Genomic DNA, 72,089 nt, shown 5'->3' with positions numbered 1-72,089 from the left:
CCCTTCTTAGATGTTTAGAGAGTGACGAAGCTCAGATCGCGTTACGAGAAGTGCACGAAGGGATATGTGGTCCGCATACTAGTGGTCCTACCTTGGCCAAGAAACTCATCAGGACTGGATACTACTGGCCTACTATGGAAAAAGATGCATATCAGTTTGTCAAGAAGTGTAAGCAGTGTCAAATTCATGGAGACCTTATACGTGCACCAACACAGGAACTACAACCACTTGCGTCTCCTTGGCCCTTTTGTCAGTGGGGACTCGATCTCATAGGCAAGATTCACCCTCCTTCCAATGGACATAAATTCATTATCACAGCCACAGAGTATTTCACAAAGTGGATTGAAGTCGTGCCTCTCACACAAGTTACTGGGAAACAAATCGCTACTTTCATCCTGAACTACATCATTTGCCGATACGGGATTCCTACTTCCATTATTACTGATAACAGGCGTCCCTTCAAAAATTAGGATGTTCGTGAACTCTGTGAGCGCTTCCATATATCTCATCGTTTCTCCACACCATATTATCCCCAAGGTAATGGCCAAGCTGAGGCGTCTAATAAAACAATTCTCAAAATCCTTTAAAGACAGTCGACAACGCTGGCCGTAACTGGTATATTCAACTCAATCCTGCACTTTGGGCCTACCGAACAAGTGTCCGCACGCCTACAGGAGCTACACCCTACTCACTTGTCTACGGCGCTGAAGCCATCTTGCCTATTGAGGTCGAGCTACCTTCTTTACGGGTCTCCTTGAGAAACATAATCAACGATGAAGACTACAGGGTCTCTCGCTTACAAGAACTAGAACTGCTGGAGGAACGACGACACATTGCTTTTAATCATCTCAAGGCTTACCAACAACGAATGAGTCGCAGTTACAATCACAAAGTTAAGCCTCGCACATTTGAGGTAGGTGACTTAGTACTCAGAGAGAACCCCAAGAATCAGCAAGACAGAGATAAGAAGGGCAAGTTCGAACCAAACTGGCTTGGTCCTTACATCATCACAACAGTATATGGATCTGGGGCATATCAGCTCTCAACTACAGAAGGTGAGCCCTTGGAGGATCCTATCAACAACAGGCACCTTCGCAGGTTCTACACATAGCTTTTCAGAGCATCTTAATGCAAAAATACAAAAAAATCAAAAAATTTCAAAAATACAAAAAAAAAATTATAAAACAAAAAAAATCGTTACATGGTGAAAACCTGGCCAACAGGCGCCTTGTGACAACAAAAAAATTGAAAAATCCAAAAAAGTAAAGAGAAATAATTTCGTCCAACGGTGAAAACCACTTCGGTGGCGCCCTGGGCAAGTACCATGGTGAAAACTGGGTCACCAGCGCCATGCGTAGGGACTTTGCTCCTCCCTCCTTCAGGATTCACTTTCATCCTTTCACTTTGCACACACTCACAACTTATTCGCTCACAATAAACTTACCCATTCCCATCATGGCTTGTTATTGATCTACCTAAGATTGGTTAGCCATCCATAACCCTCCCTTTTCACTCCCTTTCCATCCATAATAAATCAAATCCTATCTGTGGTTAAGGCAAATCCTACGTCTAGTGATGGGTGTGGAACTGAGAACATCACATGGTTCGAGGAGTAAAGTTTCTTCCAACTTTCTTCAGTCTATTCACGCACAATCCGCAATAAAGCAACATCTGCATCACAGATCCGCAATAAAGTTTCATCTTCTCCGCAATAAAGTATCAGTTTCATGGATTCAGTCAGTTTCAGATGAGACAGCAGCAACAATGGGCTTCAACAAATCAAATCTTTCAACAGACTCGGACAACATATGGTTCAGTGCTATCTATCCTTTTTGTGAAAGTAAACATTGTGACCACAATCAAATAAGACTTATACAAGTGACAAGAGACACTAAACTTGAGGACTACAGTGGATGTTGGTGTCGAGTCTTGGTTTTCTTTTGATTTTATCTTTTGGTGACATGTCTTTTAGCTTTTCCAGGATGTCTTTGACTAGAGATTCTATCTCCAGGATGTCTTTGACTAGAAAGGCGAGGATGGGGTATCGTCACCTATTTGCATTTGCTGTCTGTGGATTGTCTCTTAGTAATGCCATGACTTGTCCAAGGATATGAGGACACTGTGAGTCTAGTATGAACTGGGGCATTCCTTGTTTGTGACTGTCTTATCTCCATGCAAACAGGTACAACGACTTTCTGGGTTGAACATATGCCTCGATTGTCATAACCTATTCTACCATAATAAAGCTCAATGATGATAACGCACAAGAAGCTCTTTCACTTTCATATCTTTTGTCTTCCATCCCCCTTTCTTGATTGACTTCCATCATCCTTCTCGAGTCCGCGTAGCCTGCTATCACATGACTGAGTATAATGACACACCAAAAACATTTGCATTTCATGTAGTTACACCTGCATCACCACATATAAGCATTTCATACATACATATAGATATCACAATTGCATCACATCCTGCATACAACACATGTTAGCACATCTCACATTTTCATTATGTAAATAATCAGTTGCATTATCATATTCATTTGCATTACATACATTCACATTTGCATCATGCATCATATATACAACATAAAAGAACAAAAATATATTGCATTGCATCATATAAGCATCCATATCATAAAACATGTATTACACAAGAACATCTCATCACATAAGGTACACATGCATATAGCTGCCGCAAAAATGAATCATCTCATATATAATCAAAATGTGTCATGATACAATGATGTCAAAAGAATCATATGGCTACAAAAGAATCACCTGCAGGTGTCTACAATACAAAAAATGATACATATACTGATACAATGGGGAGCCCTCTATGGCTATGATGAACTCCCTCCCTCGGAGCCACCTGGCCTCGACGGAGTCTGAGCTGTAGATGGACCCACTCCAGGATCCTCCTGTCTCTCTGGTGGTGGTGGAGTGCCCATGACCCCACCGCTGGACGCCTGCCTCCTGCGACTCCCTCCCGTAGCCGTCGCTGTGCGCGACGATCTATGGAAGCTCCTCGCCCGCTGATCTGCTAGCACGGCAGCATAGTACAGATCCCTCCAATAGGCGATCTCCTCTCCGGCTCGCAGCACATATGCGTAGCCTGCCCTGCATCCTCTGCTGCCCGCCTCCCTGCCCTTAGAGCTGTCTCGGCCTCAGTATATCTCTGGATGGCCTGGTCCCTCTCCCGCTCTGTGTCCCTGAGCCTGATCCTGAGGTGATCCCTCTCCCGCACCAAATCCTCAATCTCATCTGTCTGACCCTGGCAGATCTCTCGCAGCCTCAACAGCTCATCCTCCTCAGGATCTCCGCCCTCAGCCTCTGCCTGTGGCTCCTCCTCTACAGGTGCCTATCCCTGTGCCTCTGCCTGCACCTGTCTAGGTGCCTGAATAGGTACCTGTGCCTGTGTCTGTCCCTGTCCCTGCACCTGTCTAGGTCCCTGTGCTCTAAGACCCTGTGCTGCTGGTACCTGTAGGGGCACTCCACCGCGACCCCTCACCACCTGAGCTGCTCTCTCCTGTCCTCCCTCCCTCCGAGGTGCTACTCGCCTCTCCCCCACCACTCCTCTCCGCCTCCGTCTGCCCCTGCCTCCATCCCCTCCACCATCATCATCATCATCCCCCCTGGCCTCTCCCTCCAACAGCTCTCCCGGATCTGTCAATCTCGGAAATGGATGCTCTGCCCAATACGCAGAGTACTCTGCGTCCATCCCTGCATCCTCTACCTCTGGCCACATGTCCCATGGTAACGGCATCATCTCCGCCAACTGTGTCACGGCCTGATCATATGATAGCAGTGGCCCGAACTGTACCTGATCTCTAACTGTACGGGCATACATGCCCGAGCCTCGTGGCATCCGCTGAATCCGCCCAAACTGCCTGCATACCCTGTCGACAAGCTGCCTCTCCAGAATATAGGGCATCCGCCCAATCATATACCTGCTCCTGAAGGCATAGGGTAGCTCTAATGCGTCGTCATCCCACTCCTCGCACCCCAGGTACGGCCTCCAGATAACCATGTCTATGTCATCTATGACGCGCCTCCAATGCTCCAATCTACCAATCTGAGGCTGGGATGTGATCATGTCGTACAAATGCACGAAGCTCTGTCCCTGCCCTCTACCTCTGAAGTGGATCGGCCGTGTGATGGGCAGGTGCTCATATGCCCACACTTGAAGGAGAGTAACGCCGCAGCCCAAGCCCACTGATCCGTGGTACACAAACTGATGCAGCTCATAGTACAAATGGGCCAGGACACATGGCCCCCATGCATACCTGGTGTGCTCTATCATCAGTGTCTCCAATGCCCCTCCCCAGCCAACTGCCAATCCTCGTGTGGCTCTGTCTGGACATAAATACCCACTGATAGCTCCCCCAATAACCGCTGGCAAAGCTAAACCTGTGGCGGTCATGGTATCCCAGGCCACGTGACCTGCTCGCATCTCCAAACCGGGATCCTGAAACACCCGTCTCAATGCCTCCCTGTCACCGTCACGATCGTATGGAATCAACTCTCCATCGATCGGGATATGCAGTATCCTGTAAACATCCTCCAATGTCACTGTCATCTCACCCATCGGCAGGTGAAACGTGCATGTCTCAGAGTGCCATCTCTCAGCCAACGCAGTCAGCAACCCCATGTTTGCCCAAAACTCAGGCACAAATAGCACATGTGTAAGACCCATCTCCTCAATGGAAATCCTATCCTGGATCGACAACTCTGGTCGCAACCTCTGAGTCGATGGGAATCTCTCCCGTGACTCCAACATCGGCAAATACTCCTGCAGTCACACAATCAATCTTGTCAGTTATCGTGGCATTCACTGTTTATCACAAAATGCTACTTGCTACCTAAATGCATACGCTTACCTATCCTAGTGACACTCACTGTTCATCACAAAGTGTTGCTATCTACCCTAGTAGTGCTCCCTGTTCATCACAAAGTACTACGTGTGTGACATTCCCTGTTTATCACAAAGTGTCACTCACATTCGCACTCCCTGTTCATCACAAAGTGCTGCCTATCTTGGTGCTCTCTGTTCATCACAAAGTGCCTTGATCTATCCTAGTCTTCCTAGAGGACCTGCTTGAGTGTCTCCTCTCAGCAGCTTATCCAATCGACAGCGTATGTTCATCGCAGAACTGTCGATTTGACCTAAAAGACTAAAACCATGCATTTTGACACATAAACGCACTTTTAACACACAAACGCGCTTTTTACTCCTAAACGTGCTTATAGACTGCACAAACGCGCTTCTGCAACACAGACGCGTTTCCTGAACACAAACGTGCCTATACCATGCACAAACGCGACCAGGGAACACAGACGTCCCTACATGACATAAACGCTCCTACAAATCACAGACGCTTCTACATTTCACAAACGCGTCCGTATTCAGCACAAACGCGGTTCCAGGCACAGACGCGCCTGGACCCGACACAGACGCGCCTGTCCGACACAGACGCGCCTGGCACTGACACAGACGCGGCTGCGCGTTTTTGCATATTTTATCTACCCTATTCCTAGCGCATTTATTGCTACTAAACATGCATTTATGACAAAACTCGAAATGCGTGAAAGTACGAGGAGGTTTTCGGGTACTTACCGGCTCTCCTGCATCGGCTGGTCGCTGGAATCGGCGAACACGGTCGAATCTATGAATGGAAGCCATTGCTGCTGACTGCTGCTGCTCTTTTCTCGCTCTGCACTGTGATCTTCTAAGGGTGTAGATGACAATGAGGATGTCTTTTGCCCGTGGTCTATCTTATAGCCTACCCTAACCCTCGCCCTCATTTCCCGAGTCAGTATTCTTCATCCTGTGACTTTGTTACTCTATCCAGTCAGTCCATTCTAGCCTTTCTTTCTTATCGAGAGATTGTCTGCAATCTTTTCAGACATTTTCATCCAATCTCTCGAGGGGGCATATAATTCCCATCTTGGGGCAACTTTATATCAGTTCATCTTATCTTCTTTGAAACAACGCGATAAGCCGCATTGTCTCAAAGAGGGGCAAAATGTAGACACCCAAAATTGTCATGTCTAATTAAATAAATATTTTATTTATTTAATTATCTAAGCCTAATTCTTCTATTAATTAAATAAATCTTTATTTATTTAATTAATTCATTTATCCTCTTCTAGCCTTATTTCTCATTTAAATAAATACATTTATTTATTTAAATTACCCCTTTTTCCCAAATTAAATAAATATTTTTATTTATTTAATTGTCTTATTCTTCTATTAATTAAATAAATCTTTATTTATTTAATTAATTCATTATCTTTTTCTACACATGACACATGTCATTCATCTCTTAATTCATACACTACCTACCTCTTTCATTATTTTGGTATTTCTTTTACCTACCCTCTAATCTTAGCCGACCTCTCTTTTTACACCTCTCAATCTTAACCCTCCATTTCCTATTGTGTCTTCTATTTAAGGAGATGCTTTCTTCATTGTCAAACCCTAATAACACATCCTAATGACTGATTTTGGAGTACTTGGCTACACTACGATCCTACTTGCAACCACATTCCGTTCTTTGTTGAGCTCTTGTGCATACAAAAATCTGAGAGCAAGCATATCAAACAAGATCAATGGAGATAGGAAGAATGGAGATCAAAACCCTATTGGACATGTGATGGTATAATCTTTGTGATTTTGAGTTATTTTGCATTGTCTTAGGTTATCTTCATATGTTATGGTGGATCTTTGTTCATTGTTAGGCTAGGGTTTGGTGGTTGAATTCATTTAGCCTTTCAATATTGTTGTTATTTGTTATCCATTTTCACCATACACAGTACCATTTAAACATTTGAAAAGTTTCTTATTTTTCTTTTAAAAACATTACTGACATCATCCTTGAGTAATCATCCACAAATAATATGAAATATTTATCACCATAATAACTTTGAACTTTCATAGGACCACAAAGATCAGTGTGCACGAGATCTAAAATTCTCTTAGAAGTGTAGGACTTACTTGTAAAGCTTGATCTTGTCATTTTACCCATCTGGCATCCTCGACACATAGCATTCTCAGATTTTTCAAGACTCGGTAGACCTCTTACTCGATGCTTCTTGCTTATTTTGATCAGATTATCAAAATTTACATGACAAAACCTTTTATGCCTTAACCAGGTATCATCTATCTTTGCATACAAACACTTGTTCTGAGTTCAGTCAAGGTGAAATGTGTTACCTTTTGTTTGTGTCCCGGTAGCAGCTAACTTTCCATGCTTGTCATGAACTTTGACAATTCCTTTCTAAAATTCTATTCGGTGACCTGTATTGTTTAGCTATGCTACACTCAACAAATTGTATTTCAAACCTTCAACCCAATAAACATCATTGCATCTTGCATTGTCAAGAAGTGTTATAGATCCTTTACCTTTTACCAGACATGGTGCATCATTACCAAATCTTACATAGCCTCCATCATAATCTTCTAACATAACAAACTTGTGTTTATCACCTGTCATGTGATGTGAGCATCCACTATCTATGATCCAAGAATCATTAGTATTTATGTGAGATATTAGGGCTTTTTCTTCATACCTTTCTTCATCTAATCCATCTTTGATAGCCACATAAACTACTTCCTCTGTATCAGTTTCATCTGATTTATCATCATTGTATTCCTCATCAGCTATTAAGCATGACTTTCTATCTCTTCTTCTGAAATCTCGGTGTCCTCTATAATGATTATCTTTGTCTGTCATCTTGGTAATCTCTTTTTTTAGTAGAATCTTTGTCAGGACAGTTGGAAGCCATATGTCCTATCTTATCACAATTGAAATATTTCAAAGGTAGTTTTCCTTTATACTTACCTTTGCCTTTTGGTAACCTTCTGGCTAATAGCGCTTCAAACTCTTCTTGCTTTCTGATTTCCTCATACAATTTGTGCACTTTTTCCATGTTCTTGCGAAATCTTTCACTTGCTCCACTGTGATCCCCTTTAGTGTACTTACTCATTCTATCATTATAATCATCAGATTCACCAATATGAAAAGAACTAAATGCAGACTCAACTTTATTTACCGATGACCCACTGTTATCAAAATTACTTAACTCAAATGCATGTAGCTTACCAATAGTAGCATCTAAAGAAACTGGCATATTGGGTACAGACCTCAATTCATTGATTGCAAAGACTCGGATTGCATAAGCTGGTAGAAGGGTTCTTAACAACTTACTTGTTATATCCTTTTCTTCAATAGTTCCACCTGCTCCTTTGATTTGATTGACAATCTCCTTTAGTCTTGTACTGTACTGGGTTATGTTCTCACCTTCATTCATCCTCATAGATTCAAGTTGTCCTCTTAGATTGTCCACTTTTGCTCTTTGAACATGTTCATCACCGCCATACACAGATACGAGCTTGTCCCACATTGCCTTTGCATCATTGCAGCCTTCTAGATCATTAAACTCTGAGTCGGTCAATGCAGATGTTATTTCAATCATTGCTTGGATATGTTCTTGCTTTGCCTTTATCTCTTCCATTATCAATGGATAGGTGCTCGGTGTAATGAAATCATTCTCCAGATAATATACAACATATTCTCCAACTCTTGATAGGTGCAGCTTCATCCTTTTCTGCCATGTAGAGAAACTTGACTTGTTCAGCTTCGGTGCATCCCTCTTATACATCTTTGGATCTTTTCCTTAAGTACCTTTAAAATTTTCTTCTGGAGTCCAAAGCTCTGATACCAATTGATAGTTCTGATACTTAATGTTATGTACAGATGCCAAGCTAAAAAGATGAGAGGGGGGGGGGGGGGGGGGGTGAATCATACAATCTTAATCTTCCATAAAAACAACAGATTCAACCTCAGTAACATATACTTCAGCAATATAACCAAAACTGCTAAACATGCAAACTCAAAAGCATATAAACATCATAATACTCATAACACCAGATTTAACGTGGAAACCCAAATAGGGAAAAACCATTGTGGGATTTCAAACCCACTAAGAAATATACTCTTCTAGAGTATGCTCGGTTAAAAGCAAATCATGTTAAAGATTACAAACACATTGCTAGATGTGACCCGGTTAAGGGATTTCCCTCAGATCTGTTAGGATCTTCACCTTGTTAGAAGTGACCTTGTTAAAAGATTTCAAACACTTAATCAAAATGTCACCTTGCTAGAGGGTTTTACAAATAAGACTGTTAAGTCCACTCGGTTAAGAGATTTTCTGTCACTTTACAAAATAACAGTAATAAAAATCTATCTGCAACTTCACATCTAAAATGCTAAAGCAGATTCTTATTTGCTCATTACAATCTAATCATAGGACTTATCTTGTCCATTTGCTGGGCTCTATACTCTGTTATTCAAATAGGTCTTCAAGCTTCAGTGCTCGGTAATCACTATGTAGCATCCCTATGCATACACTTGCCCGCATCCATTGTTTATCAACAGTTCCTTATTTATAAACAATTTGTTATCCGCTTAATCTCCTTGATCACATTTCCCATGATCAATCATAGCCATCAGATCTTCAAACTTGACCAGGTTCAATGTATCTTTCGATCTGAAAACGTTTTACCTTGTCTCGAGACTTGCAGTCCTTTCTTGGAACTTGCACAAGGTTATTGCGGTTCAATCTGAGCTGTAGATCTTTCTGCCGATTTTCCTTTGCCATAGATTCTTTAACAAACTTCATGCACGACATACCAATCATTTAATTATAACCAGCTCATTAGCTTCCTTCATTAAATAATGCTTTTATTCATTCAATGCATTATGTTATTACTCGGTTGCAACTCGATAAATACTAAACTTCACTCGGTAGAAATATCACCTTCATTAACTGATAGCGATAACCTTAGGGTTTACCGACTAGGTTCCTTAGGGTTTACCGACTAGGTTCTTTTCTCGGTAACATAGTATAGTATTAACCTTACAATCAATAACATATGTAGGATATCAAAACAATCTAAACATCATGATCTCATCATTGTCTAACTCGGTAATAGTTGCCCATTGAATAACTTATTCCTCCCCTTATTCATCACATTCTTTCTGTGTCTTTTACCGACATCTTTATACTCATCAAATCATACTTCTTAAGATATGGCAACATCATACTGAATTAGAAAATCAATTTCTTGACATCAATGACAAAATAATAATATTAAGACAGTAAACATCCCTAATCAGTTATATCCATAATCATCAACAACCTTCTCAATATCCTTATTGAAATGCCAACAATCTCTCATTGTCTGTTATAATGCCAACAACTAGATCCGAGTCTACCAAAATCAAGAGAGGTTTTTTTAGAGTCCCATAACATGACCCCACAAGATCAGATGGCTCGTTCTTATGATTAATGGGCACTGAGAAATGAGATGCCGAATATTGACAACTTTGAGCAACTTAAGCACTTAGGCGATTTCGTTGGTAGGGTATGGCTCACAACGATCGGGTGAGTTGGAGAGCAAAAAGAAGGCATTCCTAGTGTAAACCCAACCACCCCGATGTGTACGAGCTAATGGTTCGATGTCGCGACAAGTGGATTGAAAGATGGGGCATTGTGCAGCTTTTCATTGAACTCATCTAACGCATTTTGTTGCAACCGAGAAAGTGTCGCCACGAGCAACTGGATCCAAGTCTACCAAAACCAAGAGATACTTTTTTAGAGTGCCATAACATGACCTCGCAGGATTAGACGACTCGTTCTTATGATTAACAGGCGCCGAGAAACATGATGACGAATATTGACAACTTTGACCAACTTGAGCACTTAGGCGATTTCGCTAGTAGGGTGTGGCCCGCAACGATTGGGCGAGTTGGAGAGCAAAAAGAAGGCATTCCTAGCGTAAACCTGACCACCCCGACATGTACGAGCTGATGTTTCGATGTCGCGACAAGGGGATTGAAAGATGGGGCATTGTGCAACTTTTCATTGAACTCATCTGACGCTTTTTGTTGCAACTAAGAAAGTGTCACCATGAGCAACTGGATCTGAGTCTACTGAAATCGAGAGAGGATTTTTTAAAGTGTCATAACACGACCCCGCAGGATCAGACGACTTGTTCTTATGATTGACGAGTGTCGAGAAACACGATGTCGAATATTAACAACTTTGAGCAACTTGAGCACTTAGGCGATTTCGCTAGTAGGGTGTGGCCCGCAACGATCGGGCAAATTGGAGAGAAAAAAGAAGGCATTCCTAGCATAAAACCGGCCACCCTGATGCGTACGAGCTGACGATTCAGTGTCGCGACGAGCGGATTGAAAGATGGGGCATTGTGCAACTTTTCATTGAACTCATCTAATGCTTTTTGTTGCAACCGAGAAAGTGTCGCCACGAGCAACTGGATCCGAGTCTACCGAAACTGAGAGAGGTTTTTTTAGAGTGCCATAACATGACCCCACAAGATCAGATGGCTCATTCTTACAATTAACGGGCGCTGAGAAATGCGATGCCGAATATTGACAACTTTGAGCAACTTGAGCACTTAGGCGATTTTATTGGTAGGGTGTGGCCTGCAACGACTGGGCGAGTTGGAGAGCAAAAAGAAGGCATTCCTAGCATAAAATCAGCCACCCCGACACGTACGAGCTGACGGTTCGGTGTCGCGATGAGCGGATTGAAAGATGGGGCATTGTGCAACTTTTCATTGAACTCATCTGACACTTTTTGTCGCAACCGAGAAAGTGTCGCCACGAGCAAATGGATCCGAGTCTACCGAAACCGAGAGAGGCTTTTTTAGAGTGCCATAACACGACCCCGTAGAATCAGACAACTCATTCTTATGATTAACGGGTGCTGAGAAATGAGATGCCGAATATTGACAACTTTGAGCAACTTGAGCACTTAGGCGATTTCGTTGGTAAGGTGTGGCTCACAACAATCGAGTGAGTTGGAGAGAAAAAAGAAGGCATTCCTAGCGTAAACCCAGCCACCCTGACAAGTATGAGCTAACAGTTTAGTGTCGCGACGAGTGGATTGAAAGATGGGGCATTGTGCAAATTTTCATTGAACTCATTTGACACTTTTTGTCGCAACCGAAAAAGTGTCGCCACAAGCAACTGGATCCGAGTCTACTGAAACTAAGAGAGGATTTTTTAGAGTGCCATAACACAACCCCGCAAGATTAGATGGCTTGTTCTTATGATTAACAGGCGTCGAGAAACGCAATGCCGAATATTGACAACTTTGAGCAACTTGAGCACTTAGGCGATTTCGTTGGTAGGGTGTGGCCCGCAACGATCGGGCGAGTTGGAGAGCAAAAAGAAGGCATTCCTAGCATACACCCGACCACCCTGACGCGTACGAGCTGACGGTTTGGTGTCACGATGAGCGGATTGAAAGATGGAGCATTGTGCAACTTTTCATTGAACTCATCTGATGCTTTTTGTCGCAACCGAGAAAGTGTCGCCACGAGCAACTGTATCCGAGTCTACCAAAACTGAGAGAGGATTTTTTAGAGTGTCATAACACGACCCCGTAGGATTAGACGAATCATTCTTATGATTAACGAGCATTGAGAAATGCGATGCTGAATATTGACAACTTTGAGCAACTTGAGCACTTAGGCAATTTCACTGGTAGGGTGTGGCCCGCAACGATCGGGTGAGTTGGAGAGAAAAAAGAAGGAATTCCTAGCGTAAACCCGACCACCCCGACGTGTAGGAGCTGATGATTCGGTGTCGCAATGAGAGGATTGAAAGATGGGGCATTGTGCAACTTTTCATTGAACTCATCTTACACTTTTTGTTGCAACCGAAAAAATGTCGCCACGAGCAACTCGATCCGAGTCTACCGAAACCAAGAGAGGATTTTTTAGAGTGCCATAACATGACCCCGCAGAATTAGATGACTCATTCTTGCATGTCACTAACATCGAGAAAAACTATGCCGAATTTTGACAATTTTTTTCAGTTTGAGTGATTGACAACAAATGAGCAATTTTTACATCTTTTACCATATTAGCAGGGTATACTTCACGAAATGATCCCATGTGATCTCTAATGGTCCAAAATGACATTATTTACATAAATCACACAAAACATGACAAAAAGACAATTTTTTATATTACAATGCCTCACGTAGTAAAAAATACAAGTTATGTACATATATCCAAATAAGATTGATATTACAATTTTTTACATTTACATTTAATCCAATGAACCATCTGGATCTGCTCTACTCTTTATCGTGTCTAGTATGGCCTCATGCTCAAACTCACGAACCTTCCATAGGTTCTTGTTTAGTGGTCTACCCCCATATCTGATCAAATGAACATTTGAAGCTACAACAAGGTTAGAATAATGAAGAATCTTCCTATGTGTCTCGAAGTCCTTGAACAACCACAAGTTAGACTTCTTCACTGGGTACCTTCTAAGCCATGTACCAGTAACAACTACTGATCCTGTGGGGTACTCAATATTTTCTCCATCTACCACAGGGCCATCCAATTTCTTTTTTGCGTCCACACAATGACACAAGTAATAATTTGTTCCTTCTTCATTGTCTTCAGCTGCAATTACTGCATAAACATGCCCTGCAATGATAAAGTGAGAAGAATTTAGCAAACAACTAAGGTAAAATATTAAAGTACAAAAAATTGCATGTGGATAATTTACCTAGTTGGACTAAATCTGACACATGGTCAAAGTCAATTGATGCTTCCATCTGTGTGAGTTGTAGTGTACTTAGAGGTCGGTATGTCTCAAGTGGGATTAGAGGCCTCATACACCATTCGTCCACCCACTCCTTGGACTCACACTCATTATAGAAACCATCTCTACATGAAGAACAATAACATGCCATCTGTCACATATGGATAGTCCATGAACCTGCATTAGAGCTTTTGAAAGTGTGTAGCTCACTCGATCTTGTCAATGTACAACAATCTTCTAATTTTGCAATGTTAGTATCATCTACCAACCAAAAAAAAATGTGAACTGAAGACTTACCTTGATGACCTGGACCAATTGTACCATTGCACCATTGAACAATTGATTTTGCATCTTTCAAGTTTGCATTCCCTTTGTACTTTAACTCTTCTTGTGCTAAAGCTCTTTTAATACATGCTCATGCACCATCATGCTCCCCTTTTCCATGCCCAGCCTCAGAGAAATTCCACATATGTTGAATATCAGTCAACTTATGCATCCTACTCAACCAATAAAATATCTAAGAGTTCTTAAATTGTGATGCACAATTATCTGACCATATGATATGTTGACAAAATGATATGCCTCGGCTAGCCAAATCATCGTAGAATATCTGAAAACAACCTTGCACAAACTCTGTAGAGTGTGAGCGATCATCACTGATGAAAAAATGATACTCCCTCAATATCTTCCTATCCTCTTCCATACTATCGTGTGCATGAATGAATGCTATATGCACAAATATAGCAACTTGTGTGGAGTTTTAATATTGTGATTGCACCTCGTTCTATGGTTGTAGTGTGTAGTTCTCTGCAAAGTCAACAATTGAAACGATTGTATGAAGTGGAATTGTGTCCTTGCATAACTTAAATTGTGAGTCCAAGCAACGAGCTTGATGTTATGCCTTGCATACTCATACACTATATTCTCATGAAAGATGCCCATAAACTGATACACTGGAATCTTCTCGCTAACCAATTCACACCCTTTTGCTTCTTTTCCATCTTTTAGCATGTAGGCCACTGTCTTATATTTTCCAAATTCTACTAATTCATTACCAATTTCTTGTCTAATATCCATATTTTGACAAATTTTTTAATGTTGCAATCCACCACAATCAACACATGTGCCATCCAAGCAACACTTATTGTAATATACTTGACCATCTACTCTTTCACATAAGATGCTAGATATGAATTCCCTTGAAGATGTCAATGGACCATTTATGTTGCATTCCTGCAAAACATTGCTAGCATCCAAATTTATACATATGTGTTGATAAACATCATAATGGTTAGAAAATTCAATATGTACTCTACAACAACAAGTTGTGCGTGTGTGATTTATTTTGACATAAAAAGGCTTTACCATTTCAAAGAATCTTTGATTAATTTTTATTTGAGGATACATATGTTGAAACTTGGCAAAAAAGTGTGTTTGAGTCATATCCAAAAAATGTTTCCGATGTGGATCACAGATTTTACTACCAATCCTCCTTCTTACAACATCTCTTTGATTTGGACATACCCTTGTGTTATTCTTCCAAAAATCTTCAATTAGGGATCTCAAGGCTTCAACAATTGCTTTATCTTTCCGTGGTAATCTACTGGAAAATGCCCATAACTCATTGTTATATGGATCCTCCGCTCTTTGTCGCCTTCCCATAGCTCTCATTAGAGTTTGTCTACTTATCTTCAATTGTTTACTTGTCTTTCTAAGGAGGTGAGCTTTCTTAGTTTGAGTGCTTACAATTGTTGATGTAATGACATGTCGTGTGGCATTACTATCTTTTGTGCATGAGTTAGAACCAACAGTATCATATGCATTCATCAAATTCTTCACAATAGATTTGTCGCTTGATTCAATCGATGTTCTTAGCCCAAGAATCTTCATTATGGGTCTAAATTTCAGATTTCTCATCATTTCAACAAATAGTTGACATCTTCCTGTCTCATTTAAAGGCTCAAAAAATATTTTCCATATCCGATTAGCATGTCTTTGACAAGTACGCTTCGGAATCTTGTCAACCATTGGTTTCAAAACATCAGCATCAATGTCAATCAAATACTTAGGCTTTCTATGCAAAACTCTAGGAGGTGTTCTCAAACTTTGAGTTACCTCAAGATTAGGAATGTCAACAATATTAGGGATAGGTGGCATACCTTCAATCAGAGATGAAAATGATGACATACCTTGAAATTGAGGTGTACAAGATGGTGTAGCTCCAATACTTGATGTCAGTCGTGAAGCACTTGCAACGTCAAATGTCATAGAGGGAATGCATTCAATATGAGATGTTGTAGACACCAACGGTGTGCCAATAAGAGATGGTGTGCCTTCGACTTGAGATGTAAGTGAAGGGGTGCCTTCAACTTGAATTGTGGTAGACATGCTCTCAACCTTGGGATTCAATTGTCTCATTGCACGAAGGTTTTGCATTCGTTTCCTTTGTGTGACCAATTTTGTATCTCTCTTAGATTGGATGGATATTTCATGTTCCTCTTCAATTGGCACCTCTTCTTCTATGGTATTCAATTTCCTTTGTTCACGAAGTTGCTTCATTCCTTCTCTTTTTTTTGCATTCTTAGCTTCACGCTCTTTCGGTGTTACATTTTTTGGTCATTTCCTCGGCATGATGATGATTTCTACATGTACATGCACATAAAAGAGAATAAAGTGAAATTATGCATCTATGACTGTCCTAATTATGTATCTATGACTGTCCTAATTATGCATATGTTAAAATGGATATATGAAATTGAAATTATTTCATGTATTCCTTTTTTATATTATTTCAAAAGATCTTAAAAAGGATGTATGAAATTGCAAATTTTGTTTTAAACTACTAAACAAATAATTTTCGAATGCAACTTCCTTCAAATGCATTGTTAAATCTAATGTAAATCTAATAGGATTATAATCAATTTTGACTCACACTTTTATTCTAACATTTAAACAAAATAACACTTAATAAGTATTTGAATTCTAAAAACAAGAAAATATTACCTCAATTATTCAAAATTGATAAAAAAAACTATGTTCTTCCTCTTTGACGTTGCCAAATGAAAAAAAAGGTGGTGGAAAGCTAATGGAATGTATAAAATAACCTTGCATAAAATGTCAACACCATGCAAAAAGCGTTTTTTTTGTTTGATCATGTGCAGAAAGAAGACAAAATAAGAGAATGTGGGCTTGGATCATGGGTCAAGGGTCCCATATAACCGTTTTTTAGTGCAGCTCATTTGGCTAGCGCCAAATATGGCGATAGCCAAATGACTTCCATTGAAATTTTTAACCTTTGATAAATTTCTACTCTATACCCTATAACCGTTTTTTAGTGCAGCTCATTTGGCTAGCGCCAAATAGCCATATTTGGCACTAGCCAAATGACTTCCATTAAAATTTCTTAACCTTTGATAAATTTCTACTCCATACCCTAAAATCTATACTCTGTACCCTATAGTTTGATAGCCACAACCATAAAAATTAAACCATATGACCCTTTAGGACACAATATGGTGTCGTATGGTGTCCTAAGGGGTCATATGGTGTCCTGTGACCCCTTAGGACACCATATGACCCCTTAGGACACAACATGGTGTCGTTATCAGTTGTATGGTGTCCTAAGGGGTCATATGGTGTCTTGTGACCCCTTAGGACACCATATGACCCCTTAGGACACAATATGGTGTCATTATGGTGGTGTCCTAAGGGGTCATATGGTGTATTATGACCCCTTAAGACACCATATGACCCCTTAGGACACAATATGATGTCAATATGTGTCGTATGGTGTCGTAAGGGGTCGTATGGTGTCGTAAGGGGTCATATGGTATCCTATGACCCCTTAGGACACCATATGACCCCTTAGGACACAATATGGTGTCGTTATGGGTTGTATGGTGTCGTAAAGACCATATGACCCCTTAGGACACAATACAGTGTCGTTATGGGTCGTATGGTGTCCTAAGGGGTCATACGGTGTCCTATGACCCCTTAGGACACCATATGACCCCGTAGGACATAATATGGTGTCGTTAGGGATCATATTGTGTCTTAACGGGTCATATGGTGTGTTATGACCCCTTAAGACACCATATGACCCCTTAGGACACAATATGGGGTCGTTATGGGTCGTATGGTGTCGTAAGGGGTCATATGGTATCCTATGACCCCTTAGGACAACATATGACCCCTTAGGACATAATATGGTGTAGTTATGGGTCGTATGGTGTCCTAAGGGGTCATTTGGTATCTTATGACCCCTTAGGACAACATATGACCCCTTAAGACACAATATGGTGTCGTTATGGGTCGTATGGTGTCCCAAGCAGTCATATGGTGTTGTTATGGGTCGTATGGTGTCCCAAGGGGTCATATGGTGTCCTATGGGGCCATAGGATGCCATATGACCCCTTGGGTGTCGTTAGGGATCATATTGTGTCTTAATGGGTTATATGGAGTGTTATGACCCCTTAAGACACCATATGACCCCTTATGACACAATATGGTGTCGTTATGGGTCATATGGTGTCATAAGGGGCATATGGTATCCTATGACCCCTTAAGACACCATACGACCCCTTAAGACACCATATGACCCCTTAGGACACAATATGGTGTCGTCATGGGTCGTATGGTGTCCTAAGGGGTCATATGGTGTCCTATGACCCCTTAGGACACCATATGACCCCTTAGGACACATTATGGTGTCGTTATGGGTCGTATGGACACCTAAGGGGTCATATGGTGTCCTATGGGGCCATAGGACACCATATGATCCCTTAGGTGTCGTTAGGGATCATATTGTGTCTTAACGAGTCATATGGTGTGCTATGACCCCTTACGACACCATATGACCCCTTAGGACACGATATGGTGTCGTTATGGGTTGTATGGTGTTGTAAGGGGTCATATGGTATCCTATGACCCCTTAGGACACAATATGGTGTCGTTATGGGTCGTATGGTGTCGTAAGGGGTCATATGACCCCTTAGGACACCATATGACCCCTTATGACATAATATGGTGTCGTTATGGGTCGTATGGTGTCCTAAGGGGTCATATGGTGTCCTATGACCCCTTAGGACACCATATGACCCCTTAGGACACAATATGGTGTCGTCATGGGTTGTATGTACACCCAAGGGGTCATATGGTGTCCTATGGCCCCATAGGACACCATATGACCCCTTAGGTGTTGTTAGGGATCATATTGTGTTTTAATGGGTCATATGGTGTGTTATGACTCCTTAAGACACCATATGACCCCTTAGGACACAATATGGTGTCGTTATGGGTCGTATGGTGTTGTAAGGGGTCATATGGTGTCTTGTGACCCCTTAGGACACCATCTGACCCCTTAGGACACAATATGATGTTGTTATGGGTCGTATGGTGTCGTAAGGGGTCATATGGTGTCTTATGACCCCTTAGGACACCATATGACCCCTTAGGACACAATATGGTGTCATTATGGGTCGTATGGTGTCCCAAGGGGTCATATGGTGTTCTATGACCCCTTATGACACCATTTGACCCCTTAGGACACAATATGGTGTCGTTATGGGTCGTATGGTGTCCTAAGGGGTCATATGGTGTCCTATGGGGCCATAGGACACCATATGACCCCTTAGGCATTGTTAGGGGTCATATTGTGTCTTAACGGGTCATATGGTGTGTTATGACCCCTTAAGACACCATATGACCCCTTAAGACAAAATATGGTGTCGTTATGGGTCGTATGGTGTCGTAAGGGGTCATATGGTATCTTATGACCCCTTAGGACACAATACGGTGTCGTTATGGGTCGTATGGTGTCGTAAGGGGTCATATGGTGTCCTATGACTCCTTGGGACACCATATGACCCCTTAGGACACAATATGGTATCGTTATGGGTCATATGGTGTCCTAAGGGGTCATATGGTGTCCTGGGACTCCTTAGGACACCATATGACCCCTTAGGACACAATATGGTGTCGTTATGGGTCGTATAGTGTCCTAAGGGGTCACATGGTGTCCTATGACCCCTTAGGACACCATATGACCCCTTAGGACACAATATGGTGTCATTATGGGTCGTATGGACACCTAAGGGGTCATATGGTGTTCTATGGGGCCATAGGACACCATATGACCCTTTAGGTGTCATTAGGGATCATATTGTGTCTTAACGGGTCATATGGTGTGTTACCCCTTAAGACATCATATGACCCCTTAGGACACAATATAGGTCGTATGGTGTCCTAAGGGGTCATATGGTGTCCTAAGGGATCATCGCACACCATAAGACCATACTGACCCCATATGGTGTACTAGGGGCTCATATGGTGTCCTAAGGGGTCATAGGACACCATATGAACCATACTGACATCATATGGTGTACTAAGGGGTCATATGGTGTCCTACGGAGTCATGGGACACCTTATAACCCCTTAGGACACAATATGACCCCTAACGACACTTAAGGGGTCATATGGTGTCCTATGACCACTTAGGATAAAATATGGTGTCGTTATGGGTCCTATGGTAACCTAAGAGGTCATATGGTGTCCTATGACCCCTTAGGACACCATATGACCCCTTAGGTGTCGTTAGGGGTCATATTGTGTCCTAAGGGGTCATATGGTGTCCTATGACCCCTTAGGACCTAGAGAGAGGAGGGAGTGAGGAAGAAACCGAGGGAAAGAGGTGAGAGAGGGAGTTAGATGGGTGTAAGGATGAAGAGGGACATAGCTCGAGGGATAGGAGAATAAGGGAATTGTGAGAGCTAGAGAGGGGAGGGAAAAAGAAGATTATGTATCTATTCCACATTTGGCGCACACCAAATAGGGAGAGTGCCAAATATGTACATAGAAACCCCCATCTCACCTCTCCCTTCTTTATCTCCCTTCCCTCGTAGTTCCATCTCTCTCTATGAACTAGATCTCATATTATCTCTCTCCCCTTACCTCTTCTTGGGCTCTTCATTCTTATAGATACATACTCTTCTTTGTCCCTCCCCTCTCTAGCTCTCACAATTCCCTTATTCTCCTATCCCTCGAGCTATCTCCCTCTTCATCCTTATTTGGTGTGCACCAAATGTGGAATATGGACCACATTTGGTGCGCACCAAATGGAATATCCATTCATCACATTTGGTGCACGCCAAATGGCCCGCTTTGGGAAACACCAAACCTATGGTTTGGATTTGCCTTGGGAATCCAACCCAAAGGTTTGGACGACCATTGCAGGCTAGAGACATGTTTTTATCGGGAACATTGAAAATTTTGACATAGTTTTGGTCGTGCTCTTCGTCAGCTTTGCATGTGTTTCAATGAAGTTAAAAAAAAATACCGTGGTAAACTTGAGCTCCCTCTTAGCTATCCACCAATGTAATTTATTTCAAATTTTGATTTCGTTAAGTCTTTCATCTATAATTTCTTTTGTTAGTGTGTCCGTTTTTAGACAAAAACCAACATGCACTATTTTGGGTATAGATTTTTACACGTTCATTAGATTTTGAAAAAAAATACATTTTTAGAAACTAGACTCCATTCTACACAATTTTAAAAAAATGTTTTGATTTTTGATTTGTTTTCAATGATTTTAGGGGGGAGCACGCTCAAATTTCTATTTTTCAAGATGTGTCCACTTCGAAAATTAGTAAAAAATCCTATACTCATTAAAAAATTAGCTGAAAATTCTGGCATAAACTAGAAGGTGTTAGCTAATTTCCCACCGAAGCGATTTTAAAAATTAAAAAAAAATTAACATTTTAGGGGGGCCACAACAAACGCTATGTTATGTTTTTTGCATAAAAACAATGCACTTTTTGTGGCCCCTCTTTTTGAAGCCCTTCATCTCCACCATTTTCAAAAAAAATTAGTAGTTTAGAAAGTAGACTCGAAGCACTCTAACTCTTGTTCTTGTTGCATCTTCAAATTTGGAGTGTAACTATCTTCAATTTGTTGTTGGAGTTCAGAATTTGCTGATTTCAGAAAAAAAAAAAGTGGCATCTTAAGGCCCCCTTTTGGTACCACAACTTGGTGCATATACCCGTAATCATCTTGAATCGAAGGAATCTAGTATGAGTTAAGATATAAATAATCCTCTTTAGGTCTAGGATTTGACTCATCTCTTCCAAAACCATGTTGTCTATGCTACTACTGTCAATGATGACATCACAACATTTGCCTCTTAACTTGTACCTTGTTCGAAATAGGTTCTTCCTCTACACTAGTTTCTCATTGTCCTATATCTGCAACATGGCTCTTCTCATGACTCCTCTTTTCAAATGTCCTATAGATCCACATGATCTGTTTCATTCTTCCTTGGCATATGATCTGGGCTCTCCACACTTCCTCACACTTCGTTGGTGGCACTTAAAGGCATGGTGTCTTACTTCCCTGCATTTGAAACAAGTTCCCTACAATGGTGCTTGGTCAAATATTCCTTTGTTCCTATGGTATCCATCATAATGATAATAGTCTTCACCTTCCCTCCTGTTGCAATAGGAATCTCCCTAGGTCTTCGCTCCTCCTTCCGGTAAGGGCTCCTCCTTTTGTTTCATTTAATACATGACCTCTTCTAATTGTGTTATGACCAGTCTTCAGGAATCCTCTAGTTTCTACTTCCTAGCATTCACTTTGACTTTCTAACTAGCTTTTACTCCACCTTCAATGCAAACTGGTAGGCTTCAGGGCCATGGTTGTCATTCAGACCAAGCTTAATTCTTGTTGGTGTTGGTTACAGACCATTGATGTACCACACCACCTTATCCCTTTTGACTTCACTATGTCCAGTCCTTATGATCATTTTGTGGAATTCATCTATGTACCCCTTTATTGTCTTCTCCCTTTGTTGTAGGTTTTGAAGTTTCTTCAGCATCTCCAACTCATAGTCAATAGGTATGAATTGAACCTTCAGTTTCACCACCATTCTCTTTGGTTTTTGTTCAATTGTACTTTCTTCCACCATATAGCAACATGCCCCTTCAATTTAGTTTTTGCAAACCTGAATCGCTTGGGATCTTCAACTTCTTCATATTTAAAGTACACTCCCATCTCATTTATCTAGTCAATTAGTTCCTCTGAAATCAAACTCGTGGCATGACTAGGGACCTCTATCCTAGGCCTTTTCCCCAATCCCAATGATAGCCTTCACCATCTTGACCTAGTCTGATTCTTCTTCCTTTTGATTCTCCTCATTTTGTTCCTATATCCTTGACTCTTCATCATTGCTCTCCTCCTCTGGTCTTATCTAGTTAATCAACTCCTCTGGATTCAAACTTGTGGCATAGCTAAGGATCTCTATCCTTGGCATTTTTCCAATCTTGGTGATAACCCTCACCATCTTGACCTAGTCTAATTCTTTTTCCTCTTGATTCTCCTCATTTTGTTCTTGGATCCTTGGCTCTTCATCATTGCTCTCCTCCTTTGGTCTGGGGTTTATGCCCTTTCTCCTATCCTTCTCCTTGATGTCTAACCAATTCTTTATTGCCCTTCATCATATTCATCATCTCTTCTACTCTCCCAATGACATTGGCCATCATAGGCGTTCTCCTTGGTGGCATCTTTCCTTCAATTAGGTGCGAATGACCTTAGGTCAGTGGTCTAACTCAGGCTTGCAACTGCCTTAATTCAATGCTTGGTTGACAACACCCACAGTCTGCCTCAGGTTGACAATTTATCCATACCAGGGTCTTCCAAAATACACACTCTCAAAGAATTTGAACTTTTCTCTAATACCACTTGATGCAGTCAAGGATGGAGAGTTCGAAATGGACTATCCAAACTTGTAGCAAAGCCTAACATAGTAATTAATACGATAAAAGAACATGCAAATTTATTTATCAAACAAAAAATTATACATGCTTATAGGCCTTCCCATATGTAGATTACATTAGGCCCCATTGGCCCCACATGCAGGCACATAGGTTGTCATAGGCTTATTACATACAAAATGTAGAAAATATAGTTTCAAATTCTAATTCCCTAACTCTCAACTCCCTAGCTACGAAAGATGCTTTCCAATGATCTCAAAAGATGATTACATACTATCTTCAAGCATTAGGGGTGATCCATGTCGGTCTCATGCCCTAGGTTCAATATCTAATGAAATATGTGTCGACTCAAGGAGGGTGAAGGAACCTCAAAACTCGATGTGGAGGGGTGTATATCCATCTGAGGGTCGCCTTACCCCTACTTACCATGTGATGTGTCGTGCAAGCTTCACAAGGTACAAAATAACTTTGCACACTATCTCCTATAGGTTCAGGTTGTGGTTGTTTGACAATGCGAAATTCGAGTGGAGAGAATTTTCGTAAGTCCTTGGTTACTACCACTGTGGTATGTTGTAATAGACTTCCCATGTTGTTCCCATTCCAATATGTAGAGAGAAATTGGTTGATGTGCTGCAATACAGTCAGGTTCTTTGGGATGCTCCTGCATTACTACAATATGTCATAGAAAATAAATATTACATATTTTGACTCTCATGTCTCTTAAAATGCTTTCCAAGGAACACATAGACACATGAGATGACATAAGAATACAAAGTTAATGTCACCTACCCCTAACACCTTTATAGAGAAGGCTATATATAGGCTTTGAGTCATGCATCCCAAAAGAGTACATATGCCTCGACCATTGATCCAAATCATGCTATACTATATCACTGAGTGATTAAATTTTTGAAGCTAAAATATCTATCTGACTAAATAAAGATATAAACAATGTCAACTCTAAAATATATTGAGATGATTCTTCACAAAGACAAGATATCAAAACATATCGATAAAAGGTTGGTTTTTTTAAGATATAAAATGGGGACAACATTTTGTTATTTCTCATATATATGTGTGTGTAATAATAGAACTATGTATAATTAAATTATTGTAATAATTTTATTTCCAATTGATTAAAAAATTACGATGAAGGTTCATTTTGATGGTTGCGTAGACGCGCTAAGGCACTCCTCCTAGCCCGATTATAAACCCTAGAGTGCACATTTCCAAAACCCTGATCAAGCTTCTCTGAAACCCTAATATCAAAATCCTGACGACAAACCCTGATAATGAGCAGTACACGCTTCAAATTTGATAAATTCCTTACGGTGTCATAACGCAGAATTGCTGCAGATCTATGTCTGGACAGTAACCGAACTTGTCAAAGCTCATCTGATTTTACTCGAGTCGACCAAGCCTAACCAAAGGCTTCAATTTTAAGCCAGAGGAGTTCTCTTAAAATGGCGCATAGAAAGAGGGAGACACCAGGCAAGACACCCAAGAACAAATCCGGCAAGCTTAAAATAGTTGAAGAGGAAGAAATAGCGCAGGAATCAACACAATATGCAGGAGAAGATGCGATGCAAATTTCGCCAGAGATAGAACGCAATAGGTGCGCCGATCAAAATGGTGCAGAGAAAGCAGAGGTCGATCAGAAAGTTGCAGGGGCGGCAGAGGCTAATGATGTAAATAGAGAGGAAACATCCATGGAGCCAAAAAGCCCAGAGAAAATGGTGTCCGCCAAGAAAAATCGCAAGAAAAATGCTGCTAAATTAGTGGACGGTGCGAAAATTGCCGGGAGTTTAGCGGCCGAGACAGTAGATATCGATAAATTAGCCGCTGAGCCGAAAAGTGATCTCATTGTAGCTACCGAGTCGAAAAATGAAGAGATCGTAGCTGACAAGCCAAAAAGTGAAGAGAATGTACAAGGGGAGCAAAAAAATGAGGAGATTGTAGATTCCAAGCAGACAATTGTAAAATCCGAGCAGAAAGGTGTACAGAACTCGAAGTTCGAGATGAAAAGTCCACAGAAGGAGAAGGATGAGCAGAAAGTTTTAGGTGATACGAAGGCCGATGAAGCAAATACGGAGAAATTGGAGCGGCAGCCGAATAAATCAGAGAAAGTTGAATCAGAGCAGAAAGATTTGCACACGAGGCAGAAAACTACGGGTGAGGTAGAAGGGGATGCTGCGATGAACAATGTTGACAAATTAGAGGTAGGGTATGCAAGTACAACAAAGAATGATCGTCAGCAGGAAAATGGCATGAGAAAGACACAATTGAAGAAGTTGCGGAAGCTCCAAGGCTTAGAATATTGGGGGAAAACAGAGGCAGAGGAGAAAAGTGCTGCTATGGTGGAAGAGAACCATTCGAAGAAAGTAGACGAAGATACCATGTCGGAGAAAGTAGAAGTCGAGGCGAAAAATTCAGACAAGGTTGGGCCTGAGAAGAAAAGCGTCGAGGGAGTTAAGAGTGAGGTCGTTAGGCAAGTAGAGGCTGAGCATAAATATGCAGGGACAGTAGAAGGAGAGGTCGTTACTCCAGCAGAGTCTCAGAAGAAAAGTACGGAAAATGTAGAAGCTCAGGAGAATAATAGCATATGTAAAAAGCAGATGAAGAAGCTGGTAAGGCTCGAAGCAAAGCAGAGTAGGGAGAAAGCAGAAGCTGAGAAGGAAAGTACTGTTAGAGCCGTAACAGAAGACAAGAATATGGAGAAAAATGCTGATGCGAAAAATTCAGAGAAGGCTCGACCTGAGAAGAAAACAATAGAGATGGCTGGCTCTGGCTCTGAGAAGAAAAAATTTGAGGGAGTGAAGGGAGAGGTCATTAGGCCAGTAGAGGCTGAACGGAAAAGTTCAGAAAATGGAGATGCTCAGCAGAACAATGGCCTGACAAAGAGACAGCGGAAGAGGTTGAGGCAACTGGAGGAGTTTAAAACCTTAGAGAAAGCAGAGATGAAGGAGGATGATAGTCTGAGTGGGCAACTGAATTGGATGTTCAAGAAAATGGAACACGATAAGAAAATAGGAGTCAAGTCTAAAAATGCAGACAAGGCTGAGTCTGAGAAGAATAGCGTAGAGGGAGTTAAGAGCGAGGTCGTTAAGCAAGTAAAGGCTGAGGATGAACATGCAGAGGCAGTACCAGCAGAGACTGAGCAGAAAAGTACAGAAATGGTAGATGCTCAGCAGAATAATAGCATAAGTAAAAAACAAACGAAGAAGCTGGTAACGCTCGAAGTAGAAAAGAGTAGGGAGAAAGCAGAAGCTGAGAAGAAAAGTACTGTTATAGCCGTAGCAGAAGATACGAATTTGGAGAAAAATGCTGATCCGAAAATTTCAGAGAAGGCTCAACCCGAGAAGAAAAACGTAGAGACGGCTGGCTCTGGCTCTGAAAAGAAAAAATTAGAGGGAGTGAAGGGAGAAGTCGTTAAGCAAGTAGAGGCTGAGCGGAAAAGTACAGCTAACGGAGATGCTCAGCAGAACAATGGCCTGACGAAGCGACAGCGGAAGAGGTTGAGGCAACTGGAGCAGTTAAATAATTTAGAGAAAGCAGAGATGGAGGATAATGGCCTGAGCGGGCAACAGAATTGGATGTTGAAGAAATTGGAACACAATAAGCAAGCAGTGGAGGAGATTGAAGTTATAGTGAAAACAGAGACAAAAGTTACTGAGAAAGCAGAGACAAAGCAAAAGCTCTCAGAGAAAATGGAGATCGATGGAACAGTGGAGAAAAAACTGGAGAATGAACAAAGCAAGGGCAAGCGTAAGAAGAGCAAGAAAAGGAAGCGAGCAAACACAGAAAAAGGAGGAGAATTGAATAAAATCACAGAAGAAGAGGGAGAAGGAAAGAAAATCACACAGGATGAGGTTGTGAAGAAAACCGCAGAGGAAGAGGGACAGACGAAGAAAATCAAAGATGAAGAGGGGGAAGGGAAGAAAATCACACAGAAAGGAGTGAAGAAAACCACAGAGGAAGAGGGACAGACGAAGAAAATCACAAAGAAAGTGGGAGAAGTAAAGAAAACCACACAGGGATTAGGACAAGTGAAGACAATGGAGATTGATGGAACAGTCGAGAAAAAACCAGAGAATGATCAAAGAGAGAGCAAGAAAAGGAATGGAGCGAACATAGAAAAAGAGGGACAAGTGAAGAAAACCAGACAGGAAGAGATTGCAACGAAGAAGGAACAGAAACAAAGTGACGCCACACAAGTCATAGAAATGCTTGTGGACAGTCTCAGCAAAGATGAGCTCTCAGAGGCTCTGAAATTAGCAGCGCAGCAAAATCCGGGTGTATTACGTCACATAAACCGCGTGGCAAGCCGAGATCGGTCAAAGAGAACAATATATGTTGGGAATCTGAGTCATGACACTAATTCAAATATGCTAAGGAAGGTATTCTCACGGTATGGAAAAATACGAGACGCTAGGGCCATTTCAGATAAACAGAGTGGCGAGTGTAAGGGTTATGGCTTTGTCATATTTGCCACTAAATCAAGTGCTTTAAATGCACTGACGAATCCCACAAAGGAAATCAATGGCCAACAGTCTCACTGCTCAGAATTCCGAGACAAAAGTAGCATCGACTCAGACTTTGTTAATCCTGCCCTACATGGTCCAGGAGGGGTTGTTAATCCCACTATGCTTGGCCCAGGAGGGTATGGTAGTCCCACTGTGTTTGGTCCAAGAGTAAATTCCACCTTTTCTGGCCATCTCAATCCTCACGCTGTGCTGGGCGGTTTTCAGTCTCAAAATCAATGGGGACATCCAAATCTACAATATGAGTAAGTCTTATTCTGCCTCACATAATTATTTCTCGCACTTTGTTATTTGCAAATATGGGTGTAAAATTTATTCAAATAGTTTGTTTTCTATTGATCACAAGGTAAACAAAATTCAGGCTTTGGTATGTTGATATTAAAATTGGAAGAAAATTTAGGTTCCTTTAAATATGCTGCTAATGCAACTAAATTATTCTTCAAATCTACATTTTACATGTAAAACCTGTTATCCGTATTTTCAAGGCACATGTTTGGATTATAATATTATGGTACGTTATGTCAAAATACAGTTTGTTTGAAATTTGAACCTTAAACTAAATTGTTGATCACACATTACACATCCATTTGTTTTTCTGGTAGCAACTTTTTTTGAATAAAAAATAATTTAGATTTATTAATTTTCTCAGTGAATTCTTTGTTAGACGTTGTCAAGGTGTTGTAGAGAACTTAATTAGGTGCAGTTTCAACTTTATTTGTTTTGTTCAAAATTATGTTCCACCAAGTTTCTTGATGTGGGGATGGGTTTCCGGGATGGGGATATGTGGGGCCTAAGGGGGATGGGGGTGGGGGAGCGGTGCTGAATTACATATAGTACTTGAAACTAGCACCCAATAGAAAACAATAAAGGAAAATACCTTGGAAAGAGAGCCGAAATGATCACACCAGATGGGTTTCCAAGTCTCGGGGACGTCCCCGTCTCGGAAATGCGTGGTTTTTCCGGGGGGACACATCCCCATGGAACACTGGTTCAAAATTCCAATGCTAATTTTAAGTGCAACGTTTGCAAATGCTTATACATGTTTGAACCTCTTGGTTAGCTAAAATTACTTTTGTTTTGGCAGGCCTTTCTAGCATGAATATGTTAGAACTTACTTTTCTTACCACGTTTTAGATTCTTTGATTGAGTTTTCAGATAGAGTACTTCTATCTGCTTGTCTTAGTTAATATTTTTATGTAGAAGATTACCACAAATTGAACTATGTAATTCGTTCATCTTGATTTTCATATTCTTTAGCTTTTGATCCTTTAGTATGGAGATCTATACTAGACCAATCATCATTCAATTTTCTCTAGATTGCTATTGTATTCCTCAGTTTGGCCATCATAACTAGGGTATGTATTTTCTCAATCGTAATTGGGGCACAAACAACTTTCTCATTAATAATTGGGGCACAACTTCTCATCAGTAGTTTGGACACAACAACTTCCTGATTTTAAGGAGGGAATAAAATGTTGAGGGGAAGATAACCTTCTTTAGTTTCAAAACCCTTGATTATTGGCATCACCATGACTATGCAAAGGTGTAGGGTTTATAAATTCTGTCTTTATTAGGTGTGATTGCACTTCTAGTTGTGTATTGGGATTTTGGGTGATCTATTTACCGCAGATATATGCCAATTCATGTCTTTTTTATTTGGTGTCTGTGAGTGTTTATTGATGTTTAAAAAAGAAATATTATTTTTGTTTTTATTGCTGACTTTGTGAATCATGAATAGAGACCCTAGGGTTCTTACACCTTAATAGGAAGCTCCCTCAGCAACCCCTAGGCTTCTGGCTTGCTTCTATGCCCCCTTCTCGAGCATAATCAATTGGTGGACAATTAGCCCATTTTTTTAATTTCTTGTAGGCTAGTTGGTAAGTAAAGGGGAACTCCAAAGTTCTTGGAGAGCGCAGGTTCAATTTAGCAGGATTGTTTTTTATGACAATGAGTTCAGTTGGTGATGTGGAGGATCCTCACGACACTTTCAAAATTGATTTCCAGCCTTTGTGGAGCTCTCCAAACTTCTTGGAGTAGATTATTTTTAGCAAGTCACCAATTGCCTCTGATCATCATTGCCAATCCTTCAATATTATGATGGTATGAATGGAGTTCGATTTCTAGGTTATTTCAGTGCTTTTCACAACCTGTAAATTAATTTGATTATTCACTTAAGTTTTCTAATGTTGAATTATTAAAATGACAAGTTAATTGTAATGATCAAAAAGGTGTTTTTAAGTGTGCCTCAAATTAGATGCTTTGGGAAAGGGTCTTTCTTGAACATTGAAATATTATCAATCTTTCTAAAAGGTCCTTTTGGAGAATAATGGAATAATAATTTCAAAATTACGAATATTTCCCTCCAGAAAGTTATAAAAGGAGAATGTAGGCTCATTTGTGAGGTTAGACTGAAAAATGTTATTTGCTTTTACTGTTAGAGAGAATCTGGGTTCTTCCAAAGCCTCTTGAGGACGAAAACCCTTTTGGAGTTGCTAGTTTCGGGGACAAAAATGCCCCTAGCTGGCTAGTATGGTTTCACATAGAGATCACCATTGTGCTACAGATTGAAGCTTCAGTTTTTAGGTTGCAAATATGAAGATCTTTGCAGTATTTTGTGTTGCAGACTTTTGGTGATTGCTTTTTGTTTTTCAGAGTTTGCTGGAGTTTTGTCGTGATAGAAGGGCAATTGGAGGAGTTTTTTGCTGCTGTTAGGGTTGTACCATCTTATTGCAGGTCGTAGATCCTTTGTTGGTTGCTTAGTATGGAATATTTTCTTGAGTTTTTTGGTTCTTTATATGCTGTTTTGGGATTGCCTTACTCCTATCTTACAAGCTGTACAAATTTGGAGGGAGATATTACTAAATAATCAGGCTGTACATGTACTTGCTGGTTGTACGACAATGAGAAAGGTGTTGGAAGTTATTTGTTGAAGTGTCTTGGTTTTGAGGCTCATTTCACCTTTTGTGGAGTTGCCTAGGCTTAGTTAGGAGTTTCCATGTTTAATTCGGGTGGAGAAAGGTTCATGTGAGGAGTGTTTGATGTCATTCATGCTTGACGTCCCTGATGAACCAATGACTGGTTCATCTCAAACCTTTAATATCTTGGTTTCTGTTATCAAGTCTGATATATTATCCTTTAAATGTGATATACTGACGTTTGGGCATGCTTTGTAGTGGTGATTCAATCTTTGTTCATTTTGGGTGTGTTGGACGAGTTGGTGAGATTCCTAGGGTGTTTTGCTTGCTGTCTAGACTTGTTCCATTGTGTTTCAGAGCGTTATCAGACCCGCACCAGCATCCTACATCATTCAAACAAGGTATCTCATTGTTATTTCATGGTTAAGGTGTTTGGTTCTTGATACTTGACTTTATTTTGGAGTGCTACAACAATTCTGTTTTAAAGTACCACTTTGTAGTTTGTAACAACAGATACACTTCTATTTTGGAATTGTTCTTTGTGAGCTAACATTGTAAACACTGAATGGTAGTACTGCCAGTGTATTTGGCATAAGCTCTTGATTATTGTACTCACCTCACTGAATAAGTGGTTATTCTACTTTGCCCACTGAATAAGTGGAAGTTTGTATTGTTCCCACAGATGAAGTGGATGGTTTGGGTTCTTGCGTACCCCACTAAACAAGTGGATTTTGTATTTTGCTTTCCCACTAGAAAGTGGAAGTGCCCTTGTTTACCCACTGAAGAAGTGGTTGCTTGTAACTACATTCCATCGAATAAGCATGAAGTGTCTTTCTTTTAGTTGCATCGCACTCCATTGAAGTAGTGGAATTGGTCTACTTGCAGCCTAAGTGCTCTCTTTCAGTTTGCTGCAATGTAGTTTGTTGTGTAATCCTTTCACCGTATGCTCTTACCTTGCCCAACCCGATAATTGGGTGATCAGAAAGTGGAACAAATTTTGTATTGTAATCTCATTTTAGTTGGTATAATTTAAAAAAAAAAATCTAGGGTGGTTACTACATTGCTACACATCAATGGTATTTGGTAGGGGTTTAAAACGTGAAACCATTATTCATGCCTGCCAATAACTTGATTGTTCAATTCATAGTTGGTAGACTTGGACTCAGCAAAAAGTTGGTAGACCTAAAATTTGCGACTTGACAACTTAAAAAATTGCTTAAATTTCTTGAAAAATAATTTTTTTTCCAAAATTTAAAGACAAAATATATCTAATGAGTACAAAAGTGTTTTTTATTAAATTTGATTCATTTGTATACAAATTGGGTATAAAATTGCTTCATAATGTGAAATCTTGATACAATTGCTAGTTGGCAACTATTATGAATTTATGATGATTGCCTTTCAAAATCATCATCATAATTCATAAATTTCATATTAAAACATTTGACATCTTCCTCTTCCCTAGTCTAGTAAAAACTTGGGGAGAGGTTCTAATCTTTGCACTCCATTGCAGCTCCTCGTTCGACATTGAAGGATGTGTTTGTGGCTCTGTCTAGATCAAATCAATGACATTCTTTGATTTGTTGTCTACCTTTCTGGTGCAAGGTTGAAGGTTGTATTGTACTTTACAATAATAATGACTTGTGAATCTTTGATATTGATAGAATGACACTTCATCATTGATCAATGTCAGTGATAAAGGCAATTGTTGAAGTTGGTGATTTGGGTCTCCACTCCCAAATCCCTTCATTGTAATAAAATTTCTTATATGAGAAGAGATCCTAGTGACTGGTGGGGGTCTAGGAGTGGAAACCCCAACGGGTATGAGGTGTAGTGTCGTTCATTGGGGTTTGGGTTCAATGTCCTTAGCGGGGTTGAGGGGGCAGTGGGTCAAGGGGTAGCGCCAATGCCAACAAGCCTAAATTAAGGCCTTTGAAACCACACAAAACTTCTTGTTGCACACCATTTCACAATTTTATCATTTAAGGGAGAAATTAGGTGTTTGACACATTTTTGTGAAGAATATTTGCTCTCCAAGTACTGTGTGAAGTAGTGTGAGGAGCGTTCATGCATTTATAGGGCAAATTCTTGACTTTTTTTAACTATTGTTTTCAATTTTTTTGTTTTTTTTTTCATTTTTCTCATTTTAAATACGTTTGGAGAGTTATTTTGTCAAACTCACCATGTTTTTGGCAAGCTCTCGACAAAAAAGGGCAAATTTTTGTGGCAATTTTACATGGGAAAAATTCACTTTGCAAAGAACTTAGCGAGTACTTGTCGAGCTTGCCAAGTATGGGTCAATCTACACTCAAGCTTTCAAGCTAACTTTTTGTTTGTTGATCATAAAGATAGCAAATTAGTTATCTTAAAGTTAGTGTTAACTATTATTGGAAATCATTTCAATTGTCCAAAATTTATGGTTTCCATTGCCTTAGGATTAGTTAATTTCTACTTCAATGGTCCATTTTTTATATTTAAAGCAACTTAGTGAAAGAATTGAGTTTATGGTGTATGTTTTTTGTATTATTGGTTATATTTTTGTACAATACTACACTTTAAGTCTCAAATTGAGAATTAGATGGGCTTCATTTTAGTTTTGATTTTCTCAAAAGTGGCTGAATTTCTTTTCCAAAAATAGGAATTGACCTTGTTATGTTATTCTACTTGTTCACTTGTGGGATGGCTAAAACATTTTTAAACCTTTAGTTTGTCAAGGTTTTACCCCACATGGTTACATTTGGAAGAACTAACTGGTGATCTTTTATTCACGCACTAATAAACCCTTCAAGTGGTGATAATTATCTTCTATTTGCACCAATGCCATCTTGTTTTAGTGAGAGAGATCTTGGTAAGGTGCAAAATTTACTTGTTCTATTTGTTTGTAGATATGGTCCATGTAATTGTTATGTTAGTAGCAATGTGGTTTAAGCACAAATGTTATTGTACTTGTCTCATCAGCTGAATAGAACTCTATTTGATGAGCTTTGAAGCACTTGTGGCTAGGGGCCATGGTTCCTTGCATGTGAAGCATAGTTTCTTCTTTCCTAAGTGATTTAGGAGGCCTTTATCCATTCTTAGATGATATCTTTTTGGTCTGATGTGGATCTTTGTAGAAATGCTTCTTGTTCTTCTTATGCTGGAAAATTCTTGACTGAAATTTGTTCCATGGGGCAGCAATCTCCATGCTCCTTGCCTTCCTTATAGCCTCTTGTAATCTTGGTGGGTCAAACACTTTAACTCATCCTCCGATGGGCTCCATTAGTCCTTCACTGAAAAGGAACACAAGTCTTCACTTTGTAATGTTTAGAATAATAAAAGACAACCTTTGGAACTCTAAAATGTATCTATTAAGGGTACCATATTGCTTCAATTATGCAAGCTCTTTGAAATGCAACTTAGGGTCTATTGTGACATTTTTCACACATCGCCCCATTGCAAATGGGGACCCCCAATTTCTGCTTTTTTAGGATTCTTAGCTGCCAATCTTTGAGAGTTTGGAATTAGAGTTTTCAAGAGGTCATCAAGGTTAGTTAGGGAAATCATCATCAGAATAGTGTTTGGACACCATCAAAGTGCTTAGAAGGCTCGTGTTGTGACCTTTTTCACACATCGCTCCATTGCAAATGGGGACCCTCCATTTTTCCTGCTTTCTAGAATTTTTGTTAGAGCCTTGTGACCTTCTTGCGTCAGTATTGTCAAGTTTGTTAGTTTGGAGCGGCCTGAGTTTTGAAGTCGCGAGTTAGTGTGTGCAAGCCATGGTTAGAACATAGTCTAGATGTCGTCATTGTGTCTAGAAAGCCCAAAGGACGAAGATCGCAATTGATTTGAGCTAATTTGGACAACTTTCTATTTTTGGAAAGTTTTACTTTTTGCTTTTTCCTATTTTTTAGGAAGTTTCGTTTTTGGCATTTTGAGCACAATCCCCGAAATGGCTATTTTTAGAATGTTTTTCCTATTTTTAGGGAACCTTTCTTTTTCTATTTTCGGAAAGTAGATCTAGGGTTTGCATTGTTCGCATTGAAATGCACTAAAATGACTGACAAATTCCTCCTAAAATCCAAGTTTTGATTCAAAAAGCCAATCTCCTAAATTTTAGGAATCCCAAGGAATTCAGTGAATGATTGAGGCACAGTTTTCAAATTTCAAGGCGATCCAGTAAAAATTGCACAAGTTATGGAAATTTCAAGTTTTGGTCATGAGGTTCCTGATTTTCATGAAGTCCGCCCTTGTCTTGGTTCCTGAAGTTGGCAAAGTCCGACATGAGTTGGTGCATAACCTTCACAAAGTCCGCCTAGGAAGTCATGTGAGATGGTTCCCAAAGATGATGAAGTTCACCTTGGAGTTAAGCCATGAAGTTTCTCTAGTCCGCCCAAGGGTGTGGAAACGCCATGTGAAAGGTTCCCAAGTTGAACAAAGTCCGCCATGAGTGGAGAGTTGAGGTGCATGAAGTCAAGGGAGTCCGCCCTAGCAGGAGTAAAATGGTGCACAACTTGAGTAAAGTCCGCCTTCCTATGTGGTGCATCATCTTCATGAAGTCCACCTAAGAACATAAGTATGGTGTGTAAAGTTAACAAAGTCCGCCTAGGCTGCAAGAAGCAAGCTTCATAAACTCCGCCCTGCTGCAAATGAAAGGTTCTCAAAGATGACAAACTCCGCCCATGAAGAAGGTGCATGAAGTCAAGGAAGTCCGCTGAGTATAAGGTAAAGAGGTGCACAAGTCAAGGAAAGTCCGCCCAAGAATGTAAGAAGTAACTTGTGAATGGTGCAAGGAAATGATGAAATCTGCCTAAGATATGAGCATGAACTTCACCAAGTCCACCCTCCTGGTGCCTAAGATGGATGAAGTCCGCCCTTGATTGAATGTAAGGTGCATGAGGTTAATGAACTCCGCCCTCACCTTGGTTCTTGAAACTTACAAAGTCCGCCCTTGATTGGATATGAAGCAAGAAAATGGTACACAAACTTAACCAAGTCTGCCCAAGTTTGGAGGTGATAAGAAGTCATGAAATCACTGAAGTCCGCCATCATGAGGAACTTGCTAAGTTTGGAGAGAGAGGAATATTCTCGAGTGATGTCAGCAAGATTTGATGATGAAGTTTGAACTGAGACCAAATTAGAAGATTTTTTCAAACAAGAATATTGCAGATTTGGTTCGAATTGTGAACTGAAAATCAATTTAGAAAGTTGCATTGGAAAGACAAGATGAAGATTTCGAACTTGATAGTGGTGACAAGTCAACTAAAGACTGAATTAGAAACATTCATTGCAGATTTGAAAGACTAAGGATGAATTAGAAACAAATTTTAGAGAGATTTCTGAACTTCAATACAAATACAATTCATTCTTTCATTTTCTCACATGAAGTTTGAGTTTTGGATAGCAAGTGGAGAGAGTTTCTAAGAGGTTTTACACAGGCGAAGGACATTTTGAGAGAATTTTTAAGAGTTTTGCAGGTTGAAAGAAGATTTCAAGTATAAGTCTAAGTTTTCAAGCATTTTCCGCGAGTTTGCACACAGATTTTGGAAGAACCTTGATTGATTGGAGAGCAAATTCATTAATTTTGTGAGTTAAACTTCTGATTTTACCTCCTTGGCAGCTTCTTTTCCCTTCTTCCTCATTCTTCCAAAGGTGAAAATGGATTCTATGGGCAGAGTATTGGGTTCTCAACCTGGTTTTTCTTTAAAGTTTTCAAGGAGAAAGAATGAATCCAACAGATTTTTCTTCTTTTCTTTCTCATTTTCTGCCTTGTGAACAAGTCAGTATGATCTTGATCAAGTTGTCTTGGACTTAGTTCTGATTTTCGATTGAAATCAGACATGCAGCTCCTTGAGTTTGGTTATTTTCAAGAGTTTCTCTTGAGATTTCAAGAATATCCAAGTGTTGAGAAACCCCATTTTGAAGGCTAAGTATTGGAGAAAGAGTGAAAATCATGATATTCTTAGCCACCAAATTCGAAATTCACGCTCAAAATGAGGATTCTAACTTAATTTCTTTTGGTTTTGCAGGTCTTGGATGAGAGCAAAGGCGAGATCATCACTGAAAACACAAATGGATTTTCAAGCCAAATTTGGAATTGAAGACAAGTCTACAAGCAAGGTTCATCCGAGCATAAAGATGGCCAAAATTTGGCTAAGTATGGGAAGAGCTATTATGATGAAAGCATAAAGGAATTCTTCTCCAAATTCAAGACACTTGAAAGAATCTCAAGGCATCAACAAAGAAAAGTCCTCATACTCGATCAAAAGAATTTCAGACTTCTTGAGGAATTTCATCCATACAACTTCTTGAAGGATTTCATCTCCTAAAGAATAAAAAAAACAAGCTCCCAATCAGAATCAGATGGTGACAAGAAGAATCAAATTTCTATACTTAGACAATTTCTTCACACAAATTGGAGAATTCAGAAAAGACACCCCACACGCTGAGGTGGCGCCTTGTCATCTTCCAACCAATCAGATTGTTCCAAGTCAGCATGTCCAGGTTCAATGAACCTGACTTATCCAGAAGCTTCTAGAAGGGCACACTTCACAATGCAACAACCTTCTATTTTTATTATTGGTTCATATTTAGCAAGAAGGACAAGTGTCCCCAAATGTAATTTTCTTATTGGTTGAAGGGTAGTTAGTTGTAACAAACCCTACTTAGGGTTTTGAACTTTTAATTTGAGCCCTTGATCGTTGTTCGATGTTGGCCGTTCATAATTTTTTGACTACTATATAAGGTTGCCTCCTCTCATTTGGAGAGTGGTGAGGTCTTTGAAATATTGTTGCATGAAGGTCATTTACAGATAATACATTACTTGTGTGCTTTCTCTTAAGGCCTTGTAATCTCTTTTATTTGAATGATTAGCAAGGTTTTCAGTTTCCTCAACACAGTAGTTAGAATTTAATTTCATGTTGATAAATGAATGAAAGATCTGATAAGTATTGGTTTATGGTGTATCTCTGCTTGTACTTTTGGTGAATGGATGATTTTCATTCACTGTGCAAAGTTAGTCTGAGCTTTCCTTTGTGCATGTTTAACTTCCAAATCATAAGTACATCCTTTGAAGATTGCACCCACTTTGTGTGGTGTCATGAATGAGGCGAAGCAAAGTGTGGTTTATTGAGGTCATCAAAATCAATACCGTCTTTGGAATTCGTAGGATTAGAGTAGATCTGTCAACCCTTATCCCTTTGTCCTAAATCCCGAAAATCCCAAAAAGAGAAAGAGAGAGCTTTAATTGATAAATCTGCGTAAGTCCCTTTGTGTATTACCAGCAAATCACAACGCCCATTGAGCTTATCCACATGTCAAGACCTGATTAAAGAAACCGTGGAATCACCATATGATCTTCTAGCAATCTTCACATACGCGGTGGTTTTTCAAGAGAGGATAAATTATCTTTTGGGTACTTTATTCTAATGTTTGGTAGATGATAAAACAGACACCAATAACTCGAAGGATGAAAAATACAACTGATTAGGGTCAATTTTGACACCTTCCTATTTTTGTTTTTTCATTTTTAGCATTTTGGCACCAATTCGAGAAGCAACTTTTTTGCTTTTTGGCACCAATCCTTTTGTGCGTGTTCACAAGTTGATTTCTTCATGGCCAATGAACAATAGCAGCCATGGAAATCGTATCTATCTCCATTGTGCACAATATTCTCCTTGATCAATGTGGACATAGGAATTTTCTTCAAGGCTCTGAGGCGTGGAATAGTCTTCTCTTGTATAGGCCGAAATTCCTCCCAAACTCCCTCCAAATACTATACCCTGAATATGAGCCCTGTTGTCTTGTCAAAAGCTTGGACAAAGTGAGTAAGGAAATCATTTGCCTGTCTCTTCTTATCTTCAATCCACTTCTCCACTTCCGAGAGTGTATCTCTCGCTGCCTCATAATGTATATGTAGTCCACGATCAACTGCAATATGGGAAATAAGGGTGGGATTCTCACGCTTTATCCTTGCAATGTACTCTTTAAGTCTGATATTCTCTTCTTCATACTTCTCTTTCTTTTCAATCCCCCTATCCAATCTCGCATTGATTGCCTTGAGGGTATCATCAACCTCTTGGAATTCCTGCTCTTTTAGAGTACGACCAAGGGCAACTGAAGTAATCTAGAAATCCATGGGAGTAGCAGCATCTTAAGTCACATCTCCAATAGGAATGACTACTTGCACAATCCGCATTCGTGTCTCATCTCTAGCTATATGCGACAAAATCTCAACCTTCTTTGGTTCTTTTTCCTTGTTGCTTTTGGCTAAGTAGTAATCTATGTCATCAATCGACTACGCCTCTACCATCTTCTTACTTATCTCCATACTCTTCATCAGCCAATCAGGAATAGCGACCATCTCCATACCATCATCGAGACACATTTCTCGATCAAGCTCTCACAATGCCGAGATAACATCATCATCATCATTAGGATTATCCTTAGTCAAATCATATACATTCTTCCCCAAAATAACCTCCAAAAGAACAGTAGGAGATCCTGCCTAATCATCATTTTCATTAGGTGGAGCAGATGTAGCGGTGGCATATAAATCCTGAACATTCTCTGGCAATTTCACTGTGTTGGAACATTGCTCAATCTCTTTGTTCTGTTTTGGCACTTCAACTTCCTTGATTAATGAGATGCTGAGGGGAGGTGAAGGAATGATAGGCGATGGAATGATAATTTTTTGCTTGTTCTTCTTAACCTCCTCAATCTTCTTCCCTCTAGCCTTGACTTCGCTTGGTGTGTTCTTCTTTTGCTTGGGAGCTTGACTCTCCTCATCCGCATGAATCCTTATGTCGCTGATAGTTCTTTGATCATCTTCGGAAGAGGATTCCTTCTGTTTCATCTTTTCATAAGTGAAGACAACACCCATGTCAACTAACTTGTTCATCTGACTGTCTACCCATCCTCGGGAGAAACTCAAGACTTCTCTCATCAATACATTCAAATCTGTCACTTCTTGTTCTGACCAATTAGGCAATAGAATAGCCCTCTTCATTTCATTCTCATATTGTGGATGCGTATGATCCTTGTCATCGAATATAATATCTGATCAGGAATGAGGAAAAGTCCACACTTCCTCATGAAATCCACAGACATTCTGGACCACATTCTTCTTTTCACTGCTTGCTCGTCCATTAGGTTGGCCTAATAATCTTCTACGTCCACCTTGTGTATGAACTTATCTCCCTTGATCCTTCCAACTTTCTTATTCGGATCAAATCTTTCTCTTCTCTTGTATGTCGCAAGGTGATAGAATGCAAGTTCTTCAACTGCTGTGCTAGTTGCTGCGGCTGAATGACAAATCTCCAATGTCTTCCCTACGGAAATAGGAAATGTCATCCCCGTTCTGTGTTTGTCCTTCTGGATAGAATCAAACTCCAGAAGCTGTCTCACCACCTCGAGTAATATCATTTTGTCTGTAGGATACCTAGGAAGCCTGTAAGGTTTGGATTGAAATCCATGAATCCTTAGGTATGTGAAAGTGGGAAACTGTATGTACCACGATCCATATTTCTCTATCAGCTCTGTCGCCTCCTTGGACAACCTCCCGTGGATTCAGCCCTGCAACATCCGTGTGGTGTACATATTGAATGCATCATTTACCCTCTATAATCTTCAATTTGATACATGTTCAGCTGTGGATAGCATTCATAACTCCTATATTGTCCTTTTCCATTTCCGATTTCACCTTTGCATATCAATCCTTTGTAAGTAACAAATCGTGCACGTAGATACACCAGGTAGGAAGTCATGGCGAATGACTTGGATCTCTCCACGCTCCTCAACAGAAAATCTAGATTGTCACTTATGATTTTTGACCAATTGATCAATGTTCCTTTCAGACAATCTTGGATGAAAGAGAACATCCATCCATCATAAATTGCACCCTGTGGCATCCCCATCACTTAGTTAAGCAGGAATACCAAGTCTCTATATTCCTATTTTGAATCTGTGTACATGAGTGTCTTGGGAGCCTTGGAATGATGAGACCTAGGGTCAATCATCCACTCCTTGTTGACTATGGTCTTGCACGCATGCATCTTCTTCTTATATCTTTCTTCATATTCATCCTTGGTCCTATCTTTCATGTCTGCTCCACGTGGAATTCCAAACACCTTAGCAATCGCATCCTCAGCAAGGTAGGCAATGATGACACCCTTAGGAGTCTTGGTCATTCGGGAGCGAGGATCATTATATCTTGCACACTCCAGGATTAGCTCGCTGCACTATATGGGCTGCGGTGATCTAGCGGCCTGATAAATACCACTCTTCATATTGTTTGCATAAGCTGGGGAAAGAATCTGGCTTCCAATTCCGAACATCCGCTTCCGCATCTGGTCCATGTTTAGGAAATGCATGGTCGTGTCTGTAATCTCCTTCCATCTGGATGACATCTTGGATTTTGGATAGAATCCTGTTTCAACTATCCTTTGTTGTTCCTTCCGAATGCTAATTCCGGACTTTGACATCGCACCTGTATGAAGCCAGAAGTTAGAAACTTCGGAAAATTTTCCTGACAACTATTTTCAGAGTTAAACAAGTTCTGATTTCTTAATGATTTAGACAATTATAGGGATGGAAATCAAGAATTTTATCCACATTTTAAACGAATTATGAAAATAGAACAAAAATGTGACAAGATAAAAGTATGAAACCCTCATGAAATTCATTAAAACATCAATTCTCAGAATTAACAAAGTCTGAAGACACCTCCTTATACTTAAATTTTTTATCAAAATTAGAGTGCAAAGGAGTATACTGGATTGGGAAATGAACTAGGAAAGGTGTGAAAATTAGTGTTTTCACTCAAAAGTCAAATGAGAACACCTTCCCAAGGTCAACAATGGCTGCCAGCAAGTCTGAGACAATCTGCAACTCTACAAATAAGTCACTAAAGAACATGTTGCAATTGCGTAAAATGCAAAATCTGAGCACGTGTGTAGGGCTGGAAGTGAATTTTCAGTCTGAAGACAGGACACCTCTAGGAATGATAGTAAACTCAGAAAATTGCAAAAATGCACTCCAAGTGAAATTGCCCAAGTTGGCAAGTGGCTGGAAATGAATGTTTTCTGAGGACAGCCCCTTGACAATGGAGTTTCAGACCTGCAACAGCATTAAGGTGGTCTGAAAATGGTCTAAAAATTCCTCAAAAACACCTCCAAACAAAATCTCCTAGGTTGGAACAAGCGGGTTGGTGAAAAATAATTCTGAAAATGTGTTACCAGCCTATAATGGAGGTCGAATAAGTTCAAACAATGGCGCCAAACTCAGATTTGAAGGTTATTATAGCAAGGAAGAGCAATGGCAGCCCACAACAATGAAGGGAATGCACCAAAAATGGTGAAGAGTGATCTCCCAAATAAAATCGCCCACTTGGAGAAGTGGCGCCACCTCCAAATCACTTCAAATCTGAAAATATCTCTCAAACATTCTCTCCAATGGCAGCCAAAACAAATCGCCCAAGGCTGGAAATGGAGAAAAACAAACAAGAAAATCTACTTTCAGCCTCAATGGTGTCAATTTGACACTTCACCAAATTCGCTAGCTAGAGAAAAATCGCCCAAATCAGCAACACACTTGGCAAATATAATAATTGTATAATGCTGGCCTCCCTCTTTTAAACATGTTTTCACCTTGAGTTTTCCCCACACAAGCAATGTGGGACAAAACTTTTTCTCTTTTACACTTGTTGTGGGAAAATCGACTTGCCTGGGAAATAATATTTTTTAATTTTTAAACATTGCAAGTCATTAAATAATTGTTTTCAATTTTTAAATAATCGTCGACGTGTTAAAACAATTAAATTGGGTCTCTTTATTTAAAAGATTTTAAAATTTGATCCAAAATTGACTCATGAGGAAAATCGATCCCAATTTGGATAAAAAAATAAATCCAAATAAAAATATTAAAAATATTCAAAAATGCACATTTGGGGGAAAATCGATCCCTATTGGGATAAAAATCCCAATAAAATTTCATCACACTTGCATAAAAATGCCTCCAAAGGAAAATCGATACAAGTCTGGAGTCAAAATCCAGACTAAATTATGTCACTTAGGCCCAAAAGACACTGGGGAAAATCGACCCCAGTCTAGATAGCATCCGGACAAAAATCCTTAAAATCTCATCATGGAAGGCCTGGTGGAAAATCGATAGGTATTAGGAATCATCATTTTAGTCATCATTAAAGTCATCCACAGTCTTGGTGGAAAATCCGGGTTATCAGGAAGCTTTCCCACACTTGGTCAAATTTTCATCATCCTGGTGGAAAATCGCCCCATGTTTGGATTATGAGTGGGGGAAAAATTAGGTCCATCAGGAATCCAGGGGAAATCCACCTCTCATTAGGATTTTGAGTGGGGGGAAAATCATGGGTCATTGGAAATGTGGGGGGAAAAGCACCTCCCATTAGGAATTTTGACTTTTGACCCTTAGAGTATGGATTTTCATTAGGAATTTAACAATTTAACCACTCTAAATCATCTGGACATTTAGAATTTTCAATTTAACCAAAACTTGAGCGAAACAAAAGGAAACCTATCGAGATAAAGCACAAAATCAACTCTAATAACTTCATAGGAGTGAGAAAACAACTCCTAAAGGTCCTAAAACACCTTAGCACTTAAAAATCACCAATAAGGACGTTTAGAAACACGTTAATGCTCAAAAGGCCTACACTTAGACAAATTTAGGATCATTTAAAATCTCAACTTCTATGCACTTGATCCTATAACTTCAAATCTCTAAACGACAAATAGGCATGATCAAAGATCTGAGACTCGGGCACAGGAACTCAAGATTGCCCATTATGCTGCCAAAACCCTAAACTAACCAACGTAGAAAGTAGGAAAAAGGGGGTTCCCCTTTGCAATGGGGCGATGTGTGAAAAGGTCACAACAAGACACCAACCTTGGTCACGTAGATTTCAAGGATTTTAAAAGAAGACTATACGAGCAGGATGAATTCTTACCCATACCAATTGCTCGACGAATGATGAGGAATGGCATAGTCCAGGCAGCTAGATTTCCACCAGCTTTCGAATGCGTTGAGTTAATTGTTGAATGTGCTATGCACTATAATGCCCAAGAAAGGCAGATCATTGCGTCGGACGGAAGAGTGTTGGCTTATCTTAGAGAATTGGCCATCTAGGAAGCATTCAGGATCCCAAGTTACAATCGGACTTCATTCAAAATGAAAGAGGAAACCAAAAGAATTTGAGGACTAGCTTGAGTCTTGTGCGACAACTGTCAATAAGCTATGGCTAGAGAAGCCGAGGCCCACCCTTAAAAAAGTGCCAAAGAAGTTGCTTCACACTGATTTCAAGGAGGATTATGGGGACATTATTTTGCTGCTAAATAGAGTTATGGGCAGCTCTTAGGGTGCACCTTTTGAGACTTGGATGTATTACTTTATTGATGAGATCACTTCAGGGGTCAAAATGTTCAATTGGTCCCAGATAATCAGCGACAACCTAGATGAACAATTGAGAAATTTGGAAAGGACAAGGTCCTTATACACGAGCTCCTACATTATTTACCTACCGGCAGGAAATTACAGATACAGAAAACTGATTTGCAAAGGTGTAGTAGGTAATGGCGAGAATGAGTTCAAAGCTTATGACTATTATCCACAACTGCAACTTCATGAAAAATCCCATTTCAAGCGAGTGAACGATGCATTTTTAATGTACATCACTTGGATAATGCAAGGAGGAACTCATTAGAGGCTCACTCAAGAAGCCAAGGACTTGATAAGCAAGTATGGATCCTGGTTTATCTAGTATCCGAGTTTCACATATGTGAGAGTCCAGGGATTTACTGGATGTCCTTACTGACTAAAGATATACCCCACCAATAGAATGATATTGCTTGAAGTTCTTAGGCAATTGGAGACTTATGAGGCTTCCAAAGAGCAAAGCACAAGATTGCCATCTCCTTTCCATTTTTCATTGGAATTACACTTGAATCCTGTTCATCGACACAGACAGCTAAAAGTACATGGCCAGAAATGCAGTGGTATCCCTTCATTTTCTACCGATCCAGGGCTAATTTTGATCCCCACAATCACATTGGACTAGTAAATGGAGAGAAGTATAGGCACAAAGTGGATCTCTTAGAGTTTTGGGCAAATGCTGCAGACGAATTTGATGTTAGGAAAAGACTATCGTCCAGGTTACCTGTAAGTTTGATCAAAACTACCAAACTTTTTGGTGTACCTGACCAGCTGGAGGATGATGGAGACTACACTCAGCCACACTTTGATGAGAATAGGCCTCTTCCTCTTGTGAGATGGTTGGAACCAAAACTCTCGGATTTAGCCACCTTGATGCGGCCAGTTGTCAAGTATTCACAATGGTGTGTTGATCAGCAAGTCCAGGAGCTGAAGCGAAAGAATATGACTCTCACTTATAATTTAATGGGTGCAATAGAATCATATTCTTCTAATGAAGGAGCGTCTCAAAGTGTTGGGCCAATTGAAAGCATTGATTCAAGAAAAAGGAAGCAATTAATGACTTTACAAGGTCAAAGGGGAAGAAAATTGTGAATGAGGAACTTGCTGAAAAAAGGTGGAAATCAGAGCCATCCCATTATGCCAAATCTAGGAAATTTGACAACATTTTGATTCTCGAGGATGAATCACTGGCTGAGATAAGGATTCCTTCTCCTATCCATGAGGGGAATCTTGAATCAATCTAGTAGGAGGATCAAGAACCCCCATCTTCTTCAAACTCAAAAATACTTGATTCAGATAAATGATGAGATGGATATCCTCGATGAGGGATTTCAACAGGGAATGATTTATGCTCTTCATGGGGTCGAGGATAATATGTGTGAAGAAATTAATAAAAAAGAAGATGGTATTGAACAACCTACAATTCCTGATTGGTTAAAAGAAAGATTGAAAATAAGAGCACCTATGTAAGTTTAGGAAGAAGATGACACAACTGATTTCTTGGCTAGATTAGAGAAGGTGGCAATAAAGAAGACAGCCAAGAGGTTTTCCACAATTCAGAGGGATGAAACAAGTTGCTGTTTAGTTTAGATTGCTGTGTGGAAGGTTGATAAAGCAAAGGAAGACATTACTCCTCAGGAGTATGAAATTACCACTATCAACTTGGGTCCAATCAAGAAGTTGAGGACTTGGACAATTTAGTCACTTCCATCAAGGCAAGACTGGAAAAGCAAGTAGGAAAGAAAAGAGAATACAAGAAGGAAATTGAGCGCCTGAAGAAGTATATTCAGCATTTGGTCCATCCTATTGATTAAGGAGATGTAGTGGCTCCTCCACTTTTGACTCTTCCTCAAGAAGCAATTGGAGATTTTGAAGACGGGAAGGTGACAGCTAAAGAGGCCAAGGAGTGGATAGCAAGCAATCGTGAAGAAGTTCCCAAATTTGTGGAAAAGTTAACGTTGATGTATGGACAAACTTCTTCGTTGCTCTCTAGAATTGCAAACATGGCAGAAACATGGGAGGACCTTCATGATATTTAGGATAGAGTAATCCCATGCCTAAGGGTGTTGAAAGGAATTTCTAAGCAAGAATTAATTGATGAACAGGTAATTGTAGTAGGTGTTGTATATGATTTGAACACATGGTACTGGGCATTAATTGCATGAAGTGAGGTCCTAGAAAAGGTGAAGGCTAATGGTATCAAAGTTGAGCAGATTAGAGAAATTCAGAATAGGATTTTCCTTGTAGCTGTTGATATACTTGGGAAAGAAACTATTTGATAAAATGATATGCAGGTGGAAAATCTAAAGCTCTGAACTCAGGAGAATTTCTTCGCCATCACCGGACCAATCCTGAAACAAAATTTGACTAAGGCATCGAATTTCTTGTCCATCTAGGATGCCTTACAAAAGGAGGAGTTGGAATGGGAGAATGCTTTTGTCACGTATGTAGATAACTTGGATGAAATGGAATGCAGGGTGAAAATGTTGCCACATGTCACGATGGAAGAAGTCAATCCCATCGTGTCCAAGTTCATCAAACATACTGCCACTCAAGAGGATAATGGTGCACCTTGCTAGAAGATATCTCCTCGCGCCACTTGTCCTTCATTCATTTGTTCTTGTGTCTATTATGGGAAACCCTAATTAGGGTAGTTGTGTCTTGATCTCGACCATTTATCTTTAATTGATCTCGGCCTTTCATTTGTTTTGAGAACTCTATATTGTTAATGTTTTAGCAACATAGAAATCTGAAACAAGATACACAAAATCTATCCTGAGAAAACCCTCCACTTGAGGGTGATAAATCCAGCCCGCAAAAGTAATACCTTTATTGAAAACTTCAAATGACCAATACATAAATTGAAAGCTTCAATTGACTATCACAAAGTCTGAATCACTTTCTTATCAAATACAATTCCTTGACAAAATGATAACTAATGATATAAGAGCACACCAATAACTCTGCCACAACTTGCACAATTCAGAAATAGATATGTTGCCTAAGAAGAACATAATATGCATCAAGAAGAACATCTATTCAATTTTGAACCAAATGCCTTATCTTATAAAGAAGTCGATAGCTGTTGCGGAAATACCAAAAGACATCCACACCAAAGAAATGGTCACACCCCCACAATAACTCATGAAAAACGGTAAGTATGAACGGAAAAAGACAGATAAGCCATCGACAACAATCCAAGTAGTGAACTTCACCGACGACAAGAGGAAGGAAGATGAAAGAACAAGCCACGCTTGCCATGCTGGAAAGACGGTTACGAAGGAGCTAGCCACGCTAGATGAAAACGGATATGAAATAAATTACCAATGCAAGAGGAAGGCTCTCTCGCAGCTTTATAACTTTAACACTCCCTCTTAGCAAGAGAGAGATCTTCAATATGTCATCACATGACAAGTACACATAACTGCAACCCAGAAGATGTCAACAAAAACTCATCACAAATTTTCTCAAATAAAATAAAATGTTATCTCAGCATAACAATATTCACCATAGCTATTTCTAGAGGGTGAATCAGAAAACAAAAAATAAAGTCATAGAGTCACGCATGACTTCCACCATGGCTACTCCCAGAGGGTGGATCCACCATAGCTACTCCTAGAGGGTGGAATAAGGGATTTCACCTCGAACTTCTCTCGCAGAGAAGAACTCATTAACAAGGGATTTCACCTTGAACTTCTCTCGCAGAGAAGAACTCATTAACAAGGGATTTCACTTCGAACTTCCCTCGCAGAGAAGAACTCTTTAACTAAAAGATGTGGCTTCCTCTGAAGCTAAAAGAATCAGGCTCCCTCTAAAGTTGAAAGTCAAGCTCCCTCTGAAGTTGAAGTGATTGGTTCACTCTGAAGCTATAAAGTGAGGCTCCCTCTGAGTGGTAATTCCTCCTCTTCAAGAAAATGTCTACAATCACCAACTCAATCTCATGGCAACCATCATCAAGGTCTTCCTTCCTTGAATGCAATCTCTCATCATCCTTATGCTCTCCAGTCTGTCCTGAAAGCACTAAGAGAGATTGCTAATAGTTCAAGACTATCTCTAGGAGAAATATTAATGCCAAAATCATACATGATTCACTATCCCAATGATATAGCATGAATTAATAACAACATGATAAATTCATGAACATCATTCTTCCACAAAGAAAATACTTATCTCTCTATAAGTTAGTCTTCCACCAATGTTCTTTCCTAATCTCGCTCAGCATTGGAATTTTCAACCATACTAAAGCATCTAGTGGTAATGACTCTGTGGCCTTTGGCCCTCGTCATTGCTCAGAGCACACCTTCAAAGAAAATCGCTAAAAACCAATTCCTTCACCGAAGTTGTTCTGATTTCAAAATCCTTGAAGAACAAAGAATACACGAATAGAAGGAACACTCAGCTTCTGAAGCAACCGCTCAACAAAGGATGAAACGTCTTCAAAAGATTGTAGCAACTCTTTCATTTGGACATCTGCAACCTGTTGATTGAGCTCCCTTAAAAGCATAGGATCTACCTTCAAGCGATTAGGCTATATAGAAGGAACCTGGCTTTGATACCATGTTAATGTTTTAGCAATACATAAATCTGAAACAAGATACACATAATTTATCCTAGGAAAACCCTCCACTTGAGGGTGAAAAACCCATCCCGCAAAAGTAATACCTTTATTGAAAACTTCAAATGACCAATACATAAATTGAAAGCTTCAATTGACTATCACAAAGTTTGAATTGCTTTCTTATCAGATAAAACTCCTTGACATAATGATAACTAATGATATAAGAGCACACCAATAACTGTGCCACAACTTGCACGATTTAGAAATACATATGTTGCCTAAGAAGAACAAAATATGCATCAAGAAGAACATCTATTCAATTCTGAACCAAATGCCTTATCTTATAGAGACCATCGATACCAATAGTTGTCGCGGAAATACCAAAAGACATCCACACCAAAGAAACAATCACACACTCGCAATAACTCATGAAAAATGGAAAGTATGAACAGGAAAAGACAGATAAGTCACCGACAACAATCCAAGTAGTGAACTTCACCGATGGCAAGAGGAAGGAAGATGAAAGAACAAGCCACACTTGCCATGCTGGAAAGATGGTTACAAAGGAGCTAGCCATGCTGGATGAAAACGGATATGAAATAAATTACCAATGCAAGAGGAAGGCTCTCTTGCAGCTATATAACTTCAACATATATAAGCTCCTCTTCTCTCATTCTATTGTGTGGAGAGATTTGTGAGATTGTTGCTAAGAGCTATTTAGACAATAAAAGTTCATTTGCATTTGCTTTGAATCCTTATTGTTATTACATGGTTGCATGGTTTCATTTTTTCTTCAACTTTGAATAGATTCGCTTTACAAAGTTGTTAGATGAATGAAAGATTTGATGATATAGATTGGTGAAATTGTTGCTCATACTTTTTATGAATAGATGATTTTTGTTCATTGTGCAAAGTTAGTTTGAGATTATTTTGTGGATGCTTTAACTTCTACTCTGGATAAATATTATTCATTTGATGGTATTATTCACAGTATGAAAATCTTTAGCACAACCCTTGAAGATTGCACCTATTTTGTGTAGTTGTCCTTAGTGTGACGATGCAAAGCATGGTTATTAGTTTCACCTAATCTTTACTGTCTCTTGAATTCTTAGGAGTCATGTAAATTACTTAAACCCTTCCCCCCCCCATTTTTTTTCAAGTCTAAATTGAGAAAATAAAAAAAATATAAAGCTGAAAGTCTTCATTATCTTTGAAATTTACAATTGCCCCATTGATTACTGGCGTACACCACCCGAGAAGCTATATTCAACATTAAAGTCGCTAGTTTGCAGTGTAAATCTTGGAATCGCCATATGATCTTCTTTGCAATCTTAGCATACGTGGTGATTTTATTCAAGAGAGGATAGTGTCTTTTAGGGCATCTTTATTTTGTGTTCGGTGTGTCATAAAACACGCATCAACAAGGTCCTTGTCAAATCTTTCGATGAGCTTGATTGTAAACTTGTCATAGGTGGAGATCAAGTTGTGGCCTAGTGTCTCCAAGCCATGGTATCACCACTCATGTGTTGATCCATCCAAATGCAATGTAGAAAATTTGATAGCATCCTCTTTCAGCATCAGTTTGAGAGACAAATAACTGTCCAACTTTCATACCCTAGCTCTAACAATGCATTTATCATTCCCATCAAATTGTGCTAGGTCACCTTTTCTAGTGCTTGCTAGTAGTCTCTTGGCATAGTTGTGTTGATGTGCATTTTATGACACTTCGAACACATATAAATTATTGAATACTCTATCCTCTCTTGAACAAAATCTTCTCAAATGCTGAATGGTAGGATCACTTGAGATGACTCCAAGGTTTATATATGCCAGGTCTTTATGTTTGGATAGCTTCAATGGTTGATGTAATTGTTGTTTTTCCAAGGGGACTTAGGTAGTTGTTCTTTAGGTGATGAATCTTTTAGTCACAATGAATTCTTTACGAGTCTAGTCTTTCGAATGATGTGCATTGAAGCCCCTTACTTACTACTACTAATGATTGATTAAAAAAAGGGCGCAAAAAGGTTCAAGGATTGAGGAATGCTAAACTAAAGCTAAGAATGCAAGGATGATAGATGATTTCTAGTGAAATTCAACTAAACTTTGCTTTGACATACAAGGAACAACTCCACAAAGCTAGTGTGATCTTCTAAGGTAAGCATATGATATTCAAAGCACCACGAACGACATAGACACCATCATTGAGATGCATATCAACGAGCAAGTAGCAATCGAAGCTAGGCTTGGACAAAGTAGTTCAGTTGACTACACAAGATGCTTCACAATCAGCGAAATACTAGTAGTGTGAATATATGAATTTCATCGTCAATCATGCACAAAGATCTTCCATTCATCTAAAATACTTAAGCAAATCTACTCTATCTTCTTTTTTAAAATTTTTTTTCTCTTTTAAAAGGATGAAGAAACAAGCAAATACTTCAAACACAATAAGTCACCAACACTCCAATGATTTTATTATCTCTGGCAGCATCTAAGCAACAATTCTTCAAATCTCTTCTAATCGATCCTTACAAATGAAATGAGTTGAGCTTATATAGTGCTCTGATATAAATGAGTTTCCAAGAGTGATCTAAAATCAAGGGCCAATATCATGCCACCTAAACCCTAATTAGGTTTTGTGACAACAAAATACCTAATTATTGCAAAATATTAAATATCAGCCAATAGGAAAGTAACAACTCTTTGGCACAAACTACGAGCAAGAATATCGATGCTACATGGGATCATAACAAACTTTCATCTAGAAGTTTGTTCCCTTTATCTCTTTTCTTAGAAGCAAATTCAATGAATCTGGACATGATGTAGTTGAGCTCGTCCATTGGAGCATTAGGCATGGCTTTCAACTGATCTTCCATGAAGTCCAACTCGTTCAAGGCAATAACAAAAATCTTCTCCCATTCTGGCCCGAAGTCTTGGGTCTTACCAGCTAGCGTTATGAACGATTGAATATCTTCCAGCTGCCTCTTTGAAGGTGATCCAGCTGTCCCGAAGATGATATACTTTCCTCGTTCTATCAATTGGTCAACTACTATGTGGATTTCTTCTTTCATCTCCTTTCCAAGTATTGTTTCAACTGCTGCCACAACTTTATCATGTATCACGCTAGTCTTCGATTTGGGTGCAACCATTGCTAATATCTTCAAACGTAACCTTCCTCATTCTAAGTAGGTTGTACCACCTATGGAAGTCTGTAATAGACATTCCCGATAGCACAATTTTTTTTGCTTGGATTTTCAATAATAATGATAGTGATTATATGACTAAGATTTGTAATAAACTTCAGCAATAACTAACTCCAAATATATATATGTAACACCAAACTATGTTCAGGAATAAAACACAAAAATCTGAAACACCATGCAGTCTTATATTGACTTGTGAATATAACATTACAACTTCTTTAATGGAAAGATTGCATACCCGTGCAAGCTATAAGCTCACCAGGCGCTGTCCATGAATAATCTATTCAGCTTCAATCCATATTCTCAGCATGTACAGGTCTGTCTATGGAGAATGAGGCCAAAAACTCTTCGAACAGCTGATGCACCCCCTTGTTGCCCTCTGAAACAGTATTACACAGCCTTGTAAAGTCTAAACATGTTCAGACGGCAGCTTATAAGTCTCTAGTTATACAGACATAGCAATGAATAACTTAGCAATGCGTGGCAGCACTTAGAATGCAGACTCTCAACGTCTCCACAATGTCTAGCTGTAAGTATGTATTCGAACCTTTAAATCTCCTTCAATCTGCAGGTCTCTATAGTGAACAGCAGTGTCCATACATGGCCATCGATTAAGGAATAATATTAAGCTTCAATCTGATGTGTTTGGGCCAGCAAGAGCTAGATGGCTGGGAATGATTATGACAGCAAGAATATCCTCAAGTTCCTACATACAACCACTCCGAAATCTGCTATGAAGTTCGAACTATCAAACCAGAAATATGATCCTTTGAAGTATGTTTGTTGCCTTCTATTGAATGAACAATTACAAGCAATGTTGAATTCTGAAATGAATCCACTCTAATGATGAACTGGATTTTTCGTCCAATCCAACAAGACCCGAGGGTTTCCATCCTAGGGCACGAAATTGAAATCACGAAGCTCCCAAATTCTCCAAGAGAAAAAATAATAAACCCAAGTATAACCAAGCATATTTGAAAGAGATCTCTTGAATCTCTTTTATAACGCTCTCATAAGAGTTCATTCACTCACCTTGCCAATGTGGGATAAACAAAATCACTTTTTGCCTTTTTCCTATTTTTCAGGATTTTGCTTTTCCCATATTTTCTTGCGATTGCTTTTCCCCCTATTTTATCGCGATTGCTTTTTCACCCCTATTTTATTGCAATTGCTTCTTTCCTTTAATATTTCCCATGACAGTTAAATAATTTTCCCTTTAACTTAAGTCCCCAAACATTCTATGTCTCCAATGTGTTATTAAATAAAGGAACTTTAAATACTTCCACTTAACTATAGTCCCACATTAATAAAGTTAAATATTTAATTTTACTTTATTGATAAATAAATTAATAATCACAAATGATTATTAAAAGCTCCAATAAAAAACAACTATCATCATTAGGATATTATTTATGAGTTTAGTGTCGATCTAGACCTGGCCCAGCTGACTTACTATAAATAGTAAGTATCCCAAAAACCCATCAAGGCACATCAAAATCACTTGCAACTGAAACTGCCTAGGCCAAATATGCTCAAGATTGTAATGTCCCCACTTTGGAATAGAATTTAATGGTAAATAATAATAGCAAAATTAAAATTCAAAAGAACAAAAATAAAAATAAAATAAAAATAAAAATATAAAAGAATATAATTAAATATAATTAGAATTTAATTAAGTTGAATGGTCAAAGAGATGGAATAAAAAGTTGTGTGACTCCATCAAACATGAGATATTAAAGGGAGGAGAACCTCATTTGAGGAGGGGATAATTTGGGAATCAGAAGTGCAGATCTGATTTAAAATAAGAAGTGCAGATCTGATGGTGAAAGGTTGTCCCTTTAAAAGGGCAAAAATAATGAAGAGTTGCACTCTTTCAAAGGGTGCTAATGGTGAAAGGGTGTGTCTCTTGCCAAAGGGCATATATGATGAAGAGGTGTGACCTCCCACTCACATTGAGAGATATAAAAGAAAGGAATCCAAAGCATCTAATGGAAGCACCATTGATTAGATCATAATAGAACTATTATTAAGTTACAGGAATCGGTAGCCTCCTAGTAGGGGACATTTTAGTGGTATCAGAGCAATGATCCTACCATCCTGTAGGGTAAAGAATCTAAAGATGAATCAATGAATCATTTGAGTTAAGGAAAAAGAATCTAACAATATGTGTATTCACATGTATGCTCCATGTTTGCAGATATCCATGCATATGCTTTGTGTTTTCAAGTGTATGCTCCGTGTGTGATTCATATTTGATGTGTTTGTTTGCTCCATGAGTGTCTATTATTACTATAGACATATTTATTTAGGAACATTGTGTTTGAGGTCATAGATGTGTGTCATGCTTCTAATCATAAGTTCTTAACATAAAGTGATATCTATGATATTGTGCAAACCATTTAAAAGAAGTGATGCGAGACAATGATGAGAGAAAACTTGTCTTAAAATTACATAATTATGAAATGTATATGTAATTCATATTATCATTTTGTATGAAGAATACCCTATGATGCATATGTTGAGCGAATTGCCATGGTATTAATATAAGGAAGTACAAAGAGGGAGAACAGTGATGAGGTCCTCCTCTAGGTAGCCCACCTAATGGTAGTTGACCGATGGTCCCATGAGGCCAAGGGGGTGTAAGACGGAGTCCACCGCTCTTGGACTTAGAGGGGAAGGACATTCAAGACACCCTATTTATCTTTCCAAACTCTATCATAATTGATTATTAACAAGGGGATAAGGATGGAAGTGATGAAGGGGAATAGTTATAGGATACCTCACTAGGTAGCCCACCTCATGGTAGTTTGACCAATGGTCCCATGAGGTCAAGAGGGCTCTGCTTTTCACTCCGCTCTTGGGCCTAGGGTAGAGGGTCTCTTGGACACCTCATCATTCCTCTTACTCCCACTTTCTTATGATTGAGCTCCTATAGGGAGTTGGACGAGACCCTGGTTAAGTTAATTTATGCTTAATTATATTTCTTTAGATATTTATATTATTAGTTTCAAAGGTTTCCTAACCTATTGCAAGATCTCAATTAGGTATGCATCTTGTTCCATTTGGAGTTTTACATAAAAATGGTGATTTAGGGCAAGAACTAGGGTTTTTACAAAAAAAGGGTAGCAACATGTTTATTCCATGAGTGTTTCCAAAATCATTTCATATTGGGAATCATTTTGAACATTCCATGATTATTGCTTGAGGACAAGCAATCTTAAGTGGGGCGGACTATAGTGTCCCCACTTTGGAATAGAATTTAATGGTAAATAATAATAACAAATTTAAATTCAAAAGAATAAAAATAAAATTAAAATAAAAATAAAAATATAAGAGAATATAATTAAATATAATTAGAATTATTAAGTTAATGAATGGTCAAAAGAGATGCAATGGAAAGTTGTGACTCCTGTTGACGTGTTTTTTATGACTATGTCGAACACATAATAAAGTTGCCTAACGGTCACTTCACTCTCTCTTGATCAAAGTGCGATTGTATGCTAAGATTGCAAGAAGTTCAAACAATCGACTCCAAGGTTCCTTCAATGCATGGACGTGACTCAGTTGGCTGATGTGATTGCTGGTAATCCAAGGGGCCTTACGTTTGCATCGTTCTTTCACTTCTTTGTTGTTCTTTCATTTCTTGTTTAGTTCATCCCTGATTCCTTCCTTGCCTTAGAAATTTTATCTTCAATTCATCCTTGGATGTGATTTCTTGTTGTGGAGGAATTCTCCTTTGGAAAGAAATTTGTTCCTTACCCTGAGGAAGGAAATCCTTCATACCTTGGCCAATTTTCATGATTTCCAATAACTTTGTCTTGAAGGAAGAAATTTCAAACACTTAGTCAATTTTTTACCTTTCCTGGAATTTCTTCTTCTTGGGTGCAATTCTTCCCGAATGAAGGAATTCATCTATTTGTGCACTATCCATGAGAAGATCATTTTGGCGCATTGCTGTGTTCCTAGGCGACATTTTACACTTGGTGGGGAATTCTTTCAATTCCATGGATTCCTTGCATCCCTCTATCTGGCGCTCCTTCTCTCACTTGGGCGCTAAAATGCCTTGGTCAAGGACTCTTGCAATTTGCCTATTTCTCCATGCACTCTTCATTCTAGCGCCCTCCACAAGGTTGGGGCGGGAATTCCTCCTGAGGAAGGAATTCATTGTTTTGTGAATTGTCCATGTCTCCTTTTCAACATCCCTATTTTTTAGGGATTCTCCTAAAATTTAGGAGCCAGGTTCATTGGATGAAGAATTTCACCTCGATTCTGAATCTATAAAATTTTCCACTTGGTCGAGATTTGGTGTCTAAAAATAGCAAATTCGAAAATTCGCTCGAGAGGAATTTTGCTTTTTATTCCTCCTTGACTCCTTGGATTCCATGCCTTAGGCAAAATTTCAATTTTTTAGCTTGGGCGGAATTTTCATCATGCCAAGGTTCATGGATTTTTCCCTCTGTCCTTGGCTTCTTCATTTTGGCGCCTGACTGCAGACTTGGGTGCAATTCTGCTCTGGCCAGGGATTCATTGTTTCTTCCCTCTGTCCTTGGCTTCTTCATTTTGGCGCTTGACTGCAGCCTTGGGCGCAATTTTGCTCTGGCCAGGGATTCATGGATTTTTCCCTCTGCCCTTGGCTTCTTCATTTTGGCACTTGACTGCAGACTTGGGCACAATTCTGCTTTGGCCAGGGATTCATGGATTTTTCCCTTTGTCCTTGGCTTCTTCATTTTGGTGCCTGACTGCAGACTTGGGCGGAATTTTCCTCTGGCCATGGATTCACGGATTTTTCCTTCTCTCCTTGGCTTCTCCATTTTGGCACCTGACTGCATAGTTGGGCGGAATTTTGCTCTGGCTAGGGATTCATGGATTTTTCCTTCTCTCCTTGGCTTTTATGCCTTAGGTGAAATCTCAACTTTTAGCTCGGGCAAAATTTTCTCTATGTGGAGGATTCATGAAATTTATCCATCTATCCTTGCCTGACCCATTTTGGAGCCCAACTGCATCCTTGGGCGGAATTTTCACTCTGCCATGGATTCATGGAATTTTCCATCTGCCCTTGCCTTCCTCATTTTGGCGCCCAACTGCATACTTGGGCGCAATTTTCACTCTGCCATGGATTCATAGAATTTTCCATCTGTCCTTGCCTTCCTCATTTTGGCGCCCAACTGCATACTTGGGCTGAATTTTGCTAGTGTAAAGGATTCATGGATTTTCCTTCCGTCCTTGACCTCCTCTATTCAGCGCCCAACTCCATGTCCTGGTGCAAATCACACTTGGCCAAGGAATTTCCTTTTTTCTTTGTTATCCTTGGACAACCTGTTTTGGCGCCCTTCACCTTACTTGGGCGGAATTTCCACTAGGAGAAGGATTCATGGAATTCTTTGTGAATCCATGGGATCTTCATTTTGGCGCCCAAGTTCATACCTGGGCGCAATTTTGACTAGGAGAAGGATTCATGGAATTTTCCTTCTCTCCTTGCTTCTCCCATTTTGGCGCCTGACTCCATATTTGGGCGGATTTTTGCTTATGCCATGGATTCATGGATTTTCCTTCTGTCCTTGGGAATCCCATTCTGGCGCCCAATTCCACATTTGGGCGGAATTTTGCTTTGGCCATGGATTCACGGATTTTCCTTCTGTCCTTGGCTTCTCCATCATTTAATCTCCCAGACTTAGAATATTTTGACCTTCTAAGATTTTGAAGTGTTTTCCCGAGCTTTCCATTTTAGGCATGGATTTCCAGCACTTGACCCATTTCTGGCTTTCTCCGTCTACTGTCTGACTTTTCGGAATTAGAAATGTCTACGAACATCTGATCCTTGTCGCCTTGTCTGACTGACCCTGCCAGTACTGACTTTCCAAAAATAGAAACCTTCAAAGTGTCAGCGTTAGACCCCTAGACAGGGTGCAAGAATGACTTACTATAAATAGAAACTTACTAAAAATAGTAAGTTCGATTTTTGGCAAAATGACGACATTTCGGGACTCGAAAAATCCCTAAAAATAGGGACTTCTAAAAATAGAAAGTCTTCGGGTTGGGCTCAAATTTTATTGGGAGGTTCCTTGAAGGGTTCCGATTCCAGTTGTATGTTCATTTTTTCCAAAACCCTAACAGAAACCCCTAAAATCTAGGACAAAAGGCATAAACCCCCAAAAAAGACAAAACAGGCCCTAGACTTAGCCGAATTTGCTCAAACGAAAGGCAGACTTGACCAATATGACCCCCAAACACTTGCAAAGTAGAGAGACTGACGAGACTGCTGCGAAAAGACCCCAAAAATGCAAGCCAAAAGATCGGGAGGGCCTAAAAAGTAGGGGGTCCCCATTTGCAATGGGTCCATGTCTGAAAACGTCACAACTCCCTCAAACATGGAATATAAAAGGGAGAAGAGAACCTCATCTGAGGAGGGGATAATTTGGGAATTAGAAGTGCAGATCTGATGGTGAAAGGTTGTGTCCCTTTAAAAGGGCAGAAATAATGAAGAGTTGCACTCTTTCAAAGGGTGCTAATGGTGAAAGGGTGTGTCTCTTGCAAAAGGGCATATATGATGAAGAGGTGCGACCTCTCCCTCACATTGAGAGATATAAAAGAAAGGAATCCAAAGCATCTAGTGGAAGCACCATTGATTAGATCAGATCAGATCAGAACTATTATTAAGTTACTAGAATTGGCAGCCTACTAGTAGGGGAAATTTCAAAGATCCCTAAAATGTCCTAGTTAGCCTATGAGACCATGGAGAAATAGGCTAACGACAACCTCATACAACATGTGCTAGAAAGGGGACATTAAAAAGTCATGTGACTGCCCTTCTTTTACCACTCCAGCATTCACCAAGTCATGTTCATCAATACTTGTAGTCTCGAGATGGTGAAATCCTTAGTGTAAGTGAAAACATCATAAGCAGCCATGAGGACTTGAATCTTGTCAAGAACACTAGAAACTCTATCAAATATATTCACTAGCTCTTCCACAAACTCATTTGCCTTGGTGAAGGAACTATCTATCCAATTCTTCAACACATGTGAGGAGGTCTTCATTTCTTCTAAATAATCAACTGAATCTGGCAGGAGCAATGACAAAGGAATGCATGAAGGATTAGTTTGCCTTATTGTGTTCTTGAGCTGTTGCACATAGTTCTTCAAAGCATTGAATTCCCTTTCCATCTTCTTCTTCTTGTCTAGCACAAGCTTCAATCTAGCCTATGTTAGCAAGAGACACTGTTCCGATGAAGATTGATGCATGAGAGATGTTTAGGAGTTGTCATAGATGGCAACTTAGTTCAGAAATCATATCCGGTATACGTAGATTTGATTTTCTGGAAGTTGTATTATCCATTAGGCATAAGTCTAGAAGGTGAAATATAGTATCTGACAGAGTATGAGTACATTGTGCAGATCTTGATTTTGGTTGCATAACTTTGGTTGCGGTAATAGAGGCAGATGATTTGAGGTTCGAGGCAGATCTTAATTTTGGTTGCATAACTTGAGAAGCTTGGTATCATCCTATTTAGTCCGCATATGGATTTGTGGACGAATTGAGCCAACTTATGGTTACACGTTTCATGTTGCGTGATATGCGGGTTTTGGAAGCCAGGCATGGGAATTGATTTATTTTGGTGGTGCGGATATATAAGACCGACTTGTATGATCATTTTGGTATGGTAGATGCATGGTAGATGTGAGAATGCTGATGTGTGATGTGCGAATGGGCATTGGCATGCAGATTTGGTGCTCTGGTATATGACTGTGCAACAAAATAGAGTAGATAAGCAGAACAGGGGAAGACAGCTAGATTGTGCTTAACCGAAACTGCTTTTTGGCATTTGTAGATGATATATATCAGTTCAATTATTGTTATTGCTTTTTGTAACTCATTTGAAGAACAACGAGTCCTGCAGGGTTGTAGGCTTCTTTTGTATTTAAGCAGTGAGCTCTAGGCAATGTGCCTGAATGCAAGTGCATTCCCCTTTTGTAATATTATCATACTCCTGATCAAAGTATAATAATATTGTGGGTCTCAATCCTACCGTGGTTTATTTTCCTTTCCAGGTTTCCACCTTAAATTCCTATTGTTATGATTTTGTGGTTGATTTGTTTATGTTTCTGTACTTTAGTTTCATTCTTATGCATGCGGTGGTATAAGCATCAGTTTAATAAATTTGTGAATTGCAAAACACTGATTTACCCCCTCCCTCTCAGTGTTCATTGATTCCAACAATTGGTATTAGAGCTTAGTTCCTCGGAAGAAGCCTAACATCTTGAAGAAGATCCGGAAGATTGATTTAATGGACTCCGGTTTGCAGAAACAACTTACTATGGCACTTGAAGATCTTGATGTAACGATGAAAGAAAAAAATAGCCTAAGGAGAAGTCTGGATGCTGCTGAAAATTTCATTGAATCTCTGAAAGAACAAGTGAACACATCCAGAGAAAAGAGAAAGGAACTGATGGATAAACTCAAGGAGAAAGAAGAACAAAGCATTGATAATCAAGCCCTACAAGACAAGACAGATGAATGTGAGAAGCTTGCTAGAGATAATGCAGCCCTAAAAAATGAGATGCAATCCATTGTGATGAAGCTGAGAAAGGAGATTGAAGATAGGAAGAAGAATGAGGTAAATTTGACTCAGTCGTTGAATGATAGATTTGATGAATGTCGCAGATTGAACCATGAGAATGATTAGTTGAAACTTGAATTGGTGCAATCCAAGAATGATGGGCAAGAACTTGAAAGGCAGATCATAATTCTGAGAGCTGAACTTTCCACTGCTAATGAGTACAAAGAAAAATTCAAAGCTAGCTTAGCCATGCTAGATGAAATGCTGAAAAGTTAGAGAAGTGGAAAAGACATGCGAGGACTTGGATATGAGAAAGGAGAATCCTCCGGTTCTAGACAAAACAATCATCGGAAGAACAAGAGACCTCTGGTAAGACAACCTATGTAGTATTCCCACAATTTTATTTTTTATTTTTACAGCAAGATCATAATCACACCAATCAACCATCAGGGTTAGAATAATGTAATCCAAACATATAAAAGGAACCCTACACCTTTTGATCACCGAGAGCCCAAATTGGGAGGGTGAGAGGATACAGTAGCAGGGGATCGTTAGTAGCAAACTGCTGATTACAATAATGGGTGGCAAGCCAACCCCCTCTGCTTTCCAGCGGGTAAACAAGATACTTGGCGGTGAACCAGTCAAGGCAACAAGAGCACACTCAACACCAATCACTCTACCGCAATGTTTCAATGGGAGGACTAAACACAACAACAAAGCTCAACTCAACTACTTATGCAGCGGGAGGACCATTACAAATAGATATCACTCGATCGCTTATGCAGCGGGAGGACCATTACAAACATATATCACTTGACTGCTTATGTAGCGGGAGGATTAAGCTACCAACTGAAATTACAAACACTAAGGCGCCCAAGCTAGCCTCTTCCACTTATGCAGTGGGGATTACAATGAGCACTTCAAGTCCAATAATAGTGGTTAGTACTACTAACCAATGATACAAGGATGATTACAATGAAGTACTACAAGCTTACAACAATAAACTATAGCTGATTTCAAGCCAAAGACATAAAATAACAAGTCTGATATAAAATACCAGCAATTCCAGAACTGGACCAACAACACTGATATGCACACAACTGTTGGCAATTTGGAGGAATTGATTATGTGTTGCATTGATGTTTTGTCATTGATGTCAACACTAGCTGTTTTGCTGTCTATCGGCTTCCAGTAGAGTGGTTGGTTTATGATATTGATTTGGAGACCATCTCCGGTATTCATGTGTTCCTGATGCATATCACATTCAGTTGGTTTGGGATTTGATGATCTGGATGCTATCATTTGTTCTAGGAAGCCTTTTGGTCACCGGTAAGGGTTTTACCAGCAGTGCTTTGATGAAGATCTTTTGATGAATCCGATAAGTGGTGTTGGTGCAGCTTCTAGAAGGTTATCAAGATGCTGATGGTTATCTTGATCGTGTTCTAGTTGATCGGTGGTGTTTGCATTTAGGACCGGACCTATTCTATCTTAATCTTATTTTGCTAGGTTATGGACCGGTTTGTGTAATGTGTTGGTTGATGATCCCGATGTGTCACTGGTTGGATTTATTGTTTCGGTCTTAGGCCAACTTGGTTTATCATTGGTTTGCAGGATTATGTAACGGATCTATTGTATTATCTTTTAGGTGGCCGACCTAATTGTTTAGGTCCCGGGTTGGTATAAATATGATGTAAGATCTCTTTGTAGATCGTGGGTCTTATGGGATATAGGATTATCTGTGTGCGAATAATGTTGTAATCATATGCAGAGGTTTTGGGTGATCATAGGTGATCGAATTGGGTTTGTGAAAGATGTTCAAGACCTCTGGTATTGAGCTTAATCGGAACTGTACTCAAGCATAGGAGATGCTATTCTTGTAATTCATTCTTATTTCTGGATTGTAGTCTGGATTTCTTTGTAGTCAGTGAGGCTCCTTTGTGATGAACAATGTGCTCTAGGTAGTGTGCCTTCCTACATGTGCAGACCCCTCTTATTGTAATCATATACTTGCTACAGAAGTATTATCTGACTGTGGGTAGGCTTTCCACCATGGTTTTTTTCTTTACCGGGTTTTCCACGTACAAATCTTGGTGTCATGTGTTATGGATGGTTGGTTAATTATTCTGTAATTTAAATTTATGCTCAACCGTTACATTTGTTATTCCGGTATTTGGTTTATGCATTTCGGTAGAAGGTGATGTGAGCTTAAAGTTTTATAATTTGTTGACAATTGATTCACCTCCCCCTCTTAGTTGTCCACCGGTTATCCTAACAACAACTCCTCCGAAACAGCTCCAAAATGCGCACGAACATAGGCAAACCATAGATAAGACCAAGGCGAACAAGCAAGGAACTCGAACCAACACCAAAATCACCACACAAGAAGACATGCAAACTGAGGCACCTCCAAAATGGTACGACCAAGCTGTAAATTTCGATCTGCACAAAAAAATCTAAATCTCCAAATCTCAATCGCTCAGGGAGTACAGATAGTTAGAGCCGATACCCAGAATGATGCTCTCAACACACAGGTAGCTACAAATAAAACTAATTTCCAGCCAAATACGCACCAACAACACCAAAAACACAACAACATAGAAACTCCAAAACTCACACTGAAAACTAAATCAAACACTCCAAAAACGGCACCCAAAAACAACTATCTAGCTAGGTATTGTGTTTCAAGTACGAAACTGAAGCAACTAGGAAGCTCTTCCAACTTCGAAGTTCAGTCACTAACCATTCCAACAGCATAATGGTGTAAATTCTCAAGATTATGAAATGAGGAGCCCAAACCTTGTATTTATAGATTTCTCCCTCTCAAATTCAAATGCAAATGACACCTAAACACATCTAAAACTCACATCATTTCATTTGATGTCACCTCAAGACATGGCGTCCCCTTTCCAGCCTCCCTAATCGAACTTTATCAAGGTGCACAAGTTCGAACTTTGAGAAAATAAAATTAAGTGTTAAAATGACTTCATTTGGACGCCCACCTGACTTAGGAAAATAGAATGGGATTTTGGATAAATAAGATAATTTTCCTTCCTAAGTCATTCCTCCAAAATATAATTAGTCAGAATAATTAAATATTAAACTTTAGAATAAAGTAATAATATTTAATTAGCAATTAAAATCAACCACTGATTGTTGCCAAATCAACCATGTGAACGGAGGTGCAGAAAACACTAATCTGAATTGGATTGGAGCTCTGCTCAAGAGTGCCAAAAATATGACTGCCCGAATTGACACTTACTAAAACTAGCAAGTCATGAAAACTCCTCTGAAAGACATGCTCGTCAGATCCTGTGAGAGAGCGCGAAAAACCCATAAAACCGTACTATCCAGTCAGCGCAACACCCACTTACTAAAACTAGTAAGTTCGGACATCTCAGAACTGAATGCTTGTTATACCACTGTGAAATTCACAAAAAACCCAAAAGGAATCCATGAACAAAAATGTAGAATTCCCACCGGACAATCCTCAAATGGCTCATGCAGAACTCCACAAAAATAGGAAACCCTAATTCTCCATTCCAATCAGCTTACGGGTCTCCGAAATAGGCCAATTGACCACTGATTACTCCTCACTGAGAAGGGGACATTACAACCTATTGCTTATAAATTCAATGGTAAATGTTTTGTTTGCAATAAATTCGGTCATATGGCAAGCCAATGCAAAAATAGGATGATGAATAATGGCCCTACCTTTACCGGTCAATGTTCCAAATGCAACAACTTTGATCATAAGTCAAACATGTGCAAAGTAGTGATGAATAAATTCCAAAGTAAGAGATGCTATGCTTGTGGAATGTTTGGACACATTTCTAACCAATGCAGGATGAGACCAAATCAGATGAACTTCAGGCCTATGCAAGGAAATGTTGTTTGCTATGCATGCAACAAATCCGGTCACATTGCAAAATATTGCAGAAGCAAGAATGTGAGCAAGAATGCTTCGATAGACAAGAACAAATCAGATGAAAAGGGCAAAGCGAAGGTTGAAGAGGTGAGAGAGCAACATAAGAAGATGTGGGTTAAGAAGGAAGATTCAAATGCACAGAATGACTCGACACCAAATTTCGCTGTTGGAACCTCATCCCGTATCTTAAGGCATTTGGGCCTTAGGGGGAAAGTTTTTCATGCAGATCCTTAAAACCCCTTCTTGAGATTTGTAACCGGCTGCGGAAGGTTGCAAAAGATTCTGAGTGACAGTGCAATTGATGTTAAACAATATCCGGAAGATTTCATGGCAATTTGAGAATCCGGTGATGAATTCTTGGGAAGCAGAGTATCCAGGAAACCTTTAGGGTTGTGCATTTATTACAACTTAAAGTTAGGTTTTTTGGAGAATAAAAAGGCATTCTATCATTCATTCTTCACATTGTGAACGAAGCGAAAGAGCAGAGGAGTGAGGCGAAAGAGATTAAGTAGCAAAAACAAAGCTTAAAGTGATCTGACGGAGATTCCTAGCATTCGGTTGAAGGTGAAAAGGTATTTATCCATATTCGAGCTATCTATTTATAACCCTATTTCGAAATGGCATCATCATCTGGTGTAGCAACTCCATTGGTAGTAGAGATTACTGATAGGGCAAGGCCAATATTCAAGAAACACCCGTTCAAATTGGTAGAAGATGATCTGAATGGAGCATTTTCTTTTGTGTCGTATGGAGTGTTGCATAACGAGGACATTAGGGTTTACATTCACTGCAATATCGAAGAGCTTGGCAATGCATATATGTTATCATTATACACCAAGCATATGATGGATGAGATGGGGAATCTGAAGCCTGATTTCAAAATACTGTAAGACAAGGGTTTTATCTAGTTTGTTCACTTTCCGGTTTTCAATGAACTCGAATGGGTCAGGTATGTTTTGAGTCGTATTCATGATGAGTTTATATGGCTAGATAGACCACGTAAGATCACAAAGCAAGCCATTCAAGCGGTAACCTATTTAAATGCAACTGGTGAGATCCCTAGATTGAGGCATGTAAAGAACACAACTGTGACTATGGTAACTGGATCCGAGCATGACAACCGGTTGATGATAATTAGTGATATAGTCGAATATGATGTGAGATTTGCATCGATGGTGATAGGGTATAAGGTGTCAATCGAGCAGACAAAATTCAGTATCTGGTACTACAATATATGCAGCCTATCAGATACTCAAGGAGAACAAAATTGTATGACTTGTGTGGAGTACTTCTAAGTGAGCTAATGAGCAACCTGAAGAAGATTAAACAAGATAAGAAACATGTTTTCAAGTTTGGCTCTTTGATTGTCTATTTGACATTTTACTTTATGAATGAGATCCCCGGTGTAGGAAAGGTACAGTGGGCTTATGACAAACCGGTGGCAGTTCAAATCAAAGAAGGTTTGCAAGGATTGGGAGATGTTAAAGCTCAGAAAGCTACTCTTTGGGGCTATTTCAAATCATTCCAAGGTATGATGCAGAGTAGAGAGGATTACTAAAGAAATTGTTGAAAAATATGAGGATACCATCTATTTCATGGTAGATAAAGATCTATGCCTTATGGAGGCAGTAGAACCAAGAACAGTATGGATCATGCCCGGGGGGTATGATGTGGATGGAAACACTCTTGATGTATATGTTCAACACCTTTTGAGTAAATCGGTTGATGAGAAATAAGAAAGGTTTGGCACTTACAAGGAGAAAAGTCTAGACCTGTATATGAAATTCACTGAGCCCAGAAGAGCTTGCAGAGCAAATGGGTATAACAAAGGAAGCTGTTTGAAGGGCTAGAGAGCAGAATATTTTGAAAGAGGAGGACATGGTAAAACCAAATACAAAACCGGTCTCCACTCCTCTCAAGCAAACCAAGCCAAGGCAAACCAAGTCAGCACCTACCCCCGGTGCTCAGAAGCCTGTCCCTCCACCCAAGCCACAAACCAAGTCAATCGATGGAGCTGAGAAGAGAAAGAAAGGAAAGCCAGAAAGGGAATATGTAGCAGTCATTGTAGAGTAAGAGACAGAGTTTGATGAAGCAGTGAGAGAGGTAAAGAAGACAACTACCTCTGCTAGGGTAGTTCGGAAGCCTCCATCCGATGAAATTCAGCCAAGCAAAAAGCCTACAGTTGGAGCTGAACAATCCCGTAGACCTCGACCCGACATGAAGCCCAAGTCTGAGCTTGATGAAGCTTTGAAGTCCGGTAAGATAGAAGGTACTTATACTGTTATGCCCCAATGACATTAAGTGAAATAGTTGATGAACTAGTAAAAGAAGGAAATTTGAAGAACATATTTGTATATTATGAAAACTGTGATGATAATGATCAAAGAGCTATAGAGGAAGCTATTGTACAGTATATGAATATATATAGCAAAGCCTTAATAGAACTATCATCTATGATTCCGAAGGGTTTGTATGATATTTTGGATGCCAGGAGGCATACGGCTAGTTTGGAGGATGTGAGAATAAGAGAGTATGTACTAGTTAATTTGTGTGTTGTAATTTCTAAAGCTGAAGTTGATAGATTGCTTAAGAGTGCAAAGGACAGATTCAAGAGCAAAAAGAGAGTAAATAAGATCATGCTCGGTAAAATAGATGAAGTGGCTAAAGAGATCGAAACAATCTTGAAACAATTTATGGAAGAGCACAAATATGAAGTTAATCCGGCAAAAGATGACACCCGTCCGAAAGTACATGTACATGATGATCCCTCCACTCCGGATGTGCAGACAATTGATTAGGATACAGTTGCAGATGCTACTGCTAATACTGCTAAGGTTGACGACTCTAGTGAAGCTGACAAGAATCCTCTGGAGACAAATGTTGATTCAGAAAAGGCAGTTGAGGAGATTGGAGATGGTAAAGGAGAAGTTGATGCAGGGAAGGGAGTAGATGATGAAAAGGAAGAAGTTGCAGAGGAAGATGCAAATGCAGAAGTGGTAGAGAAGGAGAAGGGAGAAAAAGTGAGTGAACAGGTTCCGGTGACAGTGGTAAGAGACACTGTAGCAGACAAGGGAAAATAGATTGTCACTGACTTGGATGATTTCACTCAAGGGCCAATAGATCTTAGTTCAATGTCTCCCATCCAAGCACTGAAGCTAGCAACTCTTGCTCAAGCAAAAGCAAGTGAAGGCTTACTCAAATCTCACACCGAAGACAGAGTTGATAACTTTGGCCACAAATGTATTGGAGAAAATTTTGCCATCCTTTAAGCATGATTCAGGTGATACTCCCTTTGGTAACCTTAGAAGCATGCTCAATGTAGTAGACTCACATTGTGTCTTTGGAGAGAGCAGCAGATGCTAAGGTTTTGAGTCAATTTAATGCTATGCAGTTGAGAACAATTTTGAAGATGGTTGAAGGTGATAGGGTTAGTTTAACTATCGTTCTAAAGACTATTCAGGATGCATTGGATGAAGGCAATAATATATATAAGTCATGTCTAATTTTGCCGAAGTTCACAACAGAAATAGATAAGCAGATAAAGGAGTGTGAAGGAAAGTTAGCCTGTATTTCTCAGTCTTTTGCCCCCCAATCAGTTTTTGCTGGTAACTGTGAAGCACGGGTGTTGGTTCTATTGGACAAAATCAAGAGCCTCAATCAAGAATTTTGATAGAATAATTGGTAGAGTGGGAGAACTCCGGAATCTAATAACTCCCCGGTTAGACACCTTGCTGAGTAGTCAACAGGATGCAATGAATGTTCTGAATAAGAGTGTTTCGATAGATCGTAGAGGAGCAGAGATGCACGCCTATCTTTTTAGTGCTCTGATCAATATTTTGGAGAACTTGAAGAAGGGTTGGGATGATCACATGCACTCCCTTAGAACAATTTTTGCAGATATCTTTAAAATTCATATAAGATATTGAGTATTTCCTTGTACATAAGTTTTGGTGGATTCCTATCTTTGGCATTGTTGTCAAAGGGGGAGAGAGTGAAGTGAAAAATGGTGTATACTCTCAGGGGGAGCTTGTTGAGTCTTGGAGATTTTTGAGTTTTGGAATTTTGCATTTTTGAATGTACAGTGTCATTTTTCACAGTGTTGCTATCAATGCCAAAGGGGGAGATTGTTGGCAAGAGACACTGTTCCGATGAAGATTGATGCATGAGAGATGTTTAGGAGTTGTCATTGATGGCAACTCAATTCAAAAATCATATCCGATATATGTAGATTTGATTTACTGGAAGTTGTATTATTCATTAGGCATAAGTTTGGAAGGTCGAATATAGTATCCGAGAGAGTATGAGTACATTGTGCAGATCTTGATTTTGGTTGCATAACTTTGGTTGCGGTAATAGAGGTAGATGATTTGAGGTTCGAGGCAACTTATTTTGTAATTCTAATATCCGGTGTTGATTCATGAGCGAGATTGAAGGTCCGGCATTTGGTAATTCAGGTAGAACAAAGTCATTCTGATGTTAAGTGGTGTAACGTGTGATCCAAAATCTTTGGGATGATTTCGGTTGTTGTTGTTGAGGTCGAGGTAATTGTGCCGACGCGTGAGAAGCTTGTTAACATCTTGTTTAGGTCTGCATATGGATTTGTGGACGAATTGAGCCGACTTATGGTTATATGTTTCATGTTGCGTGTTATGTGGTTTTTGGAAGCCGACATTTGAATTGATTTATTTTGGCGGTGCGGATATATAAGATCAATTTGTATGATCATTTTGGTATGGTAGATGTATGGTCGATGTGCGAATGCTGATGTGTGATGTGCGAATGAGCATCAGTATGCAGATTTGGTTCTCTGGTGTATGATTGTGCAACAAAACATAGCAGATAAGCAGAATAGAGGAAGATAGTCAGATTGTGCTTAACCGGAACTGCTTTTTGGCATTTGTAGATGCTATATATCAGTTCAGTTATATATACATCACATAACAAGAGATATATTGGGCATGTAGTACATGATGGAAAATATTCGTGCTTATATATACTATTACTTATATACATTATACACTATTGTATAGCAATGGTGTGACAAACAATTACTTCACTAACTAGCTAAACTTTAACAAATAGGATCAACAAGTTGACTACTGATAACTCTTAATCATTCAACAAGTTATTTCATTTCCTTGAGTGTATTATTCATGGCATGCACACAATAAAGAGTTAACCAAATATTTCTATAAGATTTAATTTATATCCTGGTTGTTGACCTTTCAAATTTTGTAGTCAGAAGTGATCTTTCATTCATGTTATTGTTAATCATATTGTGATAAAGATCTTTATTAGCTGCCCGATTACCATTTCTATTTCTTATGTGTGGTCCATTCAAGTTTGTTCCACTCCGAGGGCTATGGCAAGGAGTGATGATTGTCTGTAAACCTTCTAAGCTATAATATTTTGAACTTTTTTGCCTGAGATTATGTTCTTATGCTTCTTGGACATCTTCTCAAGTGTAGGCTTGATGAAAATTTATTTGCTTCATAGCTTATGTGGATCATTTGAGTATCCTTTTGGAACACAATAATTTCCTTGCCCCCAATCCAGTCATATTCTCTTGTGAAGAATTATCATATGTTGTCAATTTCTGTCTTCAAGTGTGATTTTGATATGCTTCATCTTTATAAGGAGAATATTCATCTTTGTAATGGTTTTTTTTGCAGCTTTGCTAATGATTTGAATACCATAATTGCAGATACTCCGATAGTCAATACAATGAAATTGAGCGCGTGGAACGGTGTGGATGCGGTTCCATATATTGTGACCTTTAATATGAAGATTTTCAACACATCAATTTTCTGCATTCCCCCCTAAATAAGGATTAGTTGGCCTCAGTTTTTGGTTTTTGAACAGTGTATAATGGGAATGAAAATCTTCTGTTATTTCAAAATTAATCAGCAAATTTTATTAGTTCATTTATTCTAAAATGCAACATAACTTCCTTTTTCTAGTATCTCATTCAGGTCCTTTGGTTTCGTGTTCTCTTGGTCAACATAAACTTCCTTGTTCCTGCTGATGTTCTCTTGTGAATCATTCGCTGTAGGGTTGACTTATTCTGTACTTCAAGCTCTGGATATTCTGTATTGTGTAAGAATTATGCTCTGCAGAAATCTCAGGTCTTTGAATTCTTTACTTTTTGGTGTACGTATTGGACATCTGATCTGGCATACTTTGACAACATTGCATGGAAATGTATACATACGGATATGGCAAAATCTTAAGCAACCTTGATACTTATATGGCATTAATAAATGTATCTAATGCATCAAAAGACATGGAACATTATCTTTATAGTAATCCAATTTTAGTAGGTATTAGTCTTCCACAGTCCATGAAGTAAATGTGTGCAAGCATCTGGTTTAAACTTTTTATATTTTTTGATCAATGTACATTTTTAGTTTTGTATATTTATCATTTTAATTATATTTTTTATTATTAAATGTCATATTAGTTCAAAACTAAATTAACTTTTGAAACGTTAAGATCTTCATTAATTTTCGAATTTTTATTCCAAACCTAAACCAGACATGGCCTCAGTACTGGGTGGGTTCTTATTTGGATATGCTGGTTACAGTATACAGGGCATTTATTTGTATATCCATCTGATATTCTGACACCTGTATTGGGTGGTTGGGGAGGTTGAAGTGGACTGACAATCTCATCATTACATCAATCATCAATCCTTTTACCCCTGAATTGGGATGTGTCACATTTTTTGAGTTTTAAATGGTCACCATGAGGAGTTGAATCTGATATTTTTTGTGACTGATTGGTTAATGGTCTAAAGCTACTTAGTTTGTGATGAATGATTTTACACTATTATATTTAATTATGGAGTCATGAAAGGCTTGTGAAGTGAGCTATAAAAGCAACCCAAACCTAAGAATGTTATATACAAAAAGTTAGTTGTTTCACAGCATAAGGCTGTTTAGAGATGATTTCATTAATGTCTAACAGAAGAGGCAGCATCTTATCTAATGGGTAAAAGGTCACCGAGTCCCTCTCTTTGTGATGGCTACAAGTCAATCTGGAACCGATAGTGCAGTTTTTTAAATTCGCAACTCGTCAGGTAAAATGATTGCATCTCTATGAAATTCTAGGTCAGATATTTCTGTCACGTCAAAACTTGGTGTTAAAAACTTTTGAACATTAACACTATTAATGTCCCATTGCCGTCAACAATCTGTACATGCCTGTCAGAAGTAGATCTGAATAATCAATTATGACTTCTTTGAAGATTTTTAACTCAAATGATCTTGAAATTGGTGGGATTTTTAAAGGGTTCCCTTATGGTAGGCCGGAGTCGTCCTATTCTTATGGGTCTCGTTATATTGATATGGGAAATTTATATGCGACATATGCAAGAAATCCGATTTCCAAGATGAAGCTCTGCTGATGTTAATTTCCTTTCTTCAAAAGCTTTGAATGCTTTGGTTCTCATGTATAAGGTATTTGAATACCTTACTGAATTGTATTATCTTGCTGTCTTATGTCAAAAGTATACCTTCAATTGCATACAAGTTGAGAAA

General features: G+C 39.4%; 1 protein-coding gene across 1 annotated transcript; it reads left to right on the top strand.

Moving 5' to 3' along the window:
- The first annotated feature begins 24,595 nt into the window (after window positions 1-24,595).
- On the top strand, window positions 24,596-70,851 carry LOC131033078 (uncharacterized). The gene is made up of 2 exons (XM_057964218.1): window positions 24,596-28,198; window positions 70,256-70,851. The coding sequence occupies exons 1-2, from the start codon at window positions 24,876-24,878 to the stop codon at window positions 70,329-70,331; spliced, it is 3,399 nt and encodes a 1,132-aa protein (XP_057820201.1). The 5' UTR covers window positions 24,596-24,875; the 3' UTR covers window positions 70,332-70,851.
- Window positions 70,852-72,089: the final 1,238 nt, after the last annotated feature.

This window comes from Cryptomeria japonica, chromosome 7, assembly GCF_030272615.1.
Source record: "Cryptomeria japonica chromosome 7, Sugi_1.0, whole genome shotgun sequence".
NCBI lineage: Eukaryota > Viridiplantae > Streptophyta > Pinopsida > Cupressales > Cupressaceae > Cryptomeria > Cryptomeria japonica.
The sequence above is the reverse complement of the archived record's forward strand: the minus strand, read 5'-3'. Positions and strand labels throughout refer to the sequence as shown.

Bases quoted from the DNA above. Each gene is read 5' to 3' on its own strand.
- LOC131033078 (XM_057964218.1), top strand. From the start codon at position 24,876: ATGGCGCATAGAAAGAGGGAGACACCAGGCAAGACACCCAAGAACAAA. The intron at 28,199-70,255 runs GTAAGTCTTATT...CCATAATTGCAG, and splicing joins CATCCAAATCTACAATATGA to ATACTCCGATAGTCAATACA.